A 66,620-nucleotide genomic window follows, 5' to 3' on the forward strand; every position below is an offset into this window, starting at 1 on the left:
GCGCAGCGCGGACTTCCTCCGCAGTCAGCTGGAAGGCTCTCCCTCGAGCTCTCGGTGCCTCGGTCTTCATAGGCCGACTCTCTGTAGCTCTGATGGCGGCAGGAGCAGATCCCTGAGGTGCTCTGCGCAGCTGCGGACACTCAGCCTTCCGGTGTCCAGTCTGGTTGCAGTGAAAGCACACTGCAAATCCCTTGGGGCAGTCCTTGGCCATGTGCCCCTCCTTGCCACATTTGTAGCAAGACCCCGCTCGGCAAACTCCGTCATGCCCCTTGCCGCACTTTCCGCAAGTGCGGCCCTTCTGGCTCCCTGGTCTGGGATCAACAGGCTTGGCCCGCTTGGCGGCCGGCTGCGACTGTGCCGGTCGTCGATCCCTCCCCTGAGACTCCGCCTCCTCCCTGGCCTGAGTCTCAAGCTCGATCTCCCTCTTCCGGGCATTTGCCTGAAGCTCGGCAAATGTCCGGTACGAGGAGTTTGCAGCGAACTCCCGAATATCCCGCCTCAAGACACTCAAGTAGCGGCTCATACGTGCCTGCTCAGTGGGCACGTGCTCAGGGCAGAACATCGCCCTCTCGTGGAACATCCTCGTGATTGCTGTAACAGACTCAGTACCCTGCTTGAGGGTCAGAAACTCCTGTGCTAAACGCTCCCTCTCCACCTGGGGAACGTACTCATCTCAAAACATGGTGGTGAACCTCTCCCAGGTCACCGCAGAAAGCTCGGCAGGCGTATAATGCGCCGTTGCAAACTTCCACCAGTCCTTCGCTCCCAAGCGAAGCTGGTTCAGCGCGAATCGGACCTTCAAATGCTCAGGAGACGAGCAAGTGAAGAAGCACCCCTCAATATCAGATATCCACCTCATCGCTGCCACCGGACCCGGGGTCCCATCGAACTCTGGTGGTTTTGTGTTGCTGAATTCCCAGAATAGTAACGTGTCCCCACCCTGCGGCCTTGTAGCAGTCACCGCTGCGGTAGCCGCTGCAGCAGCAGCCTCAGTAAGAGCAGCATAACGCTCGTCGAACGTCTCAATCAGTGTGGTCTTTATGGACCCAAACATCTCCGGAATCTCGGCCCTGATGGCCGCAACTACCTCCTCCTGGATGATCCGGCGGATATCCTCCTCACTGGTACCACTGCTCTCGGATGTGAAACGTGTCCTCACCATGATCTACCGCTGAAATACGACATACAATAAATTTAGAATCCCCACGAACACAATCACACTCGTCAACTCTTTCCTCCTTGATTCTTGGCATTCCAAAGATTCTTACTTGGGCTGCACCCCGCTCCGGTGCTTCCAGTAGTACGGGCCCAATACTACTGTCCGCACCGCACCATAATACACTCCAAGTCCTCCTCTTCGGATTCCAGGTCTCAAGTACTCTATCATGCGTAGACCACTCTCTAATATATCTATCATAAGTCCCTCGCTGCTACCTACTCACTCTCAAGCATCTCATAGCAGCTCACCTCTCCCTAGACTAAGGCATCACAAATCAGGCCAATCTATTCCTAGTAGCAATGCCTAGCCTACTCTAGCATGCAGGTACAACATATCAATATTAATATCACATAATGTAAGGGTATTTTGGGAAATCACCGTTCGGGCGCGGGCTGATCGTACACACATCTCTTGCTCTGCGTCTTTTAAAAATCTTTTAATCTTTTGAAAATTACATCTCAATCCTCAGTTTGAGTCCAAATACGCCCGAAGGTGTACTCGAATCCCTCAAACCAAGGCTCTGATACCAAATTGTAACACTAAGAATTTAAAAATAATTTTTCGCATTTAATAAGGACAAACTTCATTTAATATTCATAAAAACATCATTGTTTGTAATTCATTTCATAACATATATAAAAAACCCCAAGATCACATAATATAAAAATCCCGCGTGTGTGCACTGATCAGGCCGGCGCCTTCCCGCGATCCTCACTAGTACCTGAAACAAATAACACCAACACTGTAAGCATAAAGCTTAGTGAGTTCCCCAAAATACCATATAATACATATTAGCCACTCGAGGCTATAACTCTGTGGGTCCGTGCACCCATACTCTGTGAACCCTCAGGTTCTAACTCTGTAACAAGCATAGCATAAATCACATAGAAGAATGCAGTGCAACACATAACATACATAGCATACAAATACTCTATCATATAACTCTGGTTACCTACTCAAGGTAAAGTATAGTGAGAAGACTCACCTCGCGTGTCTCGATATCTCACAACCTGGGAATCCCTCGTGCCCGATTCTCAGAGCTCTAATCCTCCTATAACATCATAATGTCCCTAGTTAACACTTTATATCTCTAATGTTGACTATCCCTAAGAAGTCAACACAGGTCCACTCTGGTCAACGGTCAACTTTGACCGGACTCGGCGAGTGCTAGGGCGACTCGGCGAGTCTACACGTTCTCACCAATTCTCTAAGATTCCCTTTCTACTCATCGAGTACCCCCTTAACTCGACGAGTTCCTCCTGGAAGAATCGCAGGGCCACCCCGACTCAACTCGCCGAGTCTGAAGAACAACTCGGCGAGTCCCAGTTAATCTTCAAGCTACTCGCCGAGTCTGTTCATCGGACTCGGCGAGTCCATGCCATGCAACCGCTCAAACTGCTTCCTAAGGTCAGATCTGCTCCGACAATTCACAGGTATGGCCTTCCTAAACTGGTTCATCACGTAAAGCCCTCATTTCGGTGCTTATAATACACCCCAAGACTCATAATTTACATTTTGACCTAAGGCATAAGGATTCCAATCCAAAACCTCCATTGATTCCCGAAATGCTCAGGCATGGGACATTCTGGACTTCTAAGGGTCCCAATATAGGGTTCCAATCGCTTGGGGGACTAAGGAAACACTCAATCTAGCCACAAAAGGGTTCAATAAACCCTAAATCCATATACACATCAACATAGAAGAATGCAACTCGAAAATATTACCTGAATAACGTTGCTCTGTGTCCCCAACTCCTCAGAATGTGGCTTCTCTTGTTGTTCCCTTAACCAAGCCTCCTCCTCCTTGCAAAATAACGCTTCCAAGATCAATAATGGTCTTCTACCTTGCTCCAGATGCTCACAATCGAATAAGGGTTTCTATCAGAGGACTAGGATGAACAATGACGGCCATAAGACCCCTTATATATGTCCCAAACCTGGACGGTTAGGGTTTCGCTAAACAGCGCAGACTCGCCGAGTCCATATCCGGACTCGTCGAGTCCAGTCGCGAACCCGCGACCAGATCCGCGATCCTACTCGGCGAGTCTGAGCTCCAACTCGCCGAGTCCCCTCTTAAAACACCCAAAAATCATAAATATAACGATACCTGGAATTCTGGGCTGTTACATTCTTAGCTAAAAATCAATATCAAACTCTAAGAATGATAGGTGTAACCGATTTTGGCTTCTAGGGGTGTCTATTTATAGTGTGGCAAGTGCTAGGGTTACATCCATGTAAACCATAATGCACCATGACTCTTCATCTTACTTAGGCTCCATGGGTTAACATCCATGGACTATCCATGTTGGCTTAGCCCACCGAAATAACCATGGATCATTGGCCAACACTACAAGAGTCACAGATTTACCAAATCAGTCTCCGTATATTTAATTAGTCTCTTTTGATCACCAAATTAATTCTTGATCAATACTAATTAAATAATATGATTTCATATTAAGATATTATACTTGTAATATATTAACAAATCACAACTAACCTTATTCTCAAAAATCCATCCTATCAATTTGCATTGATGAAGGCAACCCAAAAGGACCATGCTACTCTCGGGTCAAGTACATACCAATTGTAGTTATGGGCTTAGACACTAAATCCAACAGTGCAAGGGCAAGAAAAACGCATGTGAATGTCGTGGGTGTCATATAGTTGATGAAAGTGATGGTTTTCAAATTCTTTTCCGTTGTCACATTGAAAGGTTTTAATTTCGGTTGTGAATTGAGTTTTTACATAGGAACGAAATTGTACAAATTTGGAAAACACATGTAACATCTTGTTTGGGATCATACTGTGATTCAGGGCCGAGGGCCGAAAGTAGATTGCGTAAAGGCTTTTGGGCCTTAAAGAGGTGATGTTTAGATCTTTTGGAAGGAGGTAATGATGGTTATGAGATATAAACCTTTGAATTGTGTTTTGGAGTCAAAGGGTAAAACAGAAAAAGTCATAGGTCGGGTTCTTGCATGAAATATGGATTTTTGTTCAAGAATTTTTTTAGTCTAAGATATTTAGGTAATATTGTAGAGCTCTTGAATACCTTTCCATGGATATAAAGATCTTCGAAAACGAAGTTGGCATGAAGAAGTTATAACCGTTCGAAGTTAGGGTGGTTTTGGGTTGAGCTGCATATGCTGGGCATACTAGGGCATCCCTAGTACGTTGGGTGTAAATTGAGTATGTTGGACGTACGTGATCAGTGCCCAAACCCTATTTTCGTGGTTCGAGCACGATTTAAGCTCCTTAACTCCCCCTAAACTCATTCCATTCTCAACATCCACCTCTTTAACACCCTCTCTTGTAACCCTAACCCTAGATTGATCCTTTTGAGCAAAAAGAATGTACTTTTAAGTGCTTTGGAGTGTTCTTGGTTCACCTTGGAGAAGAAGGAACTCATTAAATAAGTGTTGGTTGCATTAGAGCTTGTAGATCCAGACTTTGTTTACCTTGATCTTTCTTTTAGAGGTATAAAGTTTGAATCTTGAAGATGAAATTGTTAGATCTAGCTAGTTTTTGGTGTTATGAGCTTTTGGTCACTTTAAGTGCATATAGTTTAGATCTTGAAATTTTGTGACCTTGTTATGGATAAAGTTGGAAACTTTATCTATCTAAACATCATTTTGATTTAGATCTGAAGGTTGGAGACCTGTACTTAATAAATTAAGTTGAAAAAGATGCACTTTTGGGTCCCTTTGAGACTTAAAGACTAGATCTTGTATGTTGGGACCATTTTACTGGATAAAGTTGGAAACTTTATCCATTATGGAGCTATTATGAACCATAAAAATGTATCTTGGCCCTTCTATCCTCTCCATACAAGAATTGTGATGTCTTATTGGGTTAAGAACTTAGGGTTTTGGACATTAAGCACTTTGTAGCCATGCAAAGTCATAAAGTTGGAAACTTTATGACTTAATACATCATTTTGGGCTTGGATTTAACTTTTGGACGTGCGGGCTTAATGGAATAAGCTCTTAATGGAGTTTTGGGATTGGGCTGAGTACACTGGGCGTACCTGGTGGTACGATCCACATACGCGGTCAGCGCCCCACTTTTGGTCAACATTAGAGTACGTTGGGCGTACTCTCTTGGTACGTAGGGCATACTCCGATGGGAAGAAATATTGACTTTTGTACCTTGACCGTTGACTTTGACTTTGACCAGGGTTGACCAAGTTTGACCTAAGGGTATTTTGGTTAATTTGATTTATTGTTTGAGATTTTGGTTCCTGTTAATTGTATAGGTGACTGATAGAGATAACTTTTAGAGTAATCATCGGTGCAGTTATTCTTTCAGACTGTGAGGTGAGTTTTCTCTCTATATCAATGGGTCAAAGGCACCAATGCCAACCCATTACTTGTTATGTGGAATGCTAGTTGTCTATGTGATGCTTGGATGAAAGACCAGGATTTGGCCCTTGATAATTGTACGAAAGACTAGGATTTGGCCTCTGACAATTGTATGAAAGACCAGGATCTGGCCCCTAGCAGTTGTGTGAAAGACCAGGATCTGTCCCTGACACTTGTATGTAAGACCAGGATTTGTCCCCGGAATTGCAAGCAAAGACCATGGGGGTAGCCCATGACACTTGTATGTTTTGGTTTGTGGTATTTTGGGGAACTCACTAAGCTTTGTGCCTACGGTTTCATATTTATCGTTTCAGGTACTTCGATTCGAAAGGGAAGGGCTCGGCGTGACTGTAGAACATCCCACAGAGTTTTCCGCATTATCAATTATTGATATTACTCTGATGTTTAAATGATATATTCATTTTGATCGGTTTTGGAACAACTCGTTTGTATGATTTACTGTTTTAAAAATGAAAAAAATATACCTTGGATTTCCAGGACGTTACAACACCTCATATTTTTATCATAACGAATAAACCCAAACAAAGTGAGAGAATGGATCAAGGAATATGACATAATATTTAATACCACTGTGAATTTGTAATGGAGAAGTTCAAACATCCAAATGAATAACATGAAAAGGATAACTAGCAATAGTTTGAGATAAATTAAAAGACAAATGAACATGCTTGCCAAGTTGACACGCATGACAAAGTAAAGGTGAATCCTTTTTATTACATGCAATAATTTTTTTGGAAACTAAATGACTAAAGAGTTGAGATCCGAGATGATCACGTCTTTGATGCCAAATAGAAGAGCTAATATATAGAAACGCTTGAGGAGATGGGGTTGTCACGGGATATAGATCGCCCATGTTGTCACATCGAAGGAGGATTTGGTGGGTCCGGTAATCCTTCACAGAAAATCTAATCTCGTCAAATTCAATAGTGCATTTATTATCATGAGTAAATTGTCGTACAGAGATAAGATTTTTAATAATCTAAGGTGTAATAAGAACATTTTTTAATGATAAAGTGCGGTAAGTATTTTGGCTAAGAGTGTTTGTACTTGTGTGAGTGACATGAATATGAGATCCATTTCCTACTATAACTGAAAATTTATTGCACTTATCCCTAAAAGACTTTAGAATACCCGAGTCAGCATGAAGATGTGTTATTTTACCGGTATCCATGTACCAATCAGCATTGCCACGGTCTTGGAAATTCATGGTACTAAAATTTTGCGGAAGATTCATAGCTTGATTGGTTGTAGCAGGAAAATTAAACCACTATGAAGCATTGGGCTGCCCAGAAAATAATGCTTGTTGCTGTTGGGCTGATGGGACAGAAAAAAGGTTGTTGAGCTACTAGAACAGGAAAAGCCCATGGCCGATGTTGTCGTTTTTGCTGACTTTGACTGGGCATTGGGTCATTTGACTTGGTGCTGGAAGAAGACCAGCATGAATATTATTTCGTTGTTGTAGAGTCGAAGAAGGAAACATCGCCGTCTGAAAAAAGCAGGTTCCCCATCTGCTGCCATTAGTCACCGGAGGAAAAACAGCTCCGCCAGGTTGCTTCCGGCCATCGCCTCTACCACCTCTGTTACCACGTTGTCCACCCAGTGGCGGATCCAACCAGGAAGTTAACTGGGGTGCACACTCGAACCTTGACCGTTGACTAGTCAACCATTGACCGTAGAACTTCTAACCGATGGGATTAAACCCAAGAAACAACATCTAATATGCATACAACTTTGAAACACGAAAGAACATGGAAGAAGATGATCTTTTGTGCAGTAGTGCAGTCTTTTATTAATGATACACACTGCACACAATATTAGAGATGCCTGTTACATATATATACATAGTCCATTAATTGTCATTAACTCTTCCCAAACTTCACAACTGTTAAGAAAGACAAAGAAAAAAAAGAAGCTGAGAACGGAAGGAGATGGATTCAAAATCTACTGGGTACAACCAAACACTTATGTGGGGACCAACCATTACAAATATAACAATAATATTTATTTATTTATTTCTAAATCTATTCTGGTTGTAACTCACATCTAGGTGGGGATCATGCACCCCACTTCTTATGCATTGCCTCCGCCACTGCGTCCACCTCCTCTCCTACTGTTGTGACCGGTATGAGAATTAAAATTTCCACGATTTGAATTTTGATCCCGGAAATTATGATTGGCATTAAGAACAGTAGGGGAAGAAGATAAGTCAGAGTGAGGAACATGAACCAATCGATTTTGATTTTGAATCATGTATGGTTCTTCAAGGGTGAGGATGGATCACATCTCTATAAACGACTGGAATGGAGATCGGTGGCGAAGGGTAGTAGCAATAACATCGTACTTAGGGGACAGTCCGTTAGCATAGGTGACAAGATTTCTTTCCGTAACAAGGGCCTTGATGTTGGTGAGCAAGTCGGAAATAGCTTTGGTGCGAGAACAATACGCCATGATAGTGGAGTCACCGATAACTATATAGCGAAGCTCGTTATCAAGTTCCAACGCTTTTGCTTTTTTATTTTCTTGGAAAAGATCTTCAATGGTTTGCCAAACCTCATGAGCAGTAGAGTCCTTTTTCAAGTTCACTTGGAGAAGGGTTTGATATAACGTACCATATAACCATTGTTTGACAATACAATCCACTTTGCAGCATTCTTCATCAGTAGGTTTGTGATTTGTGCCATCGAGATGATCAAAGACGGAATACCCAATGTAATGGGTTTTAAAAAGCTCTCTCCACGAGTCGTAGTTCAACCGATCTAAATCCAAAAGACAAAATTGCAAAAATGGTTCATGTGGTATGCAATTTTTTGGGGTTTTAATCTAAACGGTGACTTTTTTGGTTTCGTAGTCCTTTTGGAGTGGTTTGTATGTGAAAATGGTCCCTCTGAAAATTGAAATGACTATAATACCCTTGGCGTATTTATTTTTCATTTTTCTTTCATTATTCTTGAAATTTAATATTTATTTATTTATTTTAACAATTAAAAAAATAAAAAAGGGCCCACCTCTCTCTCTCTCTCTCTCTCTCTCCAATTAATACGATAATACAAACCCAGATAGTGGGATGAACTGTATGAAGATCTGGGTTCAGATTCAACAAACATATAATACCCAAATAACATAAAATCAAAACGGAAATCCATCACACCTACATTAAAACCTATCTCCAAACATGATTTTCTTTTAATAACATTTAAAGATACAATAATCAGATCCGAAATTTCAAAACAGCAAAATCACCATTTCTTCCTGCTATAATCAGATTCGAAATTTCCTCAAATGCATCAGCGATTGAAGAAAGAGAGGTCCTTGTTCCGGCGTCTTCAAAATCATCACCAACGCTATAATCCATCCTCTTGGAGTTGCTCCTGAGATCACACGATTTGACATAAGCAACAAAATGCAGTTTCCGAACCATCAATTGCAAAAACTAAACAAAAATCGTAAGAGAAATAGCAACAAGAAAAACACATTAGATTTTCTAGGTTTTTGTTTTTTTGAAATCACATACACTCATCAGATTCAACTTAAAACCTATATCCATCTTACAGATCAAATTCGAAAAAAGAGTAATTGAAATACAAATCCATCACCTTCAACTAATCAACCATCGACCCACCCAAATCCATCTATTAGACCATTTTCAGAAAAAATAAAGAAAAAAATAAACACTGGAAGAAGAAAGGATATAAAACTAATCAGTAGAGAGGAGAAGAAATCATATCTAGCTTCCTTTTCCTCCCGAGTTTTAATGGGGGAAGGAGAAACATCTAAGCACAAATGATGAAATCCTCTGAAAGCCTCTAATTTGTTTGTGACTTCAATTGATTCCGGCGATACCAATAGATTAGGAGAAACAACAAAGACAAAAATGATGGTGGTGGTGTCGTTTGCTTTCATTCTCCTGCACCAAATGAACGAAAGGAGTATGGCCGGTCAGCGGTAGTAGGAGCGGCGGTGGAAGCAAGAAGGGTGGAATCGTGAGTCAGTAGGGATGAAGCTTTCATTCTGTTTGTAGCACCACCGTAAATCAAGATTTGCGTGTAGTATCATCGGTGATTTGGGTGTCTTCCCTACTGGAAATCAGAGAAGATGAGCAGATGAGCGAAGAAGGGGAGATGAGTGGTGGGGATGTGAAGATGCAATAATAAATGGTATGTTCTTGATTTCACGAGAGAGAGAGAGAGAGAGAGAGGGGGCAGGTGGGTCCCATTTTTGATTTGATTTAACATTTATAATTAAATAAAAGAAAAAATATTTAAGTAAATGGAAAAAACAAATTAAAAGGGCAAAATAGTCTTTTCAAGATTATCATGGACCAATTCTAAAATGAAAGTAGCCCAAAAGGACTACGAAACCAAAAAAGTCACTGTTTGGACTAAAACCCCAAAAATTTGCATACCACAAGGACCATTTTTGCAATTTTGTGAATCCAAAATAAGGGGAAAATAGGATTTGATGTTGGTGATTCCATATATCTTGTCATTGGCTATTGAGAAGAAAATAATAGAAGAAGAGAGATAGGGGAAGATATCTACCGGAAGAGAAAAGCCAGAAGGATCGGTAGGGGTAGGGTTTAGAACAAAAGGTCTAACACCATGTTAATAATCTATTTTCCCATAAAAACTTTGATTGCCTTCTCACCATATAAATATAAAAGATACAAGAAATAACAGGAAAGTTAGGGTAGCTAGACTATACGAGCCATATGTACCTTTACAAAGAAATCAATCCAATACAACATAACTAAAAGGATATATAAAATATACGTCTAACAAATACAAAGTACATTTAATATAGTACAAGACTCCTTTTGTAGTTCTAAGCCTAAAACCATTTCACAATGCTTCCCTAGATCTCCATATATGATCATGGTTCTCAACTTTTAGAACAAATTACATGTATCAAGGATGCAAATCCTAAAACACCTATGTAATCCAAGTGCCACCCATAATGGTATTGAAATATGACATACTTTTGGTGAAGGACCAATGGCTCACTCGGTTTGGTTATATCATCGTTCTTATCTTCCAATTTGGTGAAGGCACGCTCTTGGTGACGAGACTTGAACTTTCGATCTCAATAAAAGAAGGCAAAATCTGATACTGCTGGGCTAGAAACTCTTTGGTTTTTATAGTTATTAACGTTTTGAACTTACAATTATTAAATGTAATAGAATGATATAAATTTAATGAACTTTTAATAAACGAAAAATCTATTGAAATTCAACATAATAATTTGAGTAGCAATTTAGACATCAAATTGCTTCCTTAGTTGAGTGTTTGCACAACTAGCAACCTGACCTTTAGCGACAGATTCTATTCGTAGGTATTCAGTAATGGCTTACTAAGGGATCAGTGACGAAACACACAAATATTTCAACCAAAATCCTTATAGAATTTTAGAGAGGTATTACCGAGCGATCTAAGACGGATTGGTAAGAATTTATTGAAAAAAGCTTTCCCTCGATAATCCGTTGCAAAATTAAAACCTCTTAGCGAGGGAACAACGTTCGATTTCTAAAAATTACACGACTCTTTTTTGTTGCCCTCGCCAATCGGTCGCAAAAAATCGAAGACACCTTTTTTTATTCCCCGCTTTTCTTTCTTTTTTCGTTCCCTCGTTTTATTTTCATTCCCCGCTTTTATTTTCCTACCCTCTGACCAAACTCTACACGATTTTCTCCCAAGCCCTAATCAAACCTTCGTCGACTCAAATCTCTCCTCCACTTGGAAAATCACCTCCACCACCGTCCACCTGCATCACCCCTCTTTGATGTATAGGAAAACCATAGAAATCATATCCTCATTGGCTTTTATCATGCCCGTCTACCTTCGTCGATGACTCGCCATTTCCATGCCAACGCCATTCGATCATTTGGATATCCTCTATCGTAAAGTCAAGCAAACCTAAATTAGTCTTCATCAGCTTCCCATACTGGTTTCTAGTAGTGTGTAAGTTTTATTTCCGTATACTTCTCTTTCATTTTTAGCACAAATCACAACTCGTTTTTCTAAGCTCTACCTTCCTTAACTCCTTAATTTTGTTTTTCCTAGGGTTTTCTCATTGTTTACAGACATTTTTTTTTCTATTAGAGTTTAAAGCCCTCGGTCTCTCTGGATGAATTTCTATGATTTTTTTTAATGTTTAGTCAATGATAATTTTCATATTGATTATTATCTAAACCCTAATTTCTACCTCCTGATGATTGTAATATTTTGGATTATATAAATTATCATATGGATTATGTTTTTGATATGAACTAATATGAATTTGGTATTGGGTGTAGACATTTGACAAGGGGCTCAGTTTCAAAACGACAACAATCATGATTTCCATAATGTCGTCTATACCTATTATCGGTATATTTTTTTCCAATGCTCTTCTATTCTCTATTCCTATCTTCTTTGTAAGATCAATGTTTGAGTTTTATGTCAAGGATATAGCTATTGAGTTAGAGATTTGTTCATGTTGTGTGATATCTCAAGAGTTCGGTTCCTTGTTTTAGGATCCACTTATAAGTGTAGTTATGGAATCAAGCATTCATGTAGTGGATAATGGGAGGAAATGTATTCCAAGGAAAGGTATCAAATATTTATGTATTTTAAGAAATCATTGTTAGATAAAGCTATATATTGATGTTCCAAACATTCATAGTATATGCCTCTTTGGTATTTTTCTTATAAATTATTGTAATCATAATTTATAATACAATTTGCTTGGTTAGTGGTACACTATGATATGAGTATGAGCTCTATAATTGTTCTTAATGGACTCGTTTTTGCATTTCTTATTGAATTTCCATGAATAGTTTTGATAAGTTGTCTTTTGATTTGCATGAATAGTTTCGGTTGAAGAGTGTTTGCATGTTTCTAGGGGACAATGAAAATGACCTTTGATCAAACTGTCTGGGACATGTAAGTTCAATTTCTAATCCAATAGATTGTAATTAATTTTTTATGCCCTCATGATGTTTGATCTTATAATTGATTCCATACAGTAAAAGAGTAGAGTTAACAAGAAAGTTCTTAAAGTTCATTCAATGGAACATAAGGTAACTTTCTTTCTTTATTTCCCTTTTCCCTTTTTGTTTTTTTTAATCATTTACCTCACGTTATTAACATTTTAATCTTTGTTTTCGTTAGTTCTTGATGCTACTAATAATAAGACTTGGGGACCTCATGAATCTCTTCTTACTGATATTGCACTCACTCCAAGAAAATAGTAAAACACTTCTTTTTTTTTGTTAAATAATGAAAAATTAAATTCTTTTTGGTTCAAAAGAGTCATACCTTTCATTATGTATATGCAGTCATGAATACCAGATGATAATGTCTATAATTTGGAAGCGTGTTAATGATACTTGGAAAAATTGGCGCCTTGTGTACAAGTTTAGATTGGTCCATATGTAAACTCATATATAAATGATGTTCCTTTAAGTTAATTGTGAATTCTCTAAGTGTTGACCAGTGTTTGACTATTCTTGAATATTTGGTAGCAAACGAGCTAGAGCGTGTAATATATTTGATTAAGGAACATTCTTACTCGATAACAGTGAGTAAACATTTATTCCTTGAAAGTTATTGTAACTTTATCTTTAGATTATGGGTAAAACTTCTTTTAATTATTATTGTAATAATAATCAGCAGGTAATTGCAGTTATTATCACCAAATAGGACATTCCTCAAGTGATTGAAAAAACAGGACATTTTTTCAAGATCTCAAAGACTCAACAATTCGAAAAATGGTATTCATTTCTTGCATCTTTTTATTTATTAATTTTTTCCAATATGGAGGGCATTTTTGCCTTTTGCATAGACAAGAGATCGAGGCACCTCCTTTGAATCCTAAAAAAGGATTTACCTTTGGGATTTTGCTTTTTTTAATTTTTGGGTTAATTTTAGCCCACAATCTTATCTCTCGAGTTTTGGGATAAAAAGGGTAATATGGTAATTTGGCAAAGGAGATACGCCAATTCCTTCCATTACTTGTAATGCACCTTGTGTTTTGAGAACCGCCAACACAGAAGCTAACAGGGGAAGAAAGTTTTACACTTTTCACACACAGTGTTGCAAGTCCTTGATGTAAGCTAATTTTCTCTCCAAAAAGCATGTTTACAAATAAATATTTATCAAGTCATAAAGTCTTGTGGCTCAAGTCAATAATAAAAAAATTACAAGAAGTTAAGGAGAAGGCCGACGCCAACTAGAACAAGTAACTTCTTTACTTAATTTCTTTTCTCTTAAGTAGTGTTTGGTATGCATGAACCATAAAAGGAATGGAATAGTTCATTCCATAAGAATGAAAAAATGTTGTTTTTTTTTACCAAAGATGGAATGAGATTCCTTCCATTTTGTTACTTTTTAGGAATTCCTGAAACGAGTTATTTTTTTTTCCAAACATCATATAGAATGGAATGAAAATTTTCAATATAACCAAATTTTATGTATGTAATTTTTGAAAACCCAAATATTTTCATAAAAAAAGTCACTATAATTAAACATCTTGTTGGGTGGTATTTGTAAATCAAAAATTTTCATGGATAAAAGCTTTAAATATATTTGCATAATTTTAATTTATATCAACTTTCAGAGTTCTTGGGTGGTAGTGTTGATAAAGACAATTGCATGCAATCAGAAAATGACCTATGGCAAGATATAGAAACCATGAAGGTTAGTTCTGTAATTTCCTTCCTAATTAAAATTATTGCCTTTTTTTTAATAAATGCTAAAACTGTTGTTAATTTTGGTGTGGTTATGGTCCGTAATACTCAACACAAATATTCAAAGAATCAAATCGCAGAAAAGAAGACAATTTCTAAAGACCAATCTGCAAACATGGTATTTTCTTTCATATATTATTATTTACTTTTTTGTCGGAACCAGAATTCAATTCCATTCCAGTCCCGCATTTGATTTCAAATGAGTAGACATCAAGGACCCCAAATCTAGCAAAAATCAGGAAGAAATCAAGCAACCAAGTATCCTTACATTGCAGTAAAAAGTAAGTAGAACTTGGTTCGCTTAATTCCATGGGATTAAATAGGAATTGGAATCCAATTCCATTATGATCCTTCTTTCGGACACAAAATATCAAGTATTGGAGAAGATGCATGTGGAAATGTAAAATATGATACATTAATTTTACTTCGATGTTTTGTTGTTTTTGGATGTTTTGGTAAAACTTAGATAGTTATATGTTTTTGGTATTTTACTATTTTTACAATAATGTTTGGTTTTTGATTGTATAACTATGGGATGTTTTTGGTATTTCAATGTTAATGTTTGGTTTTGGATTGTATAATTGTTTGAATGTTTTTGGTATTTAAATATTAATGTTTGTTTTGGGATTGCATAATTATTTGATGTTTTTGGTATTATTTTTGTTTTAGATTCATAAAAAAAATCTAATATTATATATTTGCATGGGGTTAGCCACAGAAAGAAAGAAAAATCACATCTTAAATTTGTGAGGGATTAGTGACGGAATTAAAAAACAAGTATAGAGGCTTGTGAGGGATAAGAGACGGAATATTGTTATTAAGTTTTGTCGCCAATGTCCTAAACAACCATGTAAAGTGACTAATTTGCGATGGATATTCCGTTGCTAATTTATTCGCAAGAAAAAACTTATCCGTCGCTAAATCACTCGGTAAGTCATTAGCCACACTTTAATTGACTATAGAGTAAGTTTGTCGTTGATCCGTCGCAAACGTTATTTAGCGACGGATTTGTCAGTCTCTAAAACCCATGTTTCTAGTAGTGTTGTGCTCTTCAGCAATAAACTTGGGCTCTTGTCTTCCTCCACAATAATTGATTGCGGATAGATTTTCACATGGTGATCTCCATCCAGGACTTAGCTCGATCGGAAGATAGGAGACTCATAACAGCATGAACAAGTAAATATTAAATCTGAATAAGAGAAACCGTATACTGGTCAAAATAAACAGAGCAAGATGGATCACGCACAACAGTCAGCCAAAAATAAACTAATAGATCCAATGATTTTGACATTTTTTGCAGTACTTTCATGCACATGCTTCAGAACCTCGGTGTATTTCTGTTCCACTTCCATCGATGATTACATGTATTATATTCATATCAAACCTAACGCCATATATTAATGACATGACGTTGTATAATGCATGGAAAAGAAATGCCACCTTCTGGATCTGCAACGTCATGGCAGGTTTTTTAACTCGAGGACAATAAACTCATTTGGGCACATCTGGAATACTGTCTTTAAATAGAAGCATCCATTAACGTTGTAACCCACAGATGCTTCTTGAAAAAGTTTCAAGTTTAGTGCACGCACACGATCCCATAGAAATAAGCTTCTCAAGGTTTCTAGTCAATGAGGGTAGCTCTTCTTTACGAAAACATGCAAACTCAAACTTTGGCAATTTATTGTCGGGGTGAAATGGGCATCTTTCTAGGGTGAAATGTAACCGAGCTGCAATACGAACCTCAAGTGATTCATTCCCTCTGCCAGAATTGTGATTTTTTATGTGAAAAGAAAAGGATGTAAACCCCAAACAACCATTTAACTCTAAGTCGACAACATTTTTAAGCCATCCAATGGAAGCGTGAAGTTGTTCCAAATGAAAACAATTTGGGAGATATAAAGACTTGAGGTTTGGAGTCAGCGTAAGGTCAAGGGTCCTCAACTTTGAGTTATAGAGTACTATCGATCTGAGATTTAGACAAATACGAGGTATGTGAAGTTCTACCAAATCACCACATTCCTGAAGATGCAAAGCTGTGATATTCGGAGACAACCCTAGGTTAAGAGTCCTCAACTTTGAACGGCTAATGAAGAGAGATGTGAGCTTTTGACATGCATCTGACATGTGTAGTTCTTCCAAATCGTAACAGCTTGTAAGACTTAAAACTTCGAGATTTGGAGTCAGACCAATGTTAAGGGTTTTCAACTTTGAATTATTGAGTAATAGGGATCTGAGATTTAGACACCTACGTGGCATGTGAAGCTCTACCAAATCGTTGCAGCTAAAAAGAAACAACGTCTCAAGATTCGGAGCCAATCTCAGATCAAGGGTCTTCAACTTTGACCCTCTGAGGTTGAGGTATTTGAGGTTTAAGAATCCATTGGGTGCATGAAGTTCTACCAAATTATAACAATCGTATAGATCTAACAACTCAAGATTTGGAGCCAACCCAAGGTCAAGTGTTCTCAGCTTTGAACCATCAAGCTTGAGATATCTAAGCTTTACACATTCAACGGGCATGTAAAGTGCTCCCAAATGACTGCATCCTTTAAGAGTTAACCTCTCGAGATTTGGAGTAAGCCCAAGGTCAAAGGTCTTCAACATAGAATAACTAAGGTCAAGGAATCTGAGCTTGTCAAGAACCTAGCATAATAAGCAAAACAAGAAAATGAATATTGTTTTAATAACACATCAATAGTAGTGTAGCATTTAGAGAATCATGTAAACAAGAATCAACCACAATTTTACCTTTCTTTCTCTCCCTTCCCAGAGTTGTATGATATCGCTTTCAGCAATCTCAAGTGACACAAGTTCATTTGCTTGAAATGTTTTGGGTAAATACCTAAAACAGTACTCGTCCCAACGCAGATATTGTAAAGCATTTGGAAAGTATGGAGTTTCATTAGATTTCCAATTACAACACAGAAATCCTAAAGCATTTAGAAAGTTTGGCATGAGTTCATTATTCGTTTCTTGAATCGAGTAAAAATCTCGCAAAGCCACATCAAGAAACCTCAGTTCCTTCATCTTTCTAAGACCTTTCATAATGGTTTCCGGATCGAGTCCCCCCTTGTGGAATTTTATACATCTTGTTGCTTCAGTACCCTATAACCAATAAGTAGTAATTATCAAAAAACTTGTGTTGCAACAAATTAAAATGTGTTAGTTTCTCCAATTTACAAATAAACTTTGATCCTTACCAAGTCATTAGCCAATATATCTTCAATTTCCTTGCTATCCCACAATCTGCTATGTTTGTTAGGCATATCCGGGTGCGAACGACGGACAATATTCTTGCCCATTTCTTCAAAATGGTCATGCATGCTGACACGCTCATCATCATAATTATCATCAATAATTATGAGAGATTTTTGCTCAAGAACCCTTAAACCATTTTTAGCATGAAATCCACAACTTTCAAGCACTTGGATTGCATAGCCTTTCAGCTCACCTTTTAATATGCATGCAACATGTAGAAATATTTCCTTGTAATCTTCCTCTAGGCCGATATAGCTTAATTCCAATATTTTCAGAGTTTCATTTAACGGAATTGTTTTTAGTCTTTCTAGGGCATCTATCCATTCACTCTTATTTTTACCACAGAGAAACGAACCCAAAACTTTGATTGTTAAGGGAAGACCAGCAGCATAACATACAACTTGTCCTGATAGTTCTTCGTACTCTTGAATTGGAATCTCTTTCCCAAATGCATACCTACTGAAGAGGCAAATCGCTTCCTTATTTGATAACAGATTGACAGTATGAATCAACTTCAGCCTATGTGCTACGAGCACTTGCTTATCTCTTGTTGTAATGATAATTCTACTTCCCGGCTTGAACCAATTAAGATCACCAGCTAACGCCTCAAGCTGGTCTATATGGTCCACATCATCTAGAACAAGAAGAACCTTTCTATTACGCATCATCTTCTTCATCATGTTTTTCCCTTCATAAATACTACTTATGTTGATGCATTGATCATTTAGGACATGTGAAAGGACTTGCTTTTGCAACAACTTCAAACCGGACAAAGAAGCTTTCGAAACTTCCCGAACATTCTCAATGAAGCTTTTGCATTCAAACTCGAAATAAATTTTATTAAAAACAGCTCTGGCCAAAGTTGTCTTTCCACCACCTCCTATACCCCAGATCCCAATCATGCGAACATCATCAGAACCAGTTCCTAAAGATGATGTAATCTCATTGATCCGAGTCTCTATGCCAACTAGTTTTTCATCAACGCTGAAATTGATGGAACGTAACTCTAATGAAATCTCTTCAACAATTCTTTTGATGAGTTTAGCTTCATGCCTGTATTTGAATAAGAGTTAATTAGTTTACCCAGATTTAATTGTTTATGATGAAAACAATTACTTTGAGATCTATAACATATAATCATATTTCCTGTTTAATCTTTCCACAAGACTCGTATTGGTGCTAGAATTTCACCATATACACACAAGATGCCATGTAACACTTCTAAAACGTAGTTAGAAAGAAACAAAATAAAAGAATATTGTAGAGATATGTGAAAGGAATTAATTACCCATCATCGGTTTTCTTTAATTCCCACCCTGCGAGATTGGCTGCTTCTTTCAAAGCCTCTCTCCATTTCCCAGCACCCTCTTCTTTTTCATGTTTGGCAAAGGCTTCTCCAACTGCCCCGATCTGCTTGCGGACTTCTGTGGGTTCCACATCATAAAATACGGGATAAGCAGTATGTATAGTCGTCTTGTGACACTCCATTATCTTCACAAGCTCATCCAAACACCAAGAAGAAGACGCATAGTTCCTGGAGAAAACAATGATATAGAATTTTGAGTCTTCAATAGATCCGAGGAGCTCATCGCTGATCCTTTTCCCTTTCTTGATTCTCTCGTCATCCCTGTAAGTATAAATGCTTTTCTGCTGAAGAGCTGAATAAAGATGATCGGTGAAATTGGTACGAGTGTCTTCACCTCTAAAACTCAAAAACACATCATACTTAAAGCTCTTAGGAATGCATGAAGTTGAAGAAGACGCCATTCCCTTATATAAAATTAAATCTTGTTGGAGAAAATTCATACGAAACAGTTGGCAGAAAAACTTGATCAATGTGATGAATTGAATAACCCTCGAAGTGTAAGTTAAAGAAGATATGGGAACAGGTGGAGAAATAAAAGCCACTTGTTTGGTCAAAGAAGAGGATAAGATTCTTTGCTTAAAAGTAAAAAAGGTAACGGAAATTACGCAGCGTAATTATTTCTACCAGGAAATGTATCATCTCTTTCATGATAAGATGCTGTTGAAGCGTAGTATTGGCCATCACTGTCGCCACTCCGTTCCCAGCTGCCACCCACCACAACCATCTCCCTGGCATAAGTTCTCTTTTCCTTCCTCCACTGTGGCAACTGTCGAAGAAGGCTCCCACTACAGAATGTGTAATTGGATTCACCCCAATGGCCCATGGGAGGTTCAAGTAAGAAGAACAAAGGAGATGTCAGATGTGGGTTCAAGATCCACACAAATAACTTCCGGAAGGCGAAACTGATCATTGAATTTGGTTTTGAGATTGAAAAGTCGGGAATCCAGTTATGTGAAGTGAAAATAGTTTTTGAGAATTCCAAATGACTTTATTCCATTTTAGTATTATATTTCTGCAAAAAAATAAAATCCATGGCATGTTTATGTTTATGTGGTAAGAAATATTTTTTTTCTTAGTAATTTTAAAACATACTCATCGGAAACTGTTTCTATTTGATATTTTTTGACTCTATAATTATTCATGTTACAATATCATGTTATTATTAGAATATGAACTTCATTCTTTGGCTAAGTTTTAAAAAGGGATAATGACTTAGGAGGGTAAAAAGGTTTTTAGTTTTCCGTATTAGGTCACTAAGGTTTTTTTTTGTGCGTATTAGACCAATATGGTTGTTATTACCGTTTAGAAATAGTCATTTTTACCGGTTTTACCGGTAAAAATGACTATTTCTAAACGGTAATAACAACCATATTGGTCTAATACGCACAAAAAAAACCTTAGTGACCTAATACGGAAAAAATGGAAACCTTATTACCCTCCTAAGTCATTAACCCTAATTTTAAAGACATTGAAAATATATGACCATCAACAGTAAACTACTTCGTTTAGAACTCGCGTCGTCCCATATAACCTGCTACTCCTCTATATGGCGAAACTCTTCATCTATAGTTGTCCATTTGGGGACATCCGATAAAATTGGAACGATGCAGAGAAGATTAGCATGGCCCCTGCGCAAGGATGACACACACAAATCGAGAAATGGTCCAAAATTTTTTTTAACCCTTTGTCGTCTTCTGTGGAACCCTAATTCCTTTTTCAAATGCTAATAGAGTTCAATTGCAATTCTTACGTTTCAGTAGTTCATCTACTGAAGTCATGATCAGACAACATGTTGATTCTATGGTCAGATTGATCTTCTTGTTGATGTCTTCAACCATTTGGGTAAGTAAGGGTGATATTTCTTTCTATAAAGTCTCCTTTTAGTTTTTTACTTTTCCTGTCATTAAGTTTCAGGCTTTATAAACTTCTGTTTATGTGTTGTATATAGTCTGTATGTGTTTGTTTATGTGTTGATTTTTTTAATCATTTTGCAACTTTAGTTTCTTAGTTCATGTTGTGGTTTTGCTTTTTTATAAAATAATTGATAATAGACATCCTCTACAAGTCCCTGTTGGTTTTACATTTCCATTCGTTATCAAATGTAGACATTGATGAGAGGTATCAAAGTGAGATTGTTTTTGTACATATGGATGTGTTCATGTAAACATTTAAATGACAAAAAAGAAGTTATTGATAAAATGTTGCATATTTATGTAATGAAGATCGTCAATCATATGAGTTTTTGGACTTAGAAGTTCTGGAAGGGTTGTGAGATAAGTTTAAATGTAAGCAACTATTTTCAGTCAAACAAATCAGTCACATTGATTAGTAAGCATGTTTTCTAAATAATTAGGGTTAATGACTTAGGAATGTAATAAGGTTTTCAGTTTGTCCGTATTAGGTCACTAAGGTTTTTTTTGTGCGTATTAGACCAATATGGTTGTTATTACCGTTTAAAAATAGTCATTTTTACCGGTTAAAACCGATAAAATGACTATTTCTAAACGGTAATAACAACCATATTGGTCTAATACGCACAAAAAAAAAACTTTAGTGACCTAATACGAACAAACTGAAAACTTTATTACCCTCCTAAGTCATTAACCCTTTTAAAAAAGAGTTTTTTAACTTATTACACTAAGGGGTATGGTATCTTTTTACCAATGGTAAAAAGATGTCACTTATACATGTTACTTATACGCCACATCAATTTTTATAGATTTTACAATTTTCACCTATAGACTAGGTTTGATAAATGGTTTACCAACGAGTTTTTTTTTTAAATTTCAATAAAAAATAAGAACTTTTGTAAAAACCATACTAAAATTAAAAATTACATTTTAGAAATCCAAAAAATAAAAAATAACATGAAATTAAAAATTATATTAAAAAACTAAAAAAACGTGAACTAAAAAATAAAAATAAGAACTAGAAAAAAAAACATAACATCAAAATTTCATTTGCGGTTTAGCTTTTTTTTTCGAATCGACTGTTTCACCGCTTTAGCATCTTCGGGGTCGAGGTGTCTCACATCTTGCATTAACAACAAATATTATGTGAGTCGGACGATATCAGTCATATGCTTCTCCAAAGTTGAATTCAGTCTTGCCATTTGAGTCATCATTTATTTCGATCTAGTTGACCGCTCGGTTCCGACTGACGAATTTGAAGATGTCGCTTTCCCTTTTTCTATTGCTCGAACTTTTGTTTTGTCCCTTCCTATATCTTATAGGGGGAGGAGGCGGACGTATTTTTTCAATGTCGTCGTTATCATCATTAAGATTAACGCCTACGTGATCATCCAATGAGACTTGTTGTAAGCTCGAATATGAAGATGTTCGGTTTCTTTTTGATGGATTTGCAATTTCTTCATGTGTTGCAAGTTCCCTCCACCTAATGTTTCTTTTGACAACTTCCCACACATCAATAAACTTAAAACGCTTTAGCATATCATATTGGAATGTAACATGTGTTTTTTTTCAACAAACTCGTTTTACTTTCTCCGCTAACCCATTGTTTTTCAAAGTTTGTGTAAATTCTATTCCAATATGTCACGAGTGTGTTCATAAGATTCCATTTCAAGTTACATTGGTCGGAGGTCCGATAATCTAGATCTCGACCCATTCCTTTACAAAATTGCTCCGCGTAACCAAAATTGATCATGATTTTGACTCTTTCTCGTGCCACCATCTTTAGATATGTCAACTTATGTCTTTGCTAACTCAACTTTTTTTTTTGTGTCCATCTTCTCGGATCGACCTTCCCTTTCTTTTGTTGTTGAGGTTGTTATTGTTGTTCTTCGTGTTTGGAATCAGAAACAATTTTGGTTGAAGGTATGAAAGGCGGTTGGGATGGAAATTGGGTTTGAGATGGTTGGGTTTGGGGTTGAGATTGGAAATGGAATTGTTGGGGCATTTGGAATTGTGAATAATAGCTAGGAACACCATCCATTTGTGGTTGGTAAGGTGGTGGTGATGACAGATCGTAGCCGAAAAGTGCGAAAGAGTTGTTAACATTTTGGTTTGGAGCATTTTGTTTGGAAGAGTTTGGATTGTTGAAAGATATTTTCAATGAAAAATGTTTGTAGAGAGTGTATAGTGTGTTTAAATTTTGGAAAAATGAATTCTATATAAGTAAATTTTTTTTCAATGTGGCGTATAGCCGTTGGCAACCGTTTGACAACGTTCACTTCCCCTAAACGATCACAATTTCAATTTTTTGCAGTCGGTAGAAACCCACCCCCGGTATTTAACCGGCGGTAAAACTAAAGTCATGGATCAGTGTTCATTGGCGGTGAATTAAGCCACATCGGATATCACCGGTAATCAGGGTACAACACTGTTAAGCCTTATCGGATCCATACCGGTATAAGTTAAAATAAGTGTTTTGATAGATTAATTTTTAAAAAAGCTTATAGCGATGTCGAACTAAAGATAAGTCATTTTTTATAAGTCATTAACGTAACACCTAACTTATCAAAACTCTTTATAACTTATAGCTTTCCAACATCTCTATAAATCATTTTTTTTATCATTTTATCAAACACTAAAAAGAGCTAATCAACTTATAGTTTTTTGACACCTACTGCAACAAAAAAGGGAATTAGCGCCGACAAAAGTCGCCGCTAAAGCCTAGAAGAGTCGTCGGTAAAGCTAATAGCGGCGACACGCATCGCCAGTAAAAAGTCGTTGTTACTATTTTGTCACTATTGCTCAAAATGTCGCCGGTAAAAATATTTGTCGTAGGTAATATCATTTTTCATTTTTATTTTTTTAATTGGGTGCAAAAAAGTCGATACATAACAGCATTAAATCCAGAAAAAAAAAATTACATAATAACATCTTATTAGATACCAAATAGTGTTATAATTAATTTCATACCAAAATAAAAAACCAAAGCTTTACAATTCTAACAAGTAGCAAAGTGTCACGACAAATATAACATACAAAACACAAATTAATTATCCAACGAACCATCGTCTCCGTTCCCATCGTTTCCTCATTGATCTTTCCCCGTATAAAGTTCCTCACTACATGTCGGGTCGTTGAGCATTGCCCAAAGATTTTTCAACTACATAATAAATCACAACATATATAAACTTATAAGTTAAATTATCAAACATAAACAAAAACTACCAAAGTATATTGCTATTTTTGCACTTAAATACAAGAAATACCAAAAGCACGTTGCTATTTCTTGCACTTGGGACAAAAACACAATTACCAAATCAACACGCATTTATCGATGCCAAAGTACATTGTTATTTTTAAACTAAAACAAAAAACCAATGTACATTGCTATTTCTTGCAATGGGGAAAAAAACTCAATTACCAAAGCTTTTAGCAAATAATCACCACAAACCAAAATTACCAAATCAACATGCATTAAATGAAGCCAAAGTACATTGCTATTTTTAAACTAGGACAAAAAACCAAAGTACATTTTTATTTGTTGGACTTAAAACATAAACACAATTACCAAATCAGCATGCATTTATTGATCATTATATAGATACATGAGACTTTGAAATTAAATAATTTACTTTATTTGTGATAAAGAACCTTAAATACAAGAAATATCAAAGTACATTGTTATTTTCTTGCACTTAAAATACAAGAAATACCAAAAGTACATTGATATTTCTTGTACTTAGGACAAAAGCACAATTACCAAATCAACATGCATTTATTGATGCCAAAGTACATTACCATTTTTTAAAAAAAGACAAATAAAAAAAAACAAAAGTACATTGTTATTTCTTGCACTTGGGACAGAAAACCGATTACCAAAGCTTTTAGCAAATAATCACCACAAACAAAAATTACCAAATCAACATATATTTATTGAAATTAAATAATTTTGTTTTACTTGTGTTGGATGTGGTAGTGGTTGTGATGACTGTGAAATCGACGGGATATTACAAATACACATAACATAGGAATAAACATTTATATTTAAACTAGGAATCCAAATAAAGTTTATACTACAAATACGCATTACATAAAAACTATTTTAATCAGAATCTTCCTCGTATCCTTCAGTGTCTTCTTCGGTATCATAATCAGAATCGGTCTCATCATAATCAGTCTCGCAATAAAAAACATTGACTCTACCAGTTGGCGGATGAACTTTAGTTTAGTTGAACTTTCTACATCAACAACGACTCTAGGATTGTTTTGAAAGTACATGTTGAAAATCGATAAAAAAAACGGAGCATCAGGTGATGAGATATTTTAAACTACGTCGCTGACCTAACCGGAAAATAAATGAATTTGGGTTGAGATTTTTGACCCACCAACCTATATATATATATATATATATATATATATATATATATATATATATATATATATATATATATATATATATATATATATATATATATATATATATATTACATTTAAAAATAATAGATATATTTAATTATTAGTGAAATCTTATTTCATTCTGTGATATTTTGTATCATTGTATTCCTTTGCCTTCTGTATTCGTATAATTGTGTGGTTAGTTTTTTGCGGTGCCCTAATCAAAAAACAAAAAACTCATACGCACGAGTCACGACAAAGAACGCATCCACCAGAGCACTAGTCGTCTGCCGCTCCTCACGTCCTTACCCCGCCACCTGCACATTGTCAATTCACCGTTCGCCTACTATCCCACCTGTCATCGACTCATCGGCTACTCATCTCACACACCACCAACCGACGGTAGAAAAGTCAAAAAACACACAAATCGACCACTCTCGCTCACTCGCCCATGTGTTGTGCTCCGACCCTACATAAAGGGATTAAAGTCATTTACACACAAATTGACCATTCTCACTCGCTCTACCACTTTATGACTTTATGTTAAAAAATTTCATTTGGAAAATGTATTGCTTATTTATTAAATGAGTTATGTGGGTTGGGTTCGACACACTAACATGTGAACCTGTAAACTCAAATACTTAAATGGGTTATATAGAGTTGGGTTGAGGTTTCCAACCCGCCAACCCACTAACCCATATATTACATGGGTTTGGTTGAGTTTATGTTTTCTAACCCGCCAAACCGAACTCAATCGACTGCCATGCCTAGGTTGTAGATAAAAGCTAATGAAAATAAGGTCTTGAGACAAGCTTAGAGGGTGTCGGGTTTGAACGGGTTTTTTTTCTTTTAAATTAGAGCTACCAATGTTTTTTAGAATTGCGTATAATCGAAGTAACTACACTGATCAAATTTTTTAACAATTTCCTCAAATTCTAATTGTGTTATTTAATTGAAAATCTAGAAGAGATTTCTTTTTGTGGAAGAATCGATAAGTTTCTTTACAGGGGCATTTCACCTGGATATTTAACATTTTCTTTAACCCGTATAGTATACGAGTTTCACATATAGTCTGTTAACAAAGTTAATCATATCATTTTCATGCAAGATTTGCTCAAAAAAACTATCCATGCAAAAATTGTTTTATAAAGAATATATTCAAAATAAAGAAAATTGAAGTAGTACCATTTATGAAATTTTGTCTTGTTTTAAATATTTAACGAAAACAGGTTATCACATGTTATGAGACTTTTTTTTAACATATTGTGAAGTTTATGCTACTAGGAAAAAAAATTAAACCAAGATAGTTCATTGGGCTAAAATAGCATTAACCCAATTTACTTCAGAAAAATGACTTAGGAAGGTAACTACCTCTTATCCGTGTTCACATATTGGCAACTTCTTCTTTTTTGTACATAATAAAGCAACTAACTTGTTTTAACTGTTTATATTACACCGATATTACCGGCTAATACCTGTTTTAACCGGTAAGTCAAAAGGAAAATGACTTAGGAGAGTAACTACCTCTTATCCGTGTTCACATATTGGCAACTTTTTATTTTTTGTACATAAGAAAGCAACTAACTTGTTTTAACTGTGTAACATCCCAAAAATCATGACCAAAAATTTCGTTTTTAATTTAATACTAAAAGCATAATTGTCAAACCATTAATTTAATACTCCAGCATCGGGCCCCGCCCTGCATCAGGCCCCGCCTGCCATCGAGCCCCGCTCGGTATACATATCTGTCTCTCTTAGGCCCCGCCTGTCTCCGCCCCCCCCCCTCCGCTAAACACATACAATCATATAACATGCTAACACACAAAGAAACATACTCTACTGTATCCCTGTCCTAAGAAACATACTCTGCTAATAATGAGATACGGAACATCATCCGTACTCAGCTAGTGATGAGATACAGGACCTCGCCCACACTCACCTCTCTACCAAGCACATACAAGTATCACACAGACAACAAGTATAATCTAACATGCAAACATTCCTCGGGCACCCGCCCGTCATCAAACCTTGGTCTGGATTAACATACTAGCATACAATGCCTAGGGCTAACCCCCGGGTCTTCCTACTCATAGACTACATGGGCTGCCATTGTGGCCTTAGACCCCTTCACACAGTGAGGAGACTCACCTTGCACTGTTGAAGCCCTGGCTGGAACTAGCTGAGTACGGACGAAGTTCCGTATCTCATTATTAGCAGAGTATGTTTCTTAGGACATGGATACATTAGAGTATGTTTCTTTATGTGTTATCATGTTATATGATTATATGTGTTTAGCAGGCGGGGCCTGGAGACAGGCGGAGCCTAAGACAGACAAATTTGTATACCAAGCGGGGCTCGATGCCAGGCGGGGCCTGATGCCGGGCGAGGCCCGATGTCGGAGTATTAAATTAATGGTTTGACAATTATGATTTTAGTATTAAATTAAAAACGAAACTTTTGGTCATGATTTTTGGGATGTTACACAATTAAAACAAGTTAGTTGCTTTCTTATGTACAAAAAATAAGAAGTTGCCAATATGTGAACACGGATAAGAGGTAGTTGCCCTCCTAAGTCTGTAACACCGTAATTTTCAAGACTAAAATTTTCATTTAAATTCGCTTAATTCTTAAAACACTTTTCATAAAAATCTCATTTTATTTAAATTACAAAACATAACTCCAAGATCAAATAAACAATAATCCAGGATCCTCTAAAACATAACTCTTCCTTTGGTGTGTACAATCGAGTCGGTGCCGTCCCGTGATCTTGAGAAAACCTGAAACACATAACACATAACACGGTAAGCACGGAGCTTAGTGAGTTCCCCAAAATACCACATATAACACATACTAGCCACTCGAGGCTATAACTCTGTGGGCCCTCTGGACCTAACTATGTGGACCCTCTGGTCCTAACTCTGTGGACCTTCCAGTCCTAACTCTGTAAACTCAGGAACATGCACAACATAAATCACATAGAAATAATACAGTACAACACATAACATACATAACATACAAGATACTCTGTCTCATAACTTTGGTTACCTACTCAAGGTAAAGTATAGTGAGAAGACTCACCTGAAAGCAACAAGCAGTTATCCTTACACTTGAATCTCGAACTCGCCACCGCCTAACACATAAGGCAAATATCTCTAATTAAACCGAGAACTCCTCTTTCCCTCTCCAATCGGGTAGTGGGTAAAAGACCATTTTATCCCTTTACGATCTCTATTACTTATGTTGACCAAAACCCCAAAGCCAACATAAGTCAACTCAAGTCAACGGTCAACTCTAACCAGACTCGTGCACTCGAGTGACTCGGCGAGTCCATTCGTGTCCTCTGAATCCTCAAAAGCCTCACTCGACTCGTCGAGTTAACCTTTCACTCAACGGGTTACCACTAGTCACGAATCGCGGGGCAACCCGACTCGACTCGTCGAGTCCCCATATGGACTCGGCGAGTTCCCTCCATGGCAACACTGAAAAGACCTTCTGAGGTCAGATCTGTTCCTCTAATCCATAGATATGGCTTCCCTACGACCAATAACCACATAAAGGTCGAGGCTTGACATACATGCAAAGCTCACAAGGCTTTCCTTGGAGAAATGGCTCCAAGAATGACATCAAAGTCTCATTCTCTCAATGAACCAACATAAATCATACACAATGAGGCCCTATGGACCTCTATGGGTCTAGATCTAGGATCTCTCACACAAAGGGACCCTATACTCATCACTACAAGCCATAGGAAGGTGTAAAAACTCTAAAATCACCAATCCCAACTAAAACAGAATAGGGAAATCAATTTGATACCTCTAAAATGAAGATACGAGCTCAGGAACTCGGAATCAACAACTCCCTTGACCTCCCTTTGCTGGAAATGACTTCTCCCTTGCAAAATCACACCAAGAATGCTTAAAATGGCTTTATTTCTCTCACTCTTTGCTCTTGCTCTCTAGGCCACCTCTCTCTGGACTGGTAGCCGCACAAGAGGGCTATAAGGTCCTTTAAATAGGTCTCAAACCCTGACAATTAGGGTTTTCCTTAACAACACTGACTTGGCGAGTCCAGATACCCGACTCGTCGAGTCCCTTCATTAAACAGGTCACCAAGTCGCGATCCTACTCGACGAGTTGAGGCATCAAATCGCCGAGTCTCTTCATATCCCATAATAAAATATTCAAATTTCCATGCCTAGATATCCGGATGTTACAAAGTCATTTTCCCTTTGAATTACCAGTTAAAACATGTATTAGCCGGTAATATTGGTGTAATTTAAACAGGTAAAACAAGTTAGTTGCTTTATTATGTAAAAAAAAAAAAGAAATTGTCAATATGTAAACACAGATAAAAGGTACTTACCCTCCTAAGTCGTTTTCCCAATTTACTTCGGATATAATTATAAATATAGAATTAGGGCTAAGAACAACTTTTATTGGGCTTTTGACGAAGCAAATTGGGCCTCTGACCCGGTGGTAAAGAATAAATATCGGGTTTTCCGGTACTCCGGGTGGATACCCTGTGAGTCTGTGACCTGTGTTAGGTTAACTACCAGATACTCTCCTCCGGCCCATCATTTCCATCGATGGTAGTCGCCGGCTGTTCCCAGTCCGCCGAGAAAATGGTTAGAGCTTCGTCAAGACTGCTCTATCACTTAACCAATCCGAAATCTCTCCTTCATCACTGCCCTTTCGCTATCTTCGGCCTGGCTCGTCGTCATTCTCCGGCCTTCCCGGTTGCAACCCTGTACGCTGCCCCCAACCACCTCCTACATTTCTCTCGCACCAATTCACTTATTCCGATCAATTTCGCGCATAGTTTTTACTCCAGAGCGACTGATAATACCTGGCAAGATTACAATCATATTCCCGCTAATGACTACCAAGTCTCACTGTCTCATCCATGGCCGGAGTGGCACCGCCTACTTGAATCTCTATCCATTTTAGGTTACTTTAACTGGAGCAGTAACATCGAGGATGAAATTGTTGCGAATGAGAAATTATCAATGGAGTTTGTCGCTGCTGCGAATTCCTGTTTGGCCTTTGCTCGTGATAGACCTTTAATCTTAGGGTTTGTAATTCGAACTTCTTTCTATTTTTTTAAATATCATATCTTTATACATCATATCATACCAATCTCATGGAATTATAAACCCTAGATTTCTACTTCATTTGCTCCCATGCAAATTGCAAAAATGAAACCGAGAACAATTTCGACATCTTAATTGTTCATTCGAATCATCTTTCAGGTGGCTTCGAAGAGAGGACATCGAGGTGCTTATCACTGATTGCTATCCATTTCTGTTCAAAGATGCCCATGAAACCGAGAGAAGAATTAGGTCTTTCTTACAGGTTCCCTCCTGATAGTGTTTGTCGTGTTCGTCATTCAGTCATAACAAATTGCTTGTGATCTTATTTGTTATATCAAATTGAAGGCAGGGGGATCATTCCAAGCAAGACCAGTAGACTTGATGAAGTGCATAGTAAGTTATGCAAGCAATCCTATCATTTATCCTGAAAGAAACATTAAGGAAGCTACTGTATCATTTGTCAGAAACTTGTTACAAGAAATGGCTAATATAAGCTGTAAAGTTGGATCACCAGAGCAGTATCAAGAACAAATTCCAAGAAATCTCGGACCAAATATTACCATGAAGAAAGGTGATTGGATATGCCCAAAGTAAGTTACACTTCATGTTTTGATTCATTATACAGGAATTCTTGATTTACACATGTGAACAGATAGAGTTTTTCTTTTTGAGCAGATGCAACTTCATGAACTTTGCAAGAAATACTAAATGCCTTGAATGTGAGGAGCTCAGACCAGTTGATAACTCAAGATATACCAAGACAATCGAAAGAGGACAAAATGACAGAAATGCTCCCTCTCCTGTCACCATAGACAGCAACAATTCCAATTATCTTCAGAGCAAGCAGACTCAAGACCCTGATAAAGAAGAAAAAGTAGAAACATGGTTCAAAAAGATGAAAATTTTGCACAATGTCACAGACCCAAAAACTTCTGTTTCTCATGAAGAAAACAAAAAGACAGAAATACCCTTTTCTCCTAAACGACACCAACCAAGTTCTAGCACCTATGTTCCTTTCGTCCCATTTCCACCAAACTATTTTGCCAAGAAAGATGATAACAGTAACACATGTGTGAAAGAAACAGGAACTGATGACGTGGATTCCAGGTCATCAATTGGGAACAAAACCCTAGTAAGTGAAGATACGATTACAAATAATACCGGTTCATCAGGTAACAAGTTAAGAAGTTTGGAGGGGTCAGCAGTGATTGAATCTGATCCGTTGGATATGTCTGAAGAGGCTAAGGCAGAAAGGTGGTTCAGACGTGTTGCACAGATTAAGGATATTTCTGAATTAAGTCAAATTCCTGATGAAGATTTTCCATCGATTATGCCAATGAGAAAAGGGGTGAATCGGTTTGTTGTAAGTAAGAGGAAAACGCCATTAGAAAGGAGGTTAACATCTCCTCAGTATAGAAAGAGTCTTAGAAGTGTGAGCTTTGAGAGGAAAAGTGAAGGGGATGATGATAATTGAACAATGAAATTGTTATTTTTATTGAATGTGAGAAATAGCAATTTATTTTTATTTGTTTGTTTGTTATGGCATTTTACTTTTATTTTTTCTTCTTGTGATATTATTGTTTCGATGACAATAGCAATTTTGTCGATTTTTATAGTCTCAGTAGGAAATAAATTGAAAGTAGAATGCTATAATTGGGTGGAATTAGGTGCTATTTACATTCTTGAGGTGTCATGGTTTAGGGTTTAAGGTTTCCCCTTTCTAATAATTTCATGAAATAAACTGCAAGTAGAATGCTATAATTGGGTGGAATTTTATGCTATTTACATTCTAGAGGTGTCATATGGTTTAGGGTTTAAGGTTCCCCTTTCAAATAAGATTAGTGGGTGTGGTGCCACACTTGTCAAGGTCCACATCAGCGTCACATCATATTTGCCACACTTGCAATTTTTTTTAATTAATTTATATTAAAAATAATCAATTAAACTAACTTAATATAAAACTACAATTTCATTAAAATTCAACAAAAAGTACAAAAAAAAACACTTAAGAGTTTAAAATAAAAAACCTAGAAACTAAAATTACCAAACCTAGATAGATCTAAAGGACATCTTCATCAGAAAATTGACCTTCCAAATCGTCGCCCGGTTCCGCGTTAAGATCGATATGGTCGACGTTCCAAATATGTTCCGTCAAGTCCCTACAAAGAACATGATGCGTCTCAACATCATGAATTATTGCTCTCCTCACCGAGTACTCCGGGCTTCCAACCTCAAAAGCTTGTGTCGGTGGAACGATCTCGTTTTCGTTATACTCACATATTGAATTTCATTCGTCTTCGATAATCATATTATACAATATGATATAAGTATACATCATCTCACTAATTTTCTTCTCCAAATAAGGCACGGGATATTTAAGAATATGTCAACGTTTTTTTAAAGCCCCAAATGTTTGCTCGACATCCTTTCTCGCCTTCTCTTGAGCTCTCTTAAACTTCAACCTTTTGCGATCATTTGGACAAGATAATGATGTCACAAAACAAGCATGCTCCAGATAGATCATGTCGACAAGATAATACTCGTTCCTATACGATGTTCCAGATACTTGAAAGGAAGAATCTGGTGCAGTCCCTTTATATATGTCGTCAAATAAGAAAGACATGTTAAAAATATTAATGTCATTGAGGGAGTCAGTAGAGCCAAAGAATGCATGGCATATCCACAAATCTTGTGAGGCCACCTCGTCAATTATGATGGTTGGATAACCATGATCGTCTCGGATGTATTGCCCTTTATAGGCATTCGAACAACCACCCTATGCCCAGTGGAGGCAATCTTGGCTTCCAAACATTCCAGGAAAGTTGTACACATTTGAATGATGAACATACAACTGTTGGATATCACTACAAGTAGGTTTGCGTAAATATCGTGGACCATATAATCTCATTACATACTTGCAAAATTTGTGAAGGCTAGTTCATGCAGTACATTCGGACATCCTAAGATTCTCATCTAGTGCATCAGAGCAAATGGCATGCACTAATTGACAAGCTGCAACGGTGCATTTTTGTATAGGAGAAAAACCAATTGTACCTCTAGCATCCCGTTTTTGCTGAAAAAATGGACATGCTGCCATGATGTCGTTGATGATACGCAAAAGCAGAGTTTTATGCATACAGAACCGACAACTGAAATAATATCCTTGAAACGTGGCGTCCTCAACAAAGTAATCATGCATGAGTCATTCATTAGCCACCTCACGATATTTTTGTATGTATCTTCTCTTCCTCGGGCATGCATTATCCGCATTTTGTTGTCGTAGTTCAACGATCTTCTGTTCCGCCTCCAGATTGACATTTATGGTCGTTTCAAACAGGGCATCAAACATGCCCGATAAAGATGATGAATAAGAGATTTTAAGAAAAAATATTTGAGTTGTAAAATGATTTTGATGAGATAAATGATTTTGATGAGAAAGTAGTATCCTTTAAAGCTTATATGTATAATAACCAATTTATTAACTCTTTATTTAAGTCAATAAATGCTTATGAAATCTTTTTATCCAAACACTAAAACGCTAAAAACTCATGTGTCAAAAACTCCTTATTTAAGTCAATAAGCACTTCAAATAAGCAATCCCAAACACCCCCTTAATAATATTTAAACTATTTGTCTGATCATTATCATATCATTGCCTCGTCATCAGTCAAGCAGGTTATATAGTTTTAACACGATTTCATAAAAATTGAGCAGAAAGGAAACTTTAGTAGCAAAATTTCTTAAAAAAAGTTTTGGGGTAAACATATACTATAAAACTTGGTTACTATTATTTTAATAGTACTATTTTTTTAATCATCTTTAGTACATTAATCACTTTTGGTTCTTAGGAAAATGCAGCTTGATCAACATAGGAAGTTCCTCTAGCTCCACCTGAGTTTTTCCCAATAGAATACTCTTCAGTTTTTCATCACAATGGACTATGTTCTTGTTCTTTGGATCCTAAATTACAAAAATACCATCATAAGAAAAAAAAAATTAACTCAACAATTTGGTTAATGATTACAAATCAAACCACACAAATAAAAAAATTCCAATCTTTAATAGCAAGAAACAACAGTAGTAACATTAATCTAGTAATAGTTTTTGTAATCATATATGACATATTTAACTATTTATGAAATTAAAAGGAAAAGACAAAAGAAAGTGTTGGAAATTAAGAAGATTAGTAAGTAATACCTGGAGATTGTTGTCTTTTATGTAGGACCAAACACGCCGAAAACAACCTAATCTAGAACTTTGAGATTGTCCAACAAATTCCCTAAGTGTCGAAGGCAAGTTAACAAGATCAATCAAGGTTGCAAGTTTCTTCGGGTTATCCATGATACCCTTCTTCATCCGTTGTGGTAACATCGTCGCTGTTTAAGATGAACATGTGATTTTACAGCAATTTCTTGAAATGCAATTGAATAAACCAAAAAACAGAACGACTTTCTCCTTTAAAATGAACATTTGTTAACAGGGATTAAAAAAAAAATGAAAGATGTTTCTTTTGGGAATTTCATCGAACACCTGGTGTTCATTTGGGGTTTCTGTTTCTATCTGCCGAATAGTGCAAAGCATGAAAGAACAACCATCGAATAACCCACAATAGACGATGGCCGTGTTCATATGATTATCAAATGAAATGTGTATAACAGTTATACGAACTAAAAGTGAATTTTACAACATTTAAACGAATTGGGCAGCTGCAACGTTTAAGTATATGAATTTAAGGGATCATACCAGAGATTTTACACCTATAAAGCAACCAAAACAAATGAGGTCTATAGGGATTAGGGAGGTTGGTTCTTCGCAGAGATAACTCGTCGCCGATGGGTATATAACTTGTAAGATCTTTTGCAGTCCGCCTGTTGAAGAAGAGAGCAAGTGCTGGTGGTCGCCTTAGGCTTATTTAAATCATGTATGTTTAATTTTCAAAATAGCCACTAAACTTTGTACGAATTTCACATCAGACTCAAAACAATTTTCGTTTACAATATGAAAAGTTATTGTGGATTTATCTTTCATCTTGGTACATATGCCCAGTTTGTCTCGTAACACATATTTTACAATTTTTACTTTTTCATTCTAGATAAATAAATCGTAATTAATTTTATTGGAATTTTCCATATCGTTTCGATGTTGTAAAGTATATTAGTTGGACATCTTAAGTAACAAGCCAAAATAAGTTTAGATCAAATTATAGTTGTAAACAGGGGCTTTTTTTTTTTAATATTTTTTTACTACGGTGTCATTACTTAGATTTCTTGTGTCACCATTATTCATGTGTCCCCCCCCCCCCCCCCCGGATTATTATATTTTTAATTATGTAATGTGTCGGTAGAATTATTTGTATTTATCGGTAGGATAATTATTAAGTGTCGGTTGTATTATTTGTGATGTAACATAAAGTGTGTAACCCTCAATAGTCTAGAGGGCTATAATGTAAATATGTATGTTGTATTGCAATCAAACGATTGCAACAATAATTGTAACCGGTGAAATAGTTGTTCTATTTTTGAATAGCAGAGCTCTATCCAAATTATCCACATAATCATCCAATCATTCAACATAATTCATCATCAATATAATCCACCGCATCATTCAGGTATAATCTTCTCTTAATCTTTATTAATTCCGTCATGTCTTCAAATTTGGTATCAGAGCAATTAATCCATCATCATGTTATTTTAAATTTGGTATCAGAGCAATTAATCCGTCATCATGTTATTTTAAATTTGGTATCAGAGTTAAGTAACGTTCTTACTATTATTTTGAACATTAAATCTTTCATTCATATGAATATATGTTCATCATGCATCATCATATATATTATTATAAATATTCATCGTTATAAGTTATTATCATAAACTCATTATTAAAATCAAATATTATTATCCACCTACAATTTAAACATATGTCGGTAGAAGTTTTTTTACAATTATGACTATGTACCAAGAAGTTAGAAATACATTTCATATGTCAAAAAAGTTTTTAATTCTCTGACTGCATCATAAATATAATAGTATTAAAAAAACCCCACCATCAACATCTTATTAGAATTTATAAATCGTAACTTTGAAAAAAAAAATTATCATTTTGTTTCTAAAAATTATAATCATGAGTTTTCCAAGTTTAAATATTAACAAATAAAAAATCTTGAAGATAAAATAACAATAATAATTTATTAAATATGTCTCAAGAAATAGAAAATACACCAATCACTATTAATAACGAAGAAAATGAATCGAGATACACTTTTGATGCTCTAATTAATAAAAATATTAATATAGATGCTATAAGAAAATCAAATTTTACACTATCTGAAAAACATAATTTTAGATATAACTCATTGAAAAATTTCTTTTCTAGAAAAAATATTATATATTATGGAAAAATTCTAGGAGAATAACCAATACCTATGGAGTCAACTCAAGGAAATATTATTATACCTATATTAAATAAACAACAAATTAGAAATAGATTATCTAATATTAAAGAACCAGATAGAACAAAAATCGCTTATATTCATATATCAACTATTCAAATAATTTTAAAAAGTACTTTTAGCGATTTAGACACACCAATAGAATTAGAAATTAGAGATGACCGTCTAATTAATAATCAAGAAAGTATTATTGCACAAGGAAAAGGAAATTTAATTGAAGGAAAAATAAAATTTGATATTAATATACAACTAGGATTAAGTCTAAAAGATAAAAATTTAAGTAATAGTATTACCGTACGATATAAATTATTAAGACAAAATTTTATGTTAAAAGGGAATCATCCATTTACTATTACATATCAAATAAATTATGCATTAACAAATTCTCATCATAGTATTACATTTAAAACAGAAGATAGAATTTATATAGATAAACTATTTACACCTTTATTATCACTTGAATCACCAAATATGACTAATAATAGAATTTTAAATGAAACTAATTTTCAACCGATAATAACTACTCCGCTAATAAAAAGAAACTAAAAATTTATTAATATGGAAACTTTACAAGAAAAAGTAGATACATTAACTAAATTATTCGCAGCACTAGAAATTCCATCCGAAATTCAAGAAAATAGCACATAAATAGAAAATAATAACGATGCAGAAGTGATATACGATTTTTCATCCGATGATGAAAACCCTTATTCAAAACCATGTAAAGAATCGCAAAATAATTTTGGATTAAAACGAAAACAATCATATGTTGAAGATAATTATCAAAGTCAATATATTTATGGACCACCTTCGTTAGAAGAAAATTTTTTATATAGACAAGGAATGGTCAAAAATAAACAAAACAAATGGGAAAAAATACCTCCAAAATATATACCTAAACTATTTACTTTTCCAACAAATTCAGATATTCTTTTTATTGATTGTGAGCAAAATCCCGAAGCAAAAATTCAAGAATGGAGTAATAAAATAGGAATTCAAATTCAACTAACTGAAGAATTAAGAAATCTACATCCAAAAAAATTTCTTAATTATATTATACATAAAACACAGGGCAATACATATCGTTTCCTTTCATCTCTCGATGAAACAGAGACGATGATGATAGCAACCACTGACGCTATGGAAACATTTAAAAATGTATTAAATCGGCTTATTCAAGAATTCATAGGAAAACAAATAGAAGATAAAACATCTCAAGAAGCTTTTCAATTAGAATCATTATGGCATCTAACTAACTTACGAATTTGTAACATGTGTTATTTAGACCCATTTATATGCGAGTATTCTGAACATTATTATAATCTAGATTTTACTAGAAAAAAGATAGCATTAGACATGTTTTACCAAAAATTACCATCATTAGTAAGTCAAAGTGTAATAAAAGATTTCCAAGAAGCATTACAACAAAATAAAATTGCAGATACCTTAGGAGCAAGGATAAGTAGATTAAAAGCATGGATGCAGAAAAAATGTTTAGAGAAAAAAACAACACAAGATGCAAGAATTGATTTATGCTGTGATACCTTATCCGGTAAAGTTAATCAATATGGTTGTAAAGATAATAAAAAACAAAAATATAAAAAGAAAAATTGGAAAAAACAAATTTATAAACCTAAATATAAACAATATTATAAACAAGGTGAAAGAAAATATTTTCGAGACAGAAAACGATATAAGAAAAAATATCAATCTAACACAAATTACTGTCCATTTAATAAAAAAGATTGTAAATGTTGGATATGTCAAGAAGACGGACACAAAGCCTACGAATGTCCAAAAAAGACTAATAAAGAAAAAGAAACAAACTTATTAAAAATTGCATATGATCTCGGGTATGAACCTATAGAAGATTCAAGAATAGATTCAGATATAGATATTTATGCATATACAACTGATACTGATTCTGATTCAGATAAATAAGTCCTATGAAGACAACATTATTGGGTTTAGAACATGACGGAAACCTCATATCTAACCTATCCAAAGTATACATTGCTAAAGCATATATTGGTATGAAAATACCATCCAAAGTAAACAATGATAAAGTATACAGTGATATGAAAATATCACCAAAGCGTACATTGATATGAAAATTCTCATATCATCATTAAAAGCAAACATCATTCAGCAATTATTCAGGTACCCAAAATGCGCAAATATTCATTCAGCAGAAATATTGAAATGGAAGCCATCATGAAGCAAGTCAAACACCAGTTCAGACAAAAAGAGGAGCAAGAAGCATCATTAATCAGACAACTTGAAGTAGTCAAACGTGAAAAAGAGCAACTACAACAAACAATACAAACTCTATCATCTTATCCAGCATCTAAAGAAGAAGCAGCCAGCAGCTCAACAACAAAGCAACCAAAAGAAGAAATTCAAGAAATATCATCCGATGAAAGTCAACCACAAATAGCACTCGAAACAGAAAAACAAACCATGACGCCAAACCAGGAGGAGTATCCACCACTACAACAGATCATAAAAATATGAAGAAATTGTACGTATTTTTCAACGGAGAAAACAAAGGAGTATATGACGATTGGGAAGTCGCCAGTTCATATATTCTTGGAAAAAAAATATCTTTCACAAAAGTTACAGAACGAAAAATGAAGCAGAAAGCGCATACAACGAAGCATACAAAGCAGTAATAAAAGATAACGTCGAATGTTCAAAAACAGTTCTCCTAACACCACAAAAACCTATATCCAACTTCACACCACAAAAACCTGTATCCATCCCAATATCCCTTAACCAATTAAATGCAAAAATTGCCCTTGAATCCATTCTATCAACTAAAGAAAAAGAAGCAATGAAAAAACCATCTGCCAAAAAATTTGCTGAATTATGGGACAACCTCATTTCATACACCGAAGTCCATTCTTTGATGGGCTTTTACCCAGTAACCAGACGCCCAGGTCCTAAAGCAGTTTTCTTAGTTGACTTATCAGATCCTATGACTTTATGGGATTATTTTATTCATGGATTCATCGACACCATCTATCTAGAAGGCACCAATTTACACTGCATCGGCGAGTTCCCTTCTGCTATGCAAACTATCATCATAAATTATAAAATACGATTTGCAAAACAGGAAAGAGGATTATTCATTAAAATGCATTCTAGCTATCCAATTTTTGATGAAGACTCTCAACTAATTGTCCCAAATATTACTTTCGCAAACATGGGAATAAGCAACGGCTCAAAACCAACAAAAGATGATCTACCACGAGAATCACCAACATAGGATCATCTAATTTTTGCACTCGCCGGTGTCTATTTAGCATCATCACGCATAGGCAACGGTAAAGATCAAAAGTCAAGAATCAGAGTGAATTAGGCCAGTAAAACTTTCATCATCTATTCATTAACAGACAGTGAAATCCCTACGGAAGCAATGAAAGCAATTGAAACCTTCGAACAACCTTTCGAAAAGTTTTCTCATCAATTAGCTGAATTGCCTGCTGATATCAAAAAACAACTTTGTAAACATATTATGCATGCACCAAGACACCATTGCAGTCACTGTTCAGAAAACACAGAAGGAACACCATTCATGGAAGATTAACGGGAGGAATAACGTAAGCAATGACGTAAAAAGCCATTATTTAAGACATTACTGAAGACACCTAATGACGTAAGCAATGACGTGAAAAGCCATTATTGAAGATATTATTGAAGACACATGTCTTTTAATTGTGGAAGGGATTATTATATTTTTAATTATGTAAAGTGTCGGTAGAATTATTTGTATTTGTCGTTTGTATTAAAATAGTGTCGGTAAGATAATTATTAAGTGTCGGTTGTATTATTTATGATGTAACATAAAGTGTGTAACCCTCAATAGTCTAGGGGCCTATAATGTAAATATGTATGTTGTATTGCAATCAAACGATTGCAACAATAATTGTAACCTGCTCTCTTGAGCCTATAAATAAGGCCTTTGCCCATATGAAATAAACAAGTTAAGTTTGAGTGTTTAAGACTTGAGTTGATCTCAATTGTCTTCTCTGTTGAAATAGTTGTTCTATTTCTGAATAGCAGAGCCCTATCCAAATTATCCACATAATCATCCAATCATTCAACATAATTTATCATCAATATAATCCACCGCATCATTCAGGTATAATCTTCTCTTAATCTTTATTAATTCCGTCATGTCTTCAAATTTGGTATCAGAGCAATTAATCCGTCATCATGTTATTTTAAATTTGGTATCAGAGCAATTAATCCATCATCATGTTATTTTAAATTTGGAATCACCAACACAGGATCATCTAATTTTTGCACTCGCCGGTGTCTATTTAGCATCATCACGCATAGGCAACAGTAAAGATCAAAAGTCAAGAATCAGAGTGAATTACGCTAGTAAAACTTTCATCATCTATTCGTTAACAGACAGTGAAATCACTCCGGAAGCAATGAAATCAATTGAAACCTTCGAACAACCTTTCGAAAAGTTTTCTCAATAATTAGCTGAATTACATGCTGATATCAAAAAACAACTTTGTAAACATATTATGCATGCACCAAGACACCATTGCAGTCACTGTTCAGAAAACACAGAAGAAACACCATTCATGGAAAATTAACGGGAGGAATAACGTAAGCAATGACGTAAAAAGCCATGATTGAACACATTATTGAAGACACCTAATGACGTAAGCAATGACGTAAAAAGCCATTATTGAAGACACCTGTCTTTTCAATGTGGAAGGGATTATTATATTTTTAATTATGTAAAGTGTCCGTAGGATAATTATTAAGTATCGGTTGTATTATTTGTGATGTAACATAAAGTGTGTGACCCTCAATAGTCTAGGGGTCTAAAATGTAAATATATGTTTGTCGTATTGCAATCAAATGATTGCAACAATAATTGTAACCGGCTCTCTTGAGTCTATAAATAGGGCATTTGCCCATATGAAATAAACAAGTTAAGTTTGAGTGTTTAAGACTTGAGTTGATCTCAATTGTCTTCTCTGTTGAAATAGTTGTTCTATTTCTGAATAGCAGAGCCCTATCCAAATTATCCACATAATCATTCAATCATTCAACATAATCTATCATCAATATAATCCACCGCATCATTCAGGTATAATCTTCTCTTAATCTTTATTAATTCTGCCATGTCTTCAAATTTGGTATCAGAGCAATTAATCCGTCATCATGTTATTTTAAATTTGGTATCAGAGTTAAGTAACGTTCTTACTATTATTTTGAATATTAAATCTTTCATTCATATGAATATATGTTCATCATGCATCATCATATATATTCTTATAAATATTCATCGTTACAAACATTCATCGTTATAAGTTATAAACTCATTATTAAAATCAAATATTATTATCCACCTACAATTTAAACATATGTCGGTAGAAGTTTTTTTACAATTATGACTACGTACCAAGAAGTTAGAAATACATTTCATATGTCAAAAAAGTTTTTAATTCTCTGACTGCATCATAAATATAATAGTATTAAAAACCCCACCATCAACATCTTATTAGAATTTATAAATCATAACTTTGAGAAAAAAACTTATCATTTTGTTTCTAAAAATTATAATCATAAGTTTTTCAAATTTAAATATTAACAAATAAAAAATCTTGAAAATAAAATAACAAGAATAATTTATAAATACGTCTCAAGAAATAGAACACACACCAATCATTATTAATAACGAAGAAAATGAATCGGGATACACTTTTGATGCTCTAATTAATAAAAATATTATTAATAAAGATGCTATAAGAAAATTAAATTTTATACTATCTGAAAAACATAATTTTAGATATAACTCATTGAGAGAAGATTATAAATGAATGATGCGGTGGATTATATTGATGCGGGATTATGTTGAATGATTGGATGATTATGTGAATAATTTTGATAGGGCTCTGCTATTCAGAAATAGAACAACTATTTCAACAGAGAAGACAATTGAGATCAACTCAAGTCTTAAACATTCAAACTTAACTTGTTTATTTCATATGGGCAAAGGCCCTATTTATAGGCTCAAGAGAGCCGGTTACAATTATTGTTGCAATCATTTGATTGGAATACGACATACATATGTACATTATAGCCCCTAGACTATTGAGGGTTACACACTTTATGTTACATCACAAATAATACAACCGACACTTAATAATTATCCTACCAACACTTCTATTTAATTACGTAAAAATAACAATCCTTTATTTAAGACACATGTCCTTTCAACGTGGAAAGGATTGTTATTTTTACGTAATTAAATAGAAGTGTCGGTAGGATAATTATTAAGTGTCGATTGTATTATTTGTGATGTAACATAAAGTGTGTAACCCTCAATAGTCTAGGGGCTATAATGTAAATATGTATATCGTATTGCAATCAAACGAATGCAACAATAATTGTAATCGGCTCTCTTGAGCATCAAAAGTGTATCCCACTTCATTTTCTTCGTTATTAATAATGATTGGCGTATTTTCTATTTCTTGAGACATATTTAATAAATTATTCTTGTTATTTATCTTCAAGATTTTTTATTTGTTAATATTTAAACTTGAAAAACTCATGATCATAACTTTTAGAAACAAAATGATAATTTATTTTTTCTTTCAAAGTTACGATTTATAAATTCTAATAAGATGTTGATGGTGGGGTTTTTTAATACTATTATATTTATGATGCAGTTAGAGAATTAAAAACCTCATTGACATATGAAATGCGTTTCTAACTTCTTGGTACATAGTCATAATTGTAAAAAACCTTCTACCGACATATGTTTAAATTGTAGGTGGATAGTAGTATTTGATTTTAATAATGAGTTTATGATAATAACTTATAACGATGAATGTTTGTAACGATGAATATTTATAAGAATATATATATGATGATGCATGATGAACATATATTCATATGAACGAAAGATTTAATATTCAAAATAATAGGAAGAACGTTACTTAGCTCTGATACCAAATTTAAAATAACATGATGAAGGATTAATTGCTCTCATACCAAATTTAAAGACATGACGGAATTAATAAAGATTAAGAGAAGATTATACATGAATGATGCGGTGGATTATATTGATGATGGATTATGTTGAATAATTGGATGGTTATGTGGATAATTTGGATAGAACTCTGCTATTCAGAAATATAACAACTATTTCAACAGAGAAGACAATTGAGATCAACTCAAGTCTTAAACACTCAAACTTAACTTGTTTATTTCATATGGGCAAAGGCCCTATTTATAGGCTCAAGAGAGCCGGTTACAATTATTGTTGTAATCGTTTGATTGCAATACGACATACATATTTACATTATAGCCCCATAGACTATTGAGGGCTACACACTTTAAGTTTGGCAATTACAATTACATCAATTTCACCCATACCTCAAGTATATCAAAAGTGCCAACAACCACATAGCAGACACACTAACAAGTGAATGGAAGCCATCATAAAGCAACCCAGATAAGAAGCAACACTATTCATGGAAGACTAACACAAGAATTAAAAAATATCTGCTTTTTCGGAGGCGGGAGGAATGACGTAAGCAATGACATAGAAAGCCATTATTGAAGATTAACGGGAGGAATAACGTAAGCAATGACGTAAAAAGCCATTATTGAAGACACCTAATGACGTAAGCAATGAAGTAAAAAGCCATTATTGTAGACACCTGTCTTTTCAATGTGGAAGGGATTATTTTATTTTTAATTATGTAAAGTGTTGGTAGAATTATTTGTATTTGTCGGTAGGATAATTATTAAGTGTCGGTTGTATTATTTTTGATGTAACACAAAGTGTGTAACCCTCAATAGTCTAGGGGGCTATAATGTAAATATGTATATCGTATTGCAATCAAACGATTGCAACAATAATTGTAACCGACTCTCTTGAGCCTATAAATAGGGTCTTTGCCCATATGAAATAAACAAGTTAAGTTTGAGTGTTTAAGACTTGAGTTGATCTCAATTGTCTTCTCTGTTGAAATAGTCGTTCTATTTCTGAATAGCAGAGTTCTATCCAAATTATCCACATAACCATCCAATTATTCAACGTAATCCATCATCAATATAATCCACTGCATCATTCAGGTATAATCTTATCTTAATCTTTCTTAATTCCGTCATGTTGTTAAATTTGATATCAGAGCAATTAATCCGTCATCATGTTATTTTGAATTTGGTATCAGAGCTAAGTAACGTTCTTACTATTATTTTGAATGTTAAATCTTTCATTCATATGAATATTAATCGTTACAAACATTCATCGTTATAAGTTATAAACTCATTATTAAAATCAAATATTATTATCCACCTACAATTTAAACATATGTCGGTAGAAGTTTTTTTTACAATTATGACTGTTAGAAACACATTTCATATGTCAAAAAAGTTTTTAATTCTCTAACTGCATCATAAATATAATAGTATTAAAAAACCCCACCATCAACATCTTATTAGAATTTATAAATCGTAACTTTGAAAAAAAATATAATAAATAAATAAATTATCATTTTGTTTCTAAAAATTATAATCATAAGTTTTTCAAATTTAAATATTAACAAATAAAAAATCTTGAAAATAAAATAACAAGAATAATTTATAAATATGTCTCAAGAAATAGAACATACACCAATCATTATTAATAACGAAGAAAATGAATCGGGATACACTTTTGATGCTCTAATTAATAAAAATAATATTAATAAAGATGCTATAAGAAAATTAAATTTTACACTATCTGAAAAACATAATTTTAAATATAACTCATTGAGAGAAGATTATACATGAATGATGTCGTGGATTATATTGATGCTGGATTATGTTGAATGATTGGATGATTATGTGGATAATTTGGATAGGGCTCTGCTATTTAGAAATAGAACAACTATTTCAACAGAGAAGACAATTGAGATCAACTCAAGTCTTAAACACTTTCATATGGGCAAAGGCCCTATTTATAGGCTCAAGAGAGCCGGTTACAATTATTGTTGCAATCGTTTGATTGCAATACGACATACATATTTACATTATAGCCCCCTAGACTATTGAGGGTTACACACTTTATGTTACATCACAAATAATACAACCGACACTTAATAATTATCCTACCGACACTTCTATTTAATTACGTAAAAATAACAATCCTTAATTTAAGACACATGTCCTTTCAACGTGGAAGGGATTGTTATTTTTACGTAATTAAATAGAAGTCTCGGTAGGATAATCATTAAGTGTCCGTTGTATTATTTGTGATGTAACATAATGTGTGTAACCCACAATAGTTTAGGGGGCTATAATGTAAATATGTATGTCGTATTGCAATCAAACGATTGCAACAATAATTGTAACCGGCTCTCTTGAGCATCAAAAGAGTATTCCAGTTCATTTTCTTCGTTATTAATAATGATGGGTGTATATTTTATTTCTTGAGACATATTTAATAAATTATTCTTGTTATTTTGTCTTCAAGATTTTTTCTTCGTTAATATTTAAACTTGAAAAACTCATGATTATAATTTTTAAAAATGATAATTTATTTTTTCTTCCAAAGTTACGATTTATAAATTCTAATAAGATGTTGATGGTGGGGTTTTTTAATACTATTATATTTATGATGAAGTTAGAGAACTAAAAACCTCTTTGACATATGAAATGTGTTTCTAACTTCTTGGTACATAGTCATAATTGTAAAAAACCTTCTACCGACATATGTTTAAATTGTAGGTGGATAGTAGTATTTGATTTTAATAATGAGTTTATGATAATAACTTATAACGATGAATGTTTGTAACGATGAATATTTATAAGAATATATATGATGATGCATGATGAACATATATTCATATGAACGGAAGATTTAATATTCAAAATAATAGTAAGAACGTTACTTAGCTCTGATACCAAATTTAAAATAACATGATGACAGATTAATTGCTTTCATACCAAATTTAAAGCGATGACGGAATTAATAAAGATTAAGAGAATATTATACCTGAATAATGCGGTGGATTATCTTGATGATGGATTATGTTGAATAATTGGATGGTTATGTGGATAATTTGGATAGAACTCTGCTATTCAGAAATAGAACAACTATTTCAACAGAGAAGACAATTGAGATCAACTCAAGTCTTAAACACTCAAACTTAAATTGTTTATTTCATATGGGCAAAGGCCCGATTCATAGGCTCAAGAGAGCCGGTTACAATTATTGTTGCAATCGTTTGATTGCAATACGACATACATATTTATATTATAGCCCCCTAGACTATTGAGGGTTACACACTTTAAGTTTGGCAATTACAATTACATCAATCTCACCCATACCTCAAGTATATCAAAAGTGCCAACAACCATATAGCAGACACACTAACAAGAGAATGGAAGCCATCATAAAGCAACCCAGATAAGAAGCAACACTATTCATGGAAGACTAACACAAGAATTAAAAAATATCTGCTTTTTTGGAGGCGGGAGGAATCACGCAAGCAATGCCATAAAAAGCCATTATTGAAGATTAACGGGAGGAATAACGTAAGCAATGACGTAAAAAGCCATTATTGAAGACACCTAATGACGTAATCAATGACGTAAAAAGCCATTATTGAAGACACCTGTCTTTTCAATGTGGAAGGGATTATTATATTTTTAATTATGTAAAGTGTTGGTAGAATTATTTGTATTTGTCGGTAGGATAATTATTAAGTGTCGGTTGTATTATTTGTGATGTAACATAAAGTGTGAAACCCTCAATAGTCTAGGGGGCTATAATGTAAATATGTATGTCGTATTGCAATCAAACGATTGCAACAATAATTGTAACCGGCTCTCTTGAGCCTATAAATAGGGTTTTCGCATATATGAAATAAACAAGTTAAGTTTGAGTGTTTGAGACTTGAGTTGATCTCAATTGTCTTCTATGTTGAAATAGTTGTTCTATTTCTGAATAGTAGAGTTCTATCCAAATTATCCACATAATCATCCAAATATTCAACATAATCCATCATCAATATAATCCACCGCATCATTTAGGTATAATCTTATCTTAATCTTTCTTAATTCCGTCATGTTGTTAAATTTGGTATCAGAGCAATTAATCCATCATCATGTTATTTTAAATTTGGTATAAGAGCTAAGTAACGTTCTTACTATTATTTTGAATATTAAATCTTTCATTCATATGAATATATGTTCATCATGCATCATCATATATATTCTTATAAATATTCATCGTTACAGACATTCATCGTTATAAGTTATAAACTCATTATTAAAATCAAATATTATTATCCACCTACAATTTAAACATATGTCGGTAGAAGTTTTTTTACAATTATGACTATGTACCAAGAAGTTAGAAACACATTTCATATGTCAAAAAAGTTTTTAATTCTCTGACTGCATCATAAATATAATAGTATTAAAAAACCCCACCATCAACATCTTATTAGAATTTATAAATCGTAACTTTGAAAAAAAAATATAATAAATAAATAAATTATCATTTTGTTTCTAAAAATTATAATCATAAGTTTTTCAAGTTTAAATATTAACAAATAAAAAATCTTGAAGCTGTTGATGAAGATGGCTTAGGGCCATACATAAAGTTAAAATACTATAGGAGTATTTTAGAACGCTAAAAGATTCACACTAATCCCAGAATCATAATCAGAAGATAAGAATCAAACAAGAATTAAAATACCATACGGGTATTTTAGGACACATAAACAACCTTGCGTGAATAACTAAAAAGATCCTTATTGATATACCTACAACTACAGAGGGTATACTCCCAAGGTTATATATAATAAGGATCCCATAGGCTAAGAATGTGTGGTTTCGCCCTATTTCCTTTTCCTCGTTGGGATGTGGTTCTAGAGTAGTATCACAAATTCGAAGGCCTATCGGATCTAAGCTATATATGATTTGTATACCCTGTGTAATCGTAGCAGGACTCGATATGGATCATACAGTAAAATGTTAATAATCTCTTAGGATTATTTAGACATTTCCATTCTCGCGCGAACCCTGTAGAAAAACCCACTTCAGTGCTTGACAGAAGAGTTGATTCCGACCCCGAGGAGGTTCATCGAGAAGATTTCCTGTTCGGAAATAAATGAACTGGGTCGAGACTATTGAATGCACCAAGTGCCCGTATTCTTTTAAGGACATTGGTGAGAAATTTGCCTAAACTTCCGAGATTCCAGTCATCCATCATGAAGCGGTGACACCCAGAGTCGGAATCAGAAGGAAGGCGGAGTAGAAATTCAATATGTCCATACGAGAAGAGAACCCTAGGAAACTACCCGAAGGAAACCAACGTCGGTTCCAGTCAAAGATACGGGGAAGACCGAGGGAGCCAGTATATGGAACCCGGGAATTGTCTTTTCCTCGTATTCGTCACGATAATTCACCCTTAAAATGATACAATTTAGTGAGTTAGTGGTTACACTACTCACGCTATGTGTTAGGTAAATCGTCGTTTCCCGTTGCTAGATACACGATTAGGTCGGATCCCCGCATCTCTATTGAGAGAATTTTAGCCATCTGCCCTTGTGAGCCTCTCTTTCCGCAGTTTCGTTCCGATCCGTTCTCAAATCTCTCCAGGCGGGAGAGTGAAACCTTTTCCAGTATAAAGGTAACTTAGTAGGAACGACTCGTATCTTATGGCCTTTTTCCGATACTCATACACCCACTTCGATTACCAGGACTACATCATAGGGATGTAGGTCGACACTCAGACGATCAGTACCCAAGGCACGGGAAAAGTTTATGCCTACTACGTTCAGGACAAAAATGTCCAGGGTTAACCATCGTCTCTCATTATCTTCTATTCCTTTCCATGTAGAAAAAAAAGCCATGCCACTGAAGAAGCGTAACCAATCCACAAGCAAGAAACCTACACTCTTATTCGATGAAGCTACGTTCCAAGCTGCAGTCTCAGCAGCCGTAGCAGCTGTCATGGCTCACCTGAATGCTAACACCGCCAATGCAATCCTTCCCTCCCGACCTCAAGAAGACCATACCTAGGAGACCTTCCCCACTGCAGCAAGTGCAGCTACCATCATCATGGTGCCTGCCGGGAACTCTATTGTGCTAGGTGCAACATGAAGGGACATACTGCTCGCGTATGCAGAACTCCGGTGGAGCGTATTACATCAACCACCAATGTGGCGACACGTGCAGTTTGCCACCAATGCGGTGAAGTGGGACACTTCAAGAAGGACTGCCCAACCGGAGGGAAAGACAAAGACACAGAAGGAGCATGACACTACTGCTTAGGGAGAAGCGGCAAGGAACTCATTAGATTTTGGTACGTCTCTCGATCTCGAATAACAAATCTAAGAACAATAAAAGACTAATTCAAATGTAAATTCTTCCTAGTAAGGCAAAAGTCGCAGCACTGCTATAAAATTTAAAATTCATTAGGTAAAACTATAATGGCTAAACATATACGTTACGACCATGTATATTTAAGATGGACAGACCTAGAGTGAGCGAATGCCGCCTCATTTCCTGTTTCTCGTTTGGTTGTGGATTTAGGGCGGGGTCGCTCAGTCAACAGTCCTCCCCACCTTAAATATACATGACTAGTATATGTGAGGCGATTATAGAAATGCCTCGTGAGAATCCGTTCATGAAAAGATACTCTATTCGGAAACACTTAGGACTCTCTGTAGTTCTGCGTCGACTCTATCGGTCCAAGTATCCGCGGTAGTGATACATAGGACGAAACCCGAGACGCCTAGAACTTGTGTGCCTGTTCGGCACATGACTCTATCGATCTTCACTTTACATCATGTCGGAGTGTGCCAACTTCGACGACTCTATTGATCATGGTTTGACTTCGTGCAACCATGTGTACATTCTTAGTGTTGTGTAAAAGAACTTTCTCCATAGCCATGTCGGCAAATAAAGGTTCTTCCGAACCTAAACCTAACTCAAATAATCAAACATAATGCGATCCGTCAATCGTTCCCCTTATCTCAAACCTTCCGAAGTACCCAAGGGAGGGTACCGTACACTGTGACCGACCCCTCGTAGTCAGATAAACACCGAAGCGAAAGGAACTGCAGATACTCTAAGAAGACGACCACCATCCGAAGCATACTCCGTAGAATCCCCCGAGAGACCCTTCGCACCTCGCACATCAGGTTCGTGAACCCAGAGAATAGAACTCATAAGGCTGACCACTATAACCAGGTATACTGTTGGCATACATCAAGTATTGGCGGTTAAGCCAAGCATGAGCTCTACCACGGACCTCTTCGCAAAACACTCTCACCCTATTCCATAACATAGGAGTCGGAGTCAAGAGAATCACTGCGAGTTGAGCCAGTAAATTTCCGAGTGATGAAGACTCTATACCCACTAGCTTTGACCTAGACCGAGAAAACTCAGAACCTTCGGAAGAGTAGTTGCAGTAGATGCTCGCACTACTCATGCACCTCGTCCACCCAGTTATAGACAAGTGGTGCTTATCATCCTCCACCCTCTCGCAAGGAGGAAATCGTCGTCGCCCTGTTGACGATGAATTACACTTTCCGAATTGAACACTAGGATACCGAGAACCACAGGATAACCTTCGCAGCCAAGAATACTTGGCCATGTACGAAAGTAGTTACGTTAAGCCTCTTGACCCATATCCCAAAGAGATCATAGGCTTGACACCAGCCCTGGTGTTAGTCGAAGGGTTATGCTGGAACATGCACTTTCCACGCTAGAATAAACCACAGTCTTAGAGATTCCTTGAACTATTAGGTGTTCCATGAATACTATCTCACGCTGAGATAGAAGAACCACCTCCCAAGATAGTCCAACACTCGTCTAGTGAAACCCTATCTCCACGACCCTCAGGGTTTTCGTATCTCAAGCATCGTTAGTGCAGGTCCATTTTGCACGAGTTTGGGATAGACCCTCTATAGCAAATCGATAACCATAGTCACGCAACCCACTCGACGATCTAGAAAGTCTCTATCAGCCAGTTGACAGGAAACGCGAAACCAAAGAGCACTTGAGATTTCTAAGAACCAACCTGAAGGACTACACACACAGTACGAGTGAGAACGTTAGGAACTTCGGAATGGCGATCACACCAGTGATGATCTTGCCATAGAAGTACACTATGTACTTAGTACTGAAAAGCTCTACCCATTCTGAGAGCTTAGGACCATATGAGAATCCTTATGGAGATTTGGTCCAACCCTTTTCAGGCCGCTACTACCTTCGGATACCCCGCAAGCTTCACACCTGATCGATCCACTCCTTAGACTTGATACGTGATTTCCCGACAACACTCTTCATGCCTCACTCATCTTGATATAATCCATTGAGAACCCTAACCTTGTAGATACACCAGTTGGAACCCACTAGCTACACTAGACGGAATCCGCATCCCGTACGTGAAGGTCTGTCGGAATGACAAACACAGACTGGAGTTCACTTGGGAATGCGAGGACAACCGTATAGGAAGTACTATCTTACCTCTACTTGGCCATTCATACCTACTTCCTTGCTTAGACTTGAATTTCGGGACGAAATTCCCTCTAACGGGGGGATGATGTGACAACCCAAGTTGTCCCGTTACATTTCCCCGTTACCGTTAACGGAATATTCCACTGTATAAAAGTTCCGTTAATTAGAGGGCGTCAATTTAGTAAACATTCCATTTGTTTACATTTAACATGCCGTTAAGTCGTGATAAAAGAAAATAAAAACTCGTATTACACATTTCCATTTAGTTGGAAAAGTTAGTTTTTATTATTACGACCACTAAATCGGGTGCGACCAAAAGCCCCGTTTAACGGCAGTATTGGGTAGAATTCCATTTAGCCCCGACTCAAAACCCTATAAAAGGGTGAGTGGACTCCATTTGGAGCTTTTCCACCCTCTCTCTCTATACTCTCTCTAGACCCGTTTTCGCCTCGAATCCACAACCAAACGCTTCCAAATTGTAAGTCCGCTTACCCTAGCCTATTCTAAACATATTGATTCATGTTTATAGCTTAGAAATCGAACCTAGAAGCTGTTGAAAAGGAGTTTACGACCTAAGCTCCTCCTTAGGCCGTAAACACCTAAAATGAGGCCAAAATGACCCCCAAAAGTCCCCAAAAGCTTGGAACTAAATATGGGAATTAGCCTAGGAGTGTTTGCACATTTAAAACAATCATTTTGAGGCCTAAAAGAGAGTTTACGGCCCAGGCATATGCCAAGGCCGTAAACACCTCTAAACTAAGTCAAAATGCCTCCAAAACACTCCTACACCACCCTAGGATTTAACACATAAATTAGGGGCTTATTCTCTTGGGTTTAGATCACTTAAACATTAAGAATTGGAGGATTAATAGGAGTTTACGGCCCAGACATGTGTCAAGGCCGTAAACTCCCCAAACCAAGCCAAAATGTTGGTTTTTGTCCCCCAAATGGCCTTAGACATTGACCATAAAATACTAGGATTGAATTAAGGGCTTAAACACAAGAAATGGAGGGATAAAAAGGAGTTTACGGCCCAAGCAAGTTTCTAGGCCGTAAACTCCCCAAAACACATCCAAATGATGGTTTTAATCCCCCAAAATGGCATCACACTCCATTAGAAATTGCTAGAAAGGTAATAGGGGCTTAAAACTTCACTTAACTCTAAGATTGAGAGTTTACGGTCGTAAACTCCTATAAGGTTCCCTTATAAGCCTTAAAACCACTCATGCCTTTTATGAAAAGTACTTAGAAAAATCCCATGAACAAGCTAGAAGCCTTAAACACCCTAGAACCCATCACCATGAGTTTACGGCCGTAAACTCATGGTGAGATGTCCCTGGGCCGTAAACACAACATTGGGAGTGTACTCTTGGATAGCAAGCTCCATTCCTTAGCCATTCACACCCTTAAACGCTACCCGGGACACCCAAACACTTAACCAAAGTGTTTTCCGCTCCTGTGAGCACGTATATTTGTTTAATTAGTATTAAATATGCTAATTGTATGTGAACATATGTTATCATATGTTAAATAGGTCATTGTGTGTGTTCAAGTCCTTGCGTGACACCGAACGCCCAAACGGCACCTTCGTCGGACCTACTTACACCAGGTGAGTTCATACCCCTGAATGAACCTTTTCAATGTTTTTACATGTTTTATAGGGGGGAATACAAGTTAAACATTCCAGTTATCATATCAATCACATGTGATTGATAACCCGCATGCACAAGATTTTACCACTGTACACTGTTTTACTGAGTAGGACACTATAATGGCTTTCAATTGTTTCAAACTCTTACTTATATTGTTTTATTCAAAATCATTTCAAACCGATTTATAAAGCTTCCAAAGATTTCTAAAGGTTTTCACACTAATTTTACCAAAGAATACAAAATGCGGTTTTTCCTAAATATAAAGGTTTTCTTCAAATTTCTCTTTCACGTCAAATACTTATACTTGTTAGTTATCGCTGCTTCGCTTTCACTTATTGTAAACTCCTACTTGATAACGCATTTCTTTCGTGATACACTTATACCTGATGAACGCTTATACTTATTCACTCTCTTACTTAGTGATATGATTCTACTTCACTTATACTTGATATCGCCTTTACTTCACTTATACTTGATACGCTCTTACTTCACTTGTTAGACACTCCTACTTCACTTGCGACCGCTCTTACTTCACTTGTTAGACACTCCTACTTCACGAGAATCACTTTTACTTGATACCCACTCAAGCGTAGTTAGATGTATGCAAGGTTCTAAATAACGTAAGGCGTGACTTGGCGGCAATGTCAAGCCTCAAGTTTTTCCGAGCCTTGGCGAGTCACAGCGTCTGTAAGGCGTTACTTAAGGCGGCAATTTTCTATATAATTAATATTTTTATATGTATCTTCAACTATTATTCATTTTTATACACATATATGATTTACGGCGGCGTTTTGGCAAAGCTTGGCGGCAGGTGCAAGCCTTGGAGCCATGGTGCGCCATGGCGAGCTTTTTAGAACCTTGGATGTATGTATGTGCTTGTATAGATGCATATAAATAATGGTTGAAGGACTTAGGAAGGCTTGTCCGCCCTATTTCCTTTTCTTCGTTGAGATGTGGTCTGGTGGGATCGGATGTCCATCCAAAGGTCGTTTGATTCATTAGTTATATATTATGTACACAAGCATGGACATACGGGTTTACTTCAGTCAATTCAGTTAAGAGTCTCTACCTCTAGTTCAGCACTTACATTAGAAACGCACTAGTTGGAAGTCTCTACCCACTATTTGGGATGCATCTTCAGGACACGGCCTCCTCCGTCGTCTAGTTGGTAACCAGAGTCTCCTGTAGGGAGAGTGGACATTGTGTGTATAGATCTATACGGGATTGACAACCCCGCACCCAGACTGCTAGCTACAGTCTCGGCCTACCAAGCCAACGGGTGACAAATGTCACATCTTAGACGCTTATAGGGCGTCTGGTACTCTATTCAGTATGGTTACGAGTATCCCGGGTTACCTTATAATTCATTGGCTTTAAGGTAATGGTATTTCACCATCAATTTACACTGTATGTTGGTAACTCATTTTCAGAATCACTCTGTTTTGACCTTACAAGACGTATCTTTCATTTGATACTGTCTGGGGTCTGTCTCCTCTGTTTTGACCTTACAAGACATATCTTTCATTTGATACTGTCTGGGGTCTGTCTCCTCTGTTTTGACCTTACAAGACGTATCTTTCATTTGATGTTGTCTGGGGTCTGTATCCACTGTATTCAAAGAATCCACTGTATTCACTGTGTTCACTGTTTTAGACCTTACTAGTTGTACCTTTCATTTGGTACCTTCTGGGGTCTGTGTCTCCACTTGTTAGACTGAACCAGGCGTGTCGTTCGTTTGATACTTTCCTGGAGTCTATGGTTCCTTGCCTTAGTCAGCAGTCCTCACTGCTGAGGCATATGATATTCCCTGATGTCGTTTGCTTTCCTCAATAATCAAATTCAGTATTTTGATAATGATAGCAACTTAGGGAAAACTACTTTTATCACATAACACTGACCAGTCTTGGTAGAAGGCTGCTCTATTAAAGACAATATAGGATTTTCTGGAAAGAACTCTAATACACAGTAAACACTTAAACTACTACTTTTATTAAAGTTATTTGAATGAAAACGTCACTAAATGCTTATGAACTCACCAGCATTTGTAAAAATGCTGATACTCGTTTTTCAAATAACTTGTATTCTCAGGTTAGCATTAGACAGGTACATCTCGGAGCTGTTGATGAAGATGGCTTGGTGCCTCGCTGTACATATATACATATATATATATATATATATATATATATATATATATATATATATATATATATATATATATATCTGTCTGTATTACTTGTATTACTTTTGTGTATTGTAATGTAACCATGTAAAACTATTACTATTTATGCAATGTTTTGTTGTACTTTGATTATTATATGCATGTGTTGTGATACTTGACATGACATCATCCACCCCAGAACGTTTCCGCCGTTCCGGTTTTGGGGTGTGACAGATTGGTATCAGAGCATTGTTTATAGTGAGCTAAGTATATCAATTCATAAAAGATATACAACCTATAAACGCAATGGGATAAAACACTCTGACCAAGAATTATACTTTAAAATATAACCATATTTTACCAAAGTATAATAACATCCAAAACCTAAACACTCGAACAAAAGTATCACAAGAAGAACAATAATAAGAGTCATCGGATGTTGAGCACTACAGTCAAACCTGGGCAGTTATGTAATCGTAAGCTGGGATAAATGTAACCTAATCAACTACATTTATCCGAGATGCGATGAACGTGTGCTCGGGAGTGATAGTGGTGTACAACAGGTCTGAAACTTACCAACTAGGATTTGCTAGAGCCATACATAAAGTTAAAATACTATAGGAGTATTTTAGAACGCTAAAAGATTCACACTAATCCCAGAATCATAATCAGAAGATAAGAATCAAACAAGAATTAAAATACCATACGGGTATTTTAGGACACATAAACAACCTTGCGTGAATAACTAAAAAGATCCTTATTGATATACCTACAACTACAGAGGGTATACTCCCAAGGTTATATATAATAAGGATCCCATAGGCTAAGAATGTGTGGTTTCGCCCTATTTCCTTTTCCTCGTTGGGATGTGGTTCTAGAGTAGTATCACAAATTCGAAGGCCTATCGGATCTAAGCTATATATGATTTGTATACCCTGTGTAATCGTAGCAGGACTCGATATGGATCATACAGTAAAATGTTAATAATCTCTTAGGATTATTTAGACATTTCCATTCTCGCGCGAACCCTGTAGAAAAACCCACTTCAGTGCTTGACAGAAGAGTTGATTCCGACCCCGAGGAGGTTCATCGAGAAGATTTCCTGTTCGGAAATAAATGAACTGGGTCGAGACTATTGAATGCACCAAGTGCCCGTATTCTTTTAGGGACATTGGTGAGAAATTTGCCTAAACTTCCGAGATTCCAGTCATCCATCATGAAGCGGTGACACCCAGAGTCGGAATCAGAAGGAAGGCGGAGTAGAAATTCAATATGTCCATACGAGAAGAGAACCCTAGGAAACTACCCGAAGGAAACCAACGTCGATTCCAGTCAAAGATACGGGGAAGACCGAGGGAGCCAGTATATGGAACCCGGGAATTGTCTTTTCCTCGTATTCGTCACGATAATTCACCCTTAAAATGATACAATTTAGTGAGTTAGTGGTTACACTACTCACACTATGTGTTAGGTAAATCGTTGTTTCCCGTTGCTAGATACACGATTAGGTTGGATCCCCGCATCTCTATTGAGAGAATTTTAGCCATCTGCCCTTGTGAGCCTCTCTTTCCGCAGTTTCGTTCCGAGCCGTTCTCAAATCTCTCCAGGCCGGAGAGTGAAACCTCTTCCAGTATAAAGGTAACTTAGTAGGAACGACTCGTATCTTATGGCCTTTTTCCGATACTCATACACCCACTTCGATTACCAGGACTACATCATAGGGATGTAGGTCGACACTCAGACGATCAGTACCCAAGGCACGGGAAAAGTTTATGCCTACTACATTCAGGACAGAAATGTCCAGGGTTAACCATCGTCTCTCATTATCTTCTATTCCTTTCCATGTAGAAAAAAAAGCCATGCCACTGAAGAAGCGTAACCAATCCACAAGAAAGAAACCTACACTCTTATTTGATGAAGCTACGTTCCAAGCTGCAGTCTCAGCAGCCATAGCAGCTGTCATGGCTCACCTGAATGCTAACACCGCCAATGTTAGCAAGGGCCCTGTCGGGATTTCCAATCCTGGCAACGGACAACAACAAACAACACTTTCATACCCATTCATCCAAGAACCTTCACTGAACCCACTAAAGAGAAAACTCAAGATTGAGGAGGGAAGTACCTCGGCTCAAGGACCTTCCGAAGGGCAACGAGCTGAGGCAGACCATACCCCTGTCAATCCTTCCCTCCCGACCTCAAGAAGACCATACCTAGGAGACCTTCCCCACTGCAACAAGTGCAGCTACCATCATCATGGTGCCTGTCGGGAACTCTATTGTGCTAGGTGCAACATGAAGGGACATACTGCTCGCGTATGCAGAACTCCGGTGGAGCGTATTACATCAACCACCAATGTGGCGACACGTGCAGTTTGCCACCTATACGGTGAAGTGGGACACTTCAAGAAGGACTGCCCAACCGGAGGGAAAGACAAAGACACAGAAGGAGCCTGACACTACTGCTTAGGGAGAAGCGGCAAGGAACTCATTAGATTTTGGTACGTCTCTCGATCTCGAATAACAAATCTAAGAACAATAAAAGACTAATTCAAATGTAAATTCTTCCTAGTAAGGCAAAAGTCGCAGCACTGCTATAAAATTTAAAATTCATTAGGTAAAACTATAATGGCTAAACATATACGTTACGACCATGTATATTTAAGATGGACAGACCTAGAGTGAGCGAATGCCGCCTCATTTCCTGTTTCTCGTTTGGTTGTGGATTTAGGGCGGGGTCGCTCAGTCAACAGTCCTCCCCACCTTAAATATACATGACTAGTATATGTGAGGCGATTATAGAAATGCCTCGTGAGAATCCGTTCATGAAAAGATACTCTATTCGGAAACACTTAGGACTCTCTGTAGTTCTGCGTCGACTCTATCGGTCCAAGTATCCGCGGTAGTGATACATAGGACGAAACCCGAGACGCCTAGAACTTGTGTGCCTGTTCGGCACATGACTCTATCGATCTTCACTTTACATCATGTCGGAGTGTGCCAACTTCGACGACTCTATTGATCATGGTTTGACTTCGTGCAACCATGTGTACATTCTTAGTGTTGTGTAAAAGAACTTTCTCCATAGCCATGTCGGCAAATAAAGGTTCTTCCGAACCTAAACCTAACTCAAATAATCAAACATAATGCGATCCGTCAATCGTTCCCCTTATCTCAAACCTTCCGAAGTACCCAAGGGAGGGTACCGTACACTGTGACCGACCCCTCGTAGTCAGATAAACACCGAAGCGAAAGGCACTGCAGATACTCTAAGAAGACGACCACCATCCGAAGCATACTCCGTAGAATCCCCCGAGAGACCCTTCGCACCTCGCACATCAGGTTCGTGAACCCAGAGAATAGAACTCATAAGGCTGACCACTATAACCAGGTATACTGTTGGCATACATCAAGTATTGGCGGTTAAGCCAAGCATGAGCTCTACCACGGACCTCTTCGCAAAACACTCTCACCCTATTCCATAACATAGGAGTCGGAGTCAAGAGAATCACTGCGAGTTGAGCCAGTAAAGTTCCGAGTGATGAAGACTCTATACCCACGAGCTTTGACCTAGACCGAGAAAACTCAGAACCTTCGGAAGAGTAGTTGCAGTAGATGCCCGCACTACTCATGCACCTCGTCCACCCAGTTATAGACAAGTGGTGCTTATCATCCTCCACCCTCTCGCAAGGAGGAAATCGTCGTCGCCCTGTTGACGATGAATTACACTTTCCGAATTGAACACTAGGATACCGAGAACCACAGGATAACCTTCGCAGCCAAGAATACTTCGCCAAGTACGAAAGTAGTTGCGTTAAGCCTCATGACCCATATCCCGAAGAGATCATAGGCTTGACACCAGCCCTGGCGTTAGTCGAAGGGTTATGCAGGAACATGCACTTTCCACGCTAGAATAAACCACAGTCTTAGAGATTCCTTGAACTATTAGGTGTTCCACGAATACTATCTCACGCAGAGATAGAAGAACGTTTCCGCCGTTCCGGTTTTGGGGTGTGACAGTTAGAAACGCATTTCATATGTCAAAAAGTTTTTAATTCTCTGACTGCATCATAAATATAATAGTATTAAAAAACCCCACCATCAACATCCTATTAGAATTTATAAATCATAACTTTGAAAAAAAATATAATAAATAAATAAATTATCATTTTGTTTCTAAAAATTATAATCATAAGTTTTTCAAGTTTAAATATTAACAAATAAAAAATCTTGAAAATAAAATAACAAGAATAAATTATTAAATATGTCTCAAGAAATAGAAAATACACCAATCATTATTAATAACGAAGAAAATGAATCGGGATACACATTTGATGCTCTAATTATTAAAAATAATATTAATAAAGATGCTATAAGAAAATCAAATTTTACACTATCAGAAAAACATAATTTTAGATATTACTCATTAAGAGAAGATTATACATTAATGATGCGGTGGATTATATTGATGATGGATTATGTTGAATGATTGGATGATTGTGTGGATAATTTGGATAGGGCTCTGCTATTCAGAAATAGAACAACTATTTCAACAGAGAAAACAATTGAGATCAACTCAAGTCTTAAACACTCAAACTTAACCTGTTTATTTCATATGGGCAAAGGCCCTATTCAAAGGATCAAGAGAGTCGGTTACAATTATTGTTGCAATCGTTTGATTGCAATACGACATACATATTTACATTATAGCCCCCTAAACTATTGAGGGTTACACACTTTATGTTACATCACAAATAATACAACCGACACTTAATAATTATCCTACCGACACTTCTATTGAATTACGTAAAAATAACAATCCTTTATTTAAGACACGTGTCCTTTCAACGTGGAAGGGATTGTTATTTTTACGTAATTAAATAGAAGTGTCGGTAGGATAATTATTAAGTGTCGGTTGTATTATTTGTGATGTAACATCAAGTGTGTAACCCTCAATAGTCTAGTGGGCTATAATGTAAATATGTATGTCGTATTGCAATCAAATGATTGCAACAATAATTGTAACCGACTCTCTTGAGCATCAAAAGTGTATCCCACTTCATTTTCTTCGTTATTAATCAGGATTTGTGTATTTTCTTTTTCTTGAGACATATTTAATAAATTATTCTTGTTATTTTATCTTCAAGATTTTTTATTTGTTAATATTTAAACATGAAGAACTCATGATTATAATTTTTAGAAACAAAATGATGATTTATTTTTTCTTTAAAAGTTACGATTTATAAATTCTAATAAGATGTTGATGGTGGGGTTTTCTAATACTATTATATTTATGATGCAGTTAGAGAATTAAAAACCTCTTTGACAAATCAAATATGTTTCTAACTTCTTGGTACATAGTCATAATTATAAAAAACCTTCTACCGACATATGTTTAAATTGTAGGTGGATAGTAGTATTTAATTTTAATAATGAGTTTATGATAATAACTTATAACGACGAATGTTTGTAACGATAAATATTTATAAGAATATATATGATGATGCATGATGAACATATATTCATATGAACGAAAGACTTAATATTCAAAATAATAGTAAGAACGTTACTTAGCTGTGATACCAAATTTAAAATAACATGACGACGGATTAATTGCTCTCATACCAAATTTAAAGACATGACGGAATTAATAAAGATTAAGAGAAGATTATACATAAATGATGCGCTGGATTATATTGATGATGGATTATGTTGAATAATTAGATGGTTATGTGGATAATTTGGATAGAACTCTGCTATTTAGAAATAGAACAACTATTTCAACAGAGAAGACAATTGAGATCAACTCAAGTCTTAAACACTCAAACTTAACTTGTTTATTTCATTTGGGCAAAGGCCCTATTTATAGGCTCAAGAGAGCCGGTTACAATTATTGTTGCAATCGTTTGATTGCAATACAACATACATATTTATATTATAGCCCCCTAGACTATTGAGGGTTACACACTTTAAGTTTGGCAATTACAATTACATCAATTTCACCCATACCTCAAGTATATCAAAAGTGCCAAAACCCATATAGCAGACACACTAACAAGAGAATGGAAGCCATCATAAAGCAACCTAGATAAGAAGCAACACAATTCATTGAAGACTAACCCATGAATTAAAAAATATCTGCTTTTTCTGAGGCGGGAGGAATGACGCAAGCAATGACATAAAAAGCCATTATTGAAGATTAACGGGAGGAATACCGTAAGCAATGACGTAAAAATCCATTATTGAAGACACCTAATGACGTAAGCAATGACGTAAAAAGCCATTATTGAAGACACCTGTCTTTTCAATGTGGAAGGGCTTATTATATTTTTAATTATGTAAAGTGTTGGTAGAATTATTTGTATTTGTCGGTAGGATAATTATTAAGTATCGGTTGTATTATTTGTAATGTAACATAAAGTGTGTAACCCTTAATAGTCTAGGGGGCTATAATGTAAATATGTTTGTCGTATTGCAATCAAACGATTGCAACAATAATTGTAACCAGCTCTCTTGAGCCTATAAATAGGGTCTTTGCCCATATGAAATAAACAAGTTAAATTTGAGTGTTTAAGACTTGAGTTGATCTCAATTTTCTTCTCTGTTGAAATAGTTGTTCTATTTCTGAATAGCAGAGTTCTATCCAAATTATCCACATAATCATCCAATTATTCAACATAATCCATCATCAATATAATCCACCACATCATTCAGGTATAATCTTATCTTAATCTTTCTTAATTCCGTCATGTTATTAAATTTGGTATCAGAGCAATTAATCCGTCATCATGTTATTTTGAATTTGGTATCAGAGCTAAGTAACGTTCTTACTATTATTTTGAATATTAAATCTTTCATTCATATGATATATGTTCATCATGCATCATCATATATATTCTTATAAATATTCATCGTTACAAACATTCATCGTTATAAGTTATAAACTCATTATTAAAATCAAATATTATTATCCACCTACAATTTAAACATATGTCGGTAGAAGTTTTTTTTACAATTATGACTATGTACCAAGAAGTTAGAAACACATTTCATATGTCAAAAAAGTTTTTAATTCTCTGACTGCATCATAAATACAATAGTATTAAAAAACCCCACCGTCAACATCTTATTAGAATTTATAAATCGTAACTTTGAAAAAAAAAATATAATAAATAAATAAATTATCATTTTGTTTCTAAAAATTATAATCATAAGTTTTTCAAGTTTAAATATTAACAAATAAAAAATCTTGAAAATAAAATAACAAGAATAATTTATTAAATATGTCTCAAGAAATAGAAAATACACCAATCATTATTAATAACGAAGAAAATGAATCGGGATACACTTTTGATGCTCTAATTAATAAAAATAATATTAATAAAGATGCTATAAGAAAATTAAATTTTACACTATCTGAAAAACATAATTTTAGATATAAGTCATTGAGAGAAGATTATACATGAATGGTGCGTTGGATTATATTGATGATGGATTATGTTGAATGATTGGATGATTATGTGGATAATTTGGATAGGGCTATGCTATTCAGAAATAGAATAACTATTTCAACAAAGAAGACAATTGAGATCAACTCAAGTCTTAAACACTCAAACTTAACTTGTTTATTTCATATGGGCAAATGCCCTATTCATAGGCTCAAGAGAGTCGGTTACAATTATTGTTGCAATCGTTCGATTGCAATACGACATACATATTTACATTATAATTCCCGAGACTATTGACGGTTACACACTTTATGTGACATCTCAAATAATACAACCGACACTTAATAATTATCCCACCGACACTTCTATTTAATTACGTAAAAATAACAAACCTTTATTTAAGAGACGTGTCCTTTCAACGTGGAAGGGATTGTTATTTTTACGTAATTAAATAGAAGTGTAGGTAGGATAATTATTAAGTGTCGGTTGTATTATTTGTGATGTAACATAAAGTGTGTAACCCTCAATAGTCTAGGGGGCTATAATGTAAATATGTATGTCGTATTGCAATCAAACGATTGCAACAATAATTGTAACCGGCTCTCTTGAGCATCAAAAGTGTATCCCACTTCATTTTCTTCGTTATTAATAATGATTGGTGTATTTTCTATTTCTTGAGACATATTTAATAAATTATTCTTGTTATTTTATCTTCAAGATTTTTTATTTGTTAATATTTAAACTTGAAAAACTCATGATTATAATTTTTAGAAACAAAATGATAATTTATTTTTTCTTTCAAAGTTACGATTTATAAATTCTAATAAGATGTTGATGGTGGGTTTTTTAATACTATTATATTTATGATGCAGTTAGAGAATTAAAAACCTCTTTGACATATGAAATGTGTTTCTAACTTCTTGGTACATAATCATAATTGTAAAAAACATTCTACCGACATATGTTTAAATTGTAGGTGGATAGTAGTATTTGATTTTAATAATGAGTTTATGATAATAACTTATAACGATGAATGTTTGTAACGATGAATATATATATATATATATATATATATATATATATATATATATATATATATATATATATATAAGAATATATATGATGATGCATGATGAACATATATGCATATGAACGAAAGATTTAATATTCAGCATATTAGTAAGAACGTTACTTTGCTCTGATACCAACTTTAAAATAACATGATGACGGATTACTTGCTCTCATACCAAATTTAAAGACATGACGGAATTAATAAAGATTAAGAGAAGATTATACCTGAATGATGCGGTGGATTATATTGATGATGGATTATGTTGAATAATTAGATGGTTATGTGGATAATTTGGATAGAACTCTACTATTTGAAAATAGAAAAACTATTTCAACAGAGAAGAAAGTTGAGATCAACTCAAGTCTTAAACACTCAAACTTAACTTGTTTATTTCATATGGGCAAAGGCCCTGTTTATAGGCTCAAGAGAGTCGGTTACAATTATTGTTGCAATCGTCTGATTGCAATACAACATACATATTTACATTGTAACCCCCTAGACTATTGAGGGTTACACACTTTAAGTTTGGCAAGTACAATTACATCGATTTCACCCATACCTCAAGTATATCAAAAGTGCCAACAACCATATAGCAGACACGGTAACAAGTGAATGGAAGCCATCATAAAGCAAGCTAGATAAGAAGCAACACTATTCATGGAAGACTAACACAAGAATTAAAAAATATCAGCTTTTTCGGAGGCGGGAGGAATGACGCAAGCAATGACATAAAAAGCCATTATTGAAGATTAACGAGAGGAATAATGTAAGCAATGATGTAAAAAGCCATTATTGAAGACACCTAATGATGTAAGCAATGACATAAAAAGCCATTATTGAAGACACCTGTCTTTTCAATGTGGAAGGGATTATTATATTTTTAATTATGTAAAGTGTTGGTAGAATTATTTGTATTTGTCGGTAGGATAATTATTAAGTGTATGTTGTATTATTTGTGATGTAACATAAAGTGTGTAACCCTCAATAGTCTAGGGGGCTATAATGTAAATATGTATGTCGTATTGCAATCAAACGATTGCAACAATAATTGTAACCGGCTCTCTTGAGCCTATAAATAGGGCATTTGCCCATATGAAATAAACAAGTTAAGTTTGAGTGTTTAAGACTTGAGTTGATCTCAATTGTCTTCTCTGTTGAAATAGTTGTTCTATTTCTGAATAGCAGAGTTCTATCCAAATTATCCACATAATCATCCAATTATTCAACATAATCCATCATCAATATAATCCACCACATCATTCAGGTATAATCTTATCTTAATCTTTCTTAATTCCGTCATGTTGTTAAATTTGGTATCAGAGCCATTAATCCGTCACCATGTTATTTTGAATTTGGTATCAGAGCTAAGTAACGTTCTTACTACTATTTTGAATATTAAATCTTTCATTCATATGATATATGTTCATCATGCATCATCATATATATTCTTATAAATATTCATCGTTACAAACATTCATCGTTATAAGTTATAAACTCATTATTAAAATCAAATATTATTATCCACCTACAATTTAAACATATGTCGGTAGAAGTTTTTTTACAATTATGATTATGTACCAAGAAGTTAGAAACACATTTCATATGTCAAAAAAGTTTTTAATTCTCTGACTGCATCATAAATATAATAGTATTAAAAAACCCCACCATCAACATCCTATTAGAATTTATAAATCGTAACTTTGAAAAAAAAAATATAATAAAAAATAAATTATCATTTTGTTTCTAAAAATTATAATCATAAGTTTTTCAAGTTTAAATATTAACAAATAAAAAATCATGAAAATAAAATAACAAGAATAATTTATTTAATATGTCTCAAGAAATAGAAAATACACCAATCATTATTAATAACGAAGAAAACGAATCGGGATACTCTTTTGATGCTCTAATTAATAAAAATAATATTAATAAAGATGCTATAAGAAAATCAAATTTTACACTATCTGAAAAACATAATTTTAGATATAACTCATTGAGAGAAGAT

At 35.5% G+C, this 66,620-nt stretch overlaps 3 protein-coding genes, 1 long non-coding RNA gene and 1 other non-coding gene across 5 annotated transcripts; 3 read left to right on the top strand and 2 right to left on the bottom strand.

Moving 5' to 3' along the window:
- Nucleotides 1–15,485: 15,485 nt before the first annotated feature.
- LOC111892839 (disease resistance protein RPV1) lies at nucleotides 15,486–19,953 on the bottom strand. Its single transcript, XM_023888894.3, has 4 exons — nucleotides 18,869–19,953; nucleotides 17,523–18,633; nucleotides 17,071–17,427; nucleotides 15,486–16,965 (listed from the first exon to the last, which is right to left on the bottom strand). The coding sequence occupies exons 1-4, from the start codon at nucleotides 19,384–19,386 to the stop codon at nucleotides 15,856–15,858; spliced, it is 3,096 nt and encodes a 1,031-aa protein (XP_023744662.1). The 5' UTR covers nucleotides 19,387–19,953; the 3' UTR covers nucleotides 15,486–15,855.
- A 564-nt stretch (nucleotides 19,954–20,517) lies between these two features.
- LOC111892859 (U6 spliceosomal RNA) lies at nucleotides 20,518–20,620 on the top strand. The gene has a single exon (XR_002850699.1). It is a non-coding gene; the product is annotated as a U6 spliceosomal RNA (small nuclear RNA).
- A 9,134-nt stretch (nucleotides 20,621–29,754) lies between these two features.
- On the top strand, nucleotides 29,755–31,865 carry LOC111892832 (zinc finger protein VAR3, chloroplastic). Its single transcript, XM_023888875.3, has 4 exons — nucleotides 29,755–30,321; nucleotides 30,500–30,602; nucleotides 30,686–30,930; nucleotides 31,016–31,865. The coding sequence occupies exons 1-4, from the start codon at nucleotides 29,837–29,839 to the stop codon at nucleotides 31,812–31,814; spliced, it is 1,632 nt and encodes a 543-aa protein (XP_023744643.1). The 5' UTR covers nucleotides 29,755–29,836; the 3' UTR covers nucleotides 31,815–31,865.
- A 2,181-nt stretch (nucleotides 31,866–34,046) lies between these two features.
- Nucleotides 34,047–35,244, bottom strand: LOC111892842 (upstream activation factor subunit UAF30). Its single transcript, XM_023888898.2, has 3 exons — nucleotides 35,084–35,244; nucleotides 34,538–34,716; nucleotides 34,047–34,300 (listed from the first exon to the last, which is right to left on the bottom strand). Exons 2-3 carry the CDS (start codon nucleotides 34,709–34,711, stop codon nucleotides 34,172–34,174), a joined length of 303 nt encoding a protein of 100 aa, XP_023744666.1. The 5' UTR covers nucleotides 34,712–34,716; nucleotides 35,084–35,244; the 3' UTR covers nucleotides 34,047–34,171.
- A 5,533-nt stretch (nucleotides 35,245–40,777) lies between these two features.
- On the top strand, nucleotides 40,778–41,764 carry LOC111892820 (uncharacterized). The gene is made up of 2 exons (XR_002850687.3): nucleotides 40,778–40,932; nucleotides 41,081–41,764. It is a non-coding gene; the product is annotated as an uncharacterized LOC111892820 (long non-coding RNA).
- The last annotated feature ends 24,856 nt before the right edge of the window (nucleotides 41,765–66,620 follow it).

This window comes from Lactuca sativa, chromosome 9, assembly GCF_002870075.4.
Source record: "Lactuca sativa cultivar Salinas chromosome 9, Lsat_Salinas_v11, whole genome shotgun sequence".
NCBI lineage: Eukaryota > Viridiplantae > Streptophyta > Magnoliopsida > Asterales > Asteraceae > Lactuca > Lactuca sativa.

Coding starts and splice junctions, on each gene's coding strand:
- LOC111892839 (XM_023888894.3), bottom strand. CDS start 19,386: ATGAATTTTCTCCAACAAGATTTAATTTTATATAAGGGAATGGCGTCT. Junction 17,428..17,522: donor ATATATTGGCTAATGACTTG/GTAAGGATCAAA, acceptor TATTGGTTATAG/GGTACTGAAGCAACAAGATG. Junction 16,966..17,070: donor GGGAAGGGAGAGAAAGAAAG/GTAAAATTGTGG, acceptor TTATTATGCTAG/GTTCTTGACAAGCTCAGATT.
- LOC111892832 (XM_023888875.3), top strand. CDS start 29,837: ATGGTAGTCGCCGGCTGTTCCCAGTCCGCCGAGAAAATGGTTAGAGCT. Junction 30,322..30,499: donor GATAGACCTTTAATCTTAGG/GTTTGTAATTCG, acceptor ATCATCTTTCAG/GTGGCTTCGAAGAGAGGACA. Junction 30,931..31,015: donor GGTGATTGGATATGCCCAAA/GTAAGTTACACT, acceptor CTTTTTGAGCAG/ATGCAACTTCATGAACTTTG.
- LOC111892842 (XM_023888898.2), bottom strand. CDS start 34,711: ATGTTACCACAACGGATGAAGAAGGGTATCATGGATAACCCGAAGAAA. Junction 34,301..34,537: donor TAAAAGACAACAATCTCCAG/GTATTACTTACT, acceptor TTTGTAATTTAG/GATCCAAAGAACAAGAACAT.